This window comes from Corvus hawaiiensis, chromosome 18, assembly GCF_020740725.1.
Source record: "Corvus hawaiiensis isolate bCorHaw1 chromosome 18, bCorHaw1.pri.cur, whole genome shotgun sequence".
Taxonomy (NCBI): domain Eukaryota; kingdom Metazoa; phylum Chordata; class Aves; order Passeriformes; family Corvidae; genus Corvus; species Corvus hawaiiensis.
The window spans coordinates 15348803-15408167 of NC_063230.1; the positions used below are offsets into that span (position 1 = coordinate 15348803).

The window sequence follows — 59365 nt, forward strand, 5'->3', positions numbered from 1 at the left end:
GGGGCTCCTTTCTGCCGAGCAGGACCTCCCGCACACGCCGCTCCCCGCCCCACTCAGGGCGGCCTCAGAGCGGCCTCTCAGAGGTGTTCCGCACTTTCGTGACGGCCGGCTCTGTGGCTCCACCGCCTCTGTCGGGCCTCGACCGTTGTCACCGAACGCGTAGTGTCCTCTCCAGTACCGTGGAGTCACGTTATCCTCGGATTTAACACTCGGTCTGCCGGAACTTGACGCGAATCTGCTACCCCCAAAAGCCAGCCCGTCTCTGCCCCTGCGCCGCCAGCGGAAGCGGAAGCGTCGCCATTTTGTTTCGGGTGATGGCGGCTGTGGTGCTCCGGGGTCGGGGGCTTTAGCGCGGGCCCGGCCGTGCGGGTACTCGCTGCTTGGACAGTCGGTGCTCCTGCGAGCTGCCTCCGCCTCGCTGCACCCCCCCGGTGATGTACGGAGGGCTCGGAGGGTCTCGACGGACTGCAGAAGAAGCAGGCCCGCCACCCCTAATGTTGTTGTCAGGAGGGGGAGCGGTGCCCGGGTCCCCCGGAGGAGGTGGAGGTGGAGGCGGGAGTAGCCGTGTGGAGCTGCTGGTGTTCGGCTATGCCTGCAAGCTGTTTCGGGATGATGAGAAGGCTCAGTACCAGGAGCAGGGGCGACACCTTATTCCTTGGATGGGAGACCCCAAGATCATGATCGATAGGTCGGTGTAACACAACCCCCAGACTGTGCTGCGAGATCTGCTGTGATAGCCTCTTTTTGTTTCCCCCCTTGTGCTGTGGGCAGTGAGGGCGGGGGTTGAGGAGAGGGCTCGCTCCGGCAGGCGCGTCGGGACCTTCCGTGGCGGGGCTGGAGGCAGCTCCCGGCACAGCACTCCGAGGGTGCTCTGGTAACGCTGCAGGCCGCCCCCCGCCCCCCTCCACCCCTGTCTGCGGGAACTTGGGGTTTCCCTCTCTGGCAGCGTTGGGAGATTCCTCTCCTCCTGGCAGTCAGTGTGTGATGTGTCTTTCTGCTCCACTTGGCAAGGCAAGGTCGGCAGGGTGGAGAGTGGGAATGATCTGTTCCTTTTCAGTGCAAACCACAAACATCCTATTTTCTGACCTGGAATCCAAGGGAGCCTGATTGCATGGGAGTACTTACTAGGCACATTGTATGTTCTGTAGGTGAGAACGGGGCAGTGGGGGGAGTGGAAAGGTGTTTATCCACCTTAAAGGAAATGGGGATTTCTTATTTCTCCTACATAATCTGGCTGCAGGCTGTTGATGGGACACACTAAAAGCAGTTCTTGGCCTGTTTACTTTTCCCGGTGCTGTGATTTACTGTATTAGACAGAATGGATTTGATTTTGGGTGCTCTTGAAATTTTGCTCTTGAAATTTTATGCTAGGGCTGGCTTCTTTTGGTTGTTGTGCCAGGTCCAGGTTCGTGGCCAGAGAGAGTAATAGAATCTGCTTTGATGTTCCTCCTGATCTCTTTGATTTGTTTCAGCAGTACAGGGTGGGATTGGGAAATAAATTCATTCAGAGTTATCTGAATATATTGCTGGAGAGAGGGAACATGGGAGGTCAGGTTGGTTATGTTTGAGTGGAGCACTGAAAGAATAATTTAAGAGTTATGGGTGACCCTGAAAACCTCAGTGGGAAAGATGGAAGGATTTTGGTTTGAGAAGGGTCACATGGCATACTATAGATATGTATTCCCTCAGTTTCATCACTGCTTTGGTGCTAGACAGGATTTTATTTTGACTTAAGAGCTGTATTTGTCTTGGAAAAATGTCAGTAAGGAAAGGTCTTTTGATTTCCTTCCATAAGACTGGAGAGAAAAAAGAAATGCCCTTGCACTATTTCGGTGCTTACGCCATTAATGATGGTTATTATTGAAATAAATTTTTTAAATTGGAATAGACACAAAAGCAGGACAAAACAGCCATAAATGTTTGTAGCTATGTTTCATTTCTCACTTACACAACGATGGAAGTGTTGTGTTGCACACTTCTAGTCCAAATCATTTCTGTGACTGATCTCATTTGTAAGTAGAGGCCATTTTTGGGGTGATGTGCAGCAGAGCCCTGTTCACAGGTGTTACAGAAATTGTAGGGAGCAAACACTAAGTATGTGCATGTCTGTACACACATACTGAAATACCAAATAACGTACATTTGTGAGTTAAGGCAGCTTGCAATTGCTAATCTTACAAACTCCTTTGGAAGCTTAGATTCCTTTTATCTCCAGCAGCAGGAAGTCTTCATTTTCACCATTTTGAGAAAAGCACATTGCTATGAGAAGACTTGGGTTCAAGTTTGCCTGTGGACAGAGCTTGATTAACCAGACCTATGTTTCATTTGCTTTTTGCTATAAGAATATTTACTTTCTTTGTTTTTGGTCTAGCAAGTTGGCACAAGTCAAGAATTGTGTGTGGGAAGACACCTCAGCGGAGTCAAGTTTACTGTCACTTTACTTTCCAATCAGTTTCTCTTACTGATGCATAAACATTATCCCAATGCAGTGCTTTTCCTGCAAATAAAGTGATTTCTTAGTAGAAAGGAACTGTACATCATTGATCTTTGCTGATTTTGCGGTGAACCTCCTTAAATTGCATGTTTATGTTACTGTTCCTATGTATGTGTGTCTCTCTATCACATAACCCAGAACTTATTTCCTCAGCCAAATGGCTAGGGGCCGAGCCTAGCCATGATTTTACCTCCAATGGACGCAAGTTTCTATGGTGAAGATTTCTCCTGAGAGTTCGGGACTAGCAGAAAGAAGCGAGGAAATTTCGACCGTTTGGTTCTTACGGATAGGTATTTATGTACTCGGGTTTGTGTGAATGTAAGCTATTTGACTTTCCAGAAAAACGTATTTTGCAAGTGACATTGATTGGTTGGTTGAAGCACGTACGGTAAGAGCTGTTAAGGAAATGGATCCCATTTAAACTATTAAAGGATACCTTTGCCTTTAATTGTAATAATTTATTAGTTTCTTTGAGAGGAATTTAGACTATTAAACAAATTTTCGATAGTTGGTGACAAATGATTAGCAAAATTAATTGTAACTTCTAAAAGGGAGTATGCATTAACGTATAAGTATTTTTTTTTTTCATTTTTATTGGGTAAGTATTTAAGTAATCGCATAAACCCAAGCCCTAAGTTCTTTGCATTGACCAGCTGTTTCATCCTGCAGGTATGATGGGCGTGGTCACCTGCATGACCTTTCTGAATATGATGCTGAATATTCCACCTGGAACAGAGATTATCAATTGTCCGAAGAGGAGGCTAGAATAGAAGCCCTCTGTGATGAAGAGAGGTATTTAGCCTTGCATACGGACTTGCTTGAGGAGGAGGCAAGGCAAGGTATTGCTCAAGGAATAACATGGTTATTAGAAAAGCACGTTTAAGTAAATTATTATGAAATTAAATTTACTCCTAATTTTATACTCTCTTTTTCTGATGTTATCTTGACAGTATCCAGTGGATTCGAAAAGCGGGAGTCTTTGCGTATGTGAGAGGACCTCAGGATAGTTTAACTGTAGATCCACACAGAAATTGCCCAGATTCTGAGGGCAGACTGGGATTTCAGACCCCCCAAAATAAACACATTCTGCTTCATTTTTAGTGTTTTTTAAAGGAAATTCTGTGCTTTTATATGCATAATTGCATTAGAATGTCTTAATCCACAGCCTATATCTCTTCAAGAAGAAATAAATAGTCAGCATGTGTACATGCTGTGTTTTTCTGTTCAGTTTTTAATGAAAGCTAAAATGATCAGGAGAAAACTTCTTATTTAAAAACTAAAGTAAGAAATATTACTTCTTTTTTTTTAATAAGTTAGCTTCTGAATATGTTCTGATGTTGGTAATTGCATTTTTGTTCAAGAGGAGGAATATAAAAGACTCAGTGAAGCTTTGGCAGAAGATGGTACCTATAATGCAGTGGGATTCCGTTATGGCAGTGATTATTATGACCCTTCAGAACCCACTGAAGAGGAGGAGCATCAGCCTTCAAAACAAAGAGGTAAGGGGTAAAAGTAAAAAGGGTTAATTGAGAGGGACGACATAGCATTTCTATCTTGCAGTTGAGAGTTTAAAATATATGTGTCATTAAAATGTAATTAAAATTTATGAAAGCATTTCATCAAAGTCTTTATGGGACTCTGTTACTGAGTTTTTGCGGACTTTGTTCTTGAAGAGCTTAAAAATGTTTTCCTGCTATGGCACAGTCAATACTGCAGTAGTCAGGGAATTTAATTCTGCTGTCTTGCAGATTCTTATTCAGGAAAAACCTAGGAATTCCTTACATTGGCTGTCTGCTAACACTGTGTTTCTTAGTCAAGACAGAAAATATCATTGTAAGCATAAAACAGTAATTGATAAGAATGTATATTTTTAAGTTTAGATTTTGTCTTCTTAGTTATTATAAATGAGTCTGTCTTCAACATAGTGTGCCCTGCTTCATGACCTTAAAAAATATGGAATTCAGTTGTCATGTTCCCATCTATAATTACAGTAACTTTGTATTTTTATCGCACATTCTTAAGGAAGGTTTTAAATGTTGTTGAACTATGTCTTAGTAAAGTGAGGATCATTCAATTAACAGTTGGGTTGCCTTACTACATCTTGGTGGGTTACTGTGGTATGAAATGTGCTTTTTTCCCCCCAAGGTATTGTGTTGCAATGCAGGATCACTTTAGGTGCTTAAGCTTATTTAGTGTTTTTTTGCCGTGTCTGAGAGATTGTGTAAGGGCAATCAGTGTCTGTGCTAGTCCCACTGTACGAAGGGTTTCTCCTCTGCTCTTTGGTACTGAAGCAGAATTGCATTGTCTTTTCTGGGGTTTAATTGATTTGTTTAAGACTCTATAACCAAATATTGTTAGCTGGAGATGCTGCCAAAAGAAGCAGTCTATTCTACTTTGTCTGCTGCTCTTTCCTTCTTTCTTTGCTGCTAAATTTTTCTCTGCCTTTGTGGAGTTAAACTATTTGAGTTCATTAGAAAAAAAACCTAAAAACCAACCCACCAGAAAGTAACCAAACAAGCGAACTCCCTTTGTTGCATGGTTTGTCTGCAGTAATCACTGCAACATCTCATGCGTGATGAGGTTGTTCTGCTGTTTCCACAGCTCCTGTGATCAGGTGTTCCTGCACTTGGTGCCATCTAATCTGTCAAGGAAAAAAGGGAATACGATTTCTCTTAGGGCTAGTAAAATAGATAGTACTAGAAGTTACTTTAAAAAGTAAATTTTTTACTTCAATTATTATAAAAAATCTGTAAAGCAAAATATTTTCAGAGGAACATTTCTGCTGTAGCAAATAATGGACTGTAATACAAATTATTATTTTTAACCATATTTAAATGTCTGCAGTGCAAATGCTGTTTATATAGCTGCATTTGATAAATTCCTTGATTGCACATTGTTTTAGATATACTTTAATTTTTTTTTAACATTTGGGTACTTTGACATGTTTTTTCCTATGGTGCTTCATTCTGTCATTCCTTGTAGAAACAGCTCAGACAGAAAATACAGAGGAAAATGAAGAACCTTTTGTTGCGCCTCCGGGACTGAATGTACCTTCTGATGTGGAACTGGTATGTGTACATTTAATGCAGCCTACACTTCTGCCAGCTTTTGTGCAGTTGATGGTGCTCTGTTTGGTGATTGGGTTGGGGTTTTTTTCCATTAACTTTAGTGTGGTACATTTTAAATTATTCTAAAATACTAACTTAATTTCAAATGTTCTGCCTTGAATTCTTGAGTTCTATGAACACCTTTGAATCTTCTTTTTCACACTGAAATTATCACTGTGGTTATGCTAAGTGCATTTAGTATCACTTGTGATATTATTTTAGCTAATGTGGAAAAAAGGCAGCTGTTCTTGGAATGGCTACTTGCGGAGATGTAAGGTTCAGCATTCCAAACATAAAGGGCCATTAAACCAAAAGTTTGCTTATGTTCAAGAATTCTTTTCTGAAATCTTTTTAATTGAGTCCCAATCTGAAGGGGATAGGATTTGATCAAGTGTAAATGCTCTATATAAAACTAGCATATTCAAGGAGAAAAACAGTAATTTATTTCTAATAAAGTCTGAAATAACTTGAAAGTATTAGCATATAGAAGCTCATTTCTTCATGTGATGTTGCTAGATTTTGCTACATGTTCTGTAGACTTAATTGCGGCTTCTGTATTTTTCCTGAAAGGAGCTGAACAGACACCTGCTTGATTACAGGTCTAACTGTAAGGGTTTTCAATGTATTTCAAGTTTATTAAAAGATGCTGGAAAATCAGATAATATTCTTCCTTCTGTAAGTGTGGTCATGAAAGTGTTAATTTATATGTGAGCTCAACTTGATATTCTCAGCTTGATAACCTTGGCCAGTAAAGATTTAGAACACGGTTAGAACAACTAATAATGAGCACAGAGTATTTGTGTAACTCTTTTTCTACTTCATTGGCTTTTCTTTAAGGCACCTTGAGTTCTCGGAGAAGAGCTTCTTCTTTTGCATTTTGATACTGTTTCCAAAACGTAACTGCTGGTGAAAAACTGTTGGTTTAGATAGCTGCTTGGCTTGAGTTTTGTTTAGAAATTTAGGATGTATTTCCAATATATGTCGCAAAGTGCAGTGTGGGGCTTACTGAAGTAATTTTTCTCAGTCAGCTGTTGAACTCCAGTGTAGTCACATGAGCAGATAGCAAGTGGAGGTATTTTGATCGGTTTTGATTGAAAAAAAAAAATAAACCCCACAAACACCAAACCTTGGATTGGGAATTGTGAGAATTTTTTTTTGTGAGCCTCGATTTGTTGTTGTTCTATTCAAGTCATTTGGCTTTACCATGAAAGATATTTATTCTGTTTAAGAAATATGAGAATCAGCTTGCTAACATGGAGACTTTGCTCCCAGTCTGCAAAGTGCAGTTCAATAAAGACAGATATTTTATATCTCCTGTAATACAGATCAATGCAAAGTGCAAATATTCAATGAAGACAAGTCAGGCAGCAAAAAAAAAGTCCAGAACTATGGAATGTTCAGTGTATGGCAGCTCCAATTGCGGCAGTAATGTCATTCTGGAACTTAGAACTGAAGAGTTATGACAAGCAGGCTGAAGGTCTTCCACTGCTTAAAACTGTGATTATGGGCAAAGATGATTGTTCTTCACCAGGGCATTTTTAAGAAGTCTGTGGATGCTATTGAAGTGGCTGTTAGAGGAAATTTTCAGTTAGTAACTTGTGAGGACAGATAGAAAAACTTGATAAATGATGTGAAACTGCTAATGCACAAAATGTTATCAGTTTGTTAAGAACCTCATTGCCTCTCATTAAAATAATCTTTGCTGGGGTTTTAGAGGGACAAATAAAACTTGAAACATCTAGTTATTTTCCATATCAAACATGTCCTGGTAAAGGATCCAATTGGCAGAAAACAGCTTTTAAAATTGGACTGTTTGATAATATTGAGAATTTTTTCCCCTATGTGGAGCACCACTGTCTCGAGTGCTTCCAGTCTTCTGAGAAACATATTTTTTTAGGTTTGCAGCATAGCTGTGTATCTATGCAGTAAAAATACAAAGCTAAACCGAATCATTAATGTGACACCTCAGTCTTTATAGGCACACAGAGTATGTGTTTTTACAGTGTACTGAGCACAGGACAAAATAGCTGAGTGTGAAATTAAAAGCAGTGAATAATGAAGTTCATTCATTCTTTAACTGTACTCTTGTTCTCTTCACATCTTGGGCTTGATATCTGGATTTCTGGAAAATGCATGGATGCTGCTTAACTTTATTAATTTTATCTTTTGCTTTATTGGTGAAGTGTTCAGTGACTCTTCAAGGGAATGCACATGGGAATTATAGTTTGTATGTTGGTCTTAAGAGGCACACATGTTTTTCCCAACCAAATACAAAGTAACAAATTTCTAGTTAGGGAACAATATTTGCGCATTCAGAGATAACAGAATTAAGGACAGCTTTTGTGAAGGAAACCATACATGTTGAGTCTTCAGAGCACCTTGAGATATTGTAATACCAAGGTCATCCAGGATCTGTTGCCCTCTTCAGTTTGGTGTTCAATGCAGAAACAGCTGTCCTGGTAGAAGAAAAAGATCTTGCAAAAGGAACTGAATGAGCAGCTGAGGAGCGTTGGGACTGTTTTGGTTATTTTTTAGGGCTGATGTGCTTTCATTAGTTTCAGGTGATTATGGAACTTAAGTTGCTAAAGAAAGCTGAGAAGGACAGGGAACTACTGTTCTTTCTAATTCTTGGAGTTCTAACACAGTGTACAAGCTGCTTATGAAAATGCAAATGTGTTATTTTACTCCCACAGCCACCAACAGCAAAAATGCATGCGATCATTGAGCGAACTGCAAACTTTGTGTGCAAGCAAGGAGCCCAGTTTGAGATCATGCTGAAAGCCAAGCAAGCACGCAACTCCCAGTTTGACTTTCTGCGGTTTGATCACTACCTCAACCCCTACTACAAGTTCATCCAGAAGGCCATGAAAGAGGGACGCTACGCGGCTCCTTCGGAAAGTAAAGCTGACGAGAAAAAACGTGAGTTGTTGCTTGGCAAATGGTAGCTTCAGGTTGGGAATCACTGGAACAGACACTGGTCTTTTTGTTAAAATAGCCACATTTTTCTGGGGTTCCACTGCAGCTGAGATTGATGTGATGATTCAAAATTTTGCTTAAATTGGAGATTTTTTTGAAAAAATATTGTTTGTGGAAATGTTCAGCTACAGGAGCTGCTATGATGTGAAGGTTTTAGGAGCAGTCATATAGCTCAAGTCCAACAGAAGGTTGGTCTGTGCATTTAGGGTTTAGTTTTGTTGATGTCTGGCAAGATCTTGGATCTATGCTTTTGTGACTAAGCTGACTTATATGAATGATGCTTTCCTAAGAATTTATGCTTGTCCTGTATCATCATTCTCTCCCAAAGCAAATTCATAGCAAACCCAAATAAAATTCAAACATTGCTTTTATTTAGACTCGAGAGTGAAATCTGAGGAAGATGATGATGATGATGATGACGATGACGGAAATTATCTTCATCCAAGTCTTTTTGCATCTAAAAAATGCAGTAGGCTTGAAGAGCTCATGAAGGTACTTGACACGATTAAAATTACCTTTTTATCTTGTAAAACACCTGATTCATGGACAGAAAAATTCTGTTTTGCAGGTACTCGGGTCTTTTATTGACAAAGGTCTGGGCTTCTTTTCAGGCTGTAATTTAAGTCTGTTTTTGTAAACTTTTGAGTTACCTTTTCTCTAGTACATAAATTGTTATTTTTCCATTTCTAAGGAATTATATTTCTATTTCTGATGCCCTCTGGTATTGAGGGCATCACTCAAGGATTTATCCCACAGAACCTGTGTTGAAGCAGAAGAGATTAAGGTATTTAATGCCTTATGCATATAAGCTGAGAGAGAGTGTTTTTTCTTTTTAGATTTTAGTAGATAAAATGTTGACACAAAATAACAGTTTCAGCAAATAATATTTCACCAAAATTTACTACTCATTAAATGTAAATTTTACTAGATCCGTTAGTTGTTTTTATTTTCTGAGACTAGGCAGTGATGGAATAATGGGAGTGACAGATGGTTGTACGTATTTGAGGCTTTCAGGGGAATAGCTGGGGTGCTGTCTGATATTTAGACAAGACAGGTTCTGTGCCTTATCCCAGCCATGGCAGTCACTGGCTAACAGTAATAACCGCTTTTTTCTTTTTATGTCATTCATTTCTGTTTACGTGAAAGTGGTTTTTGTCTTGTTTTTCACTAATTTTCAAATACGTTGACTCTGAGAGCTACAAAAACGGTAACTTCAGTGTTTGCACAGAATTATCGATGTCTATTAACGTAGATAAATCTGCTTTCTTGAAGATGTTGATGCTGTTGTTCTTTAAATATGTACTTCCAATTTTAATCTTTTTTTCTATTCTCAAAATGTTTTCAGCCTTTGAAGGTAGTAGACCCTGATCACCCCCTTGCAGCACTGGTGCGCAAAGCACAATCAGATAATAATTCGTCTACGCCACAGTCAACAGATGGGGCAGCTGTGCAGACATCACAGGCAGAATATTCCTCTGACTGTAAGTGCTTTGTGAGGAGGCAGCTGGTGGTGTGTTTTGATGAATTGTGTGTGGATGCTGGTGGGAAGAGAATACGTTGGCTTCATGCTTCATCCTGTGTATTTATTCTTTTTCAATCTCCTGAGTCTTTGAAGGTCCATGCTGAGTATCTGTTGAATTGCTGCTTAGGAAAACCAGGAATGGGTTGGGGGGGGTGGGCAGGCAGGAAGCCACGTCTTCAGTCTGTGAGTAAGTTTAGCACCATACCCTTATTATATTGTTTTGTTCCTGCAAATTTTGTAAATTCTGATACTCAAAAAGGTAAAGTCAAGCTTAAATGAGTTTATGTGCCTCTTAATTCTTTTCAACTTCCAGGATTCTGATTCCTTAAATAAAGAAATGCAACTTACCCTTTCATTTATGGGACTGAACATGTAACACTACTCGGATAAAAGAAAATTTGTAGTGATGATGCCTTTTCCTGATCTTAAAATCAAGAGTCAAACACGGTTAGAATGGGAAAAAGGGATTTTACCTTGGTATTTATTTTAAGGATCTTTAGGTGCACCACGTCTAGGTTGAACGCACCGAAATGCACACCACAATGTGCACCCCCTAAAAGATCTGGTATAACTTTGTAGGTCTTATTAATTAGCATATCTAATCAAAAATTCCCCAGTGAGAGGCTCGAATGAGCCCCCGCTCTCCCCAAGGAACCTCCCCCTGGATGGTTCTATCTTAGTTTACAAAATGTGTTCTGGAGAGGATCTTGAGGTCTGGGGCATATTGATCCCTAACTACGAAACCTCTAAAATGTTTAGTCTCCTAGCTTAACAAACAAGTCCAAGAATGTAGGCAAAAAGCACTAAAGAATACGGAAATTGTAGAAAGGTATAAAAGGGGTTTAAAAGAAAAGGCAAAAAATCATCATAGCATCAGTGAAGCCTTCACTACAGTAGGGTTATTATACATTTGTAAGTAATGAGTAGTGTCACTTCAAGGTGGTGCTTATTGAGTTCTTGGTTTTTCAGTAATGTTGCTGCAGATCAGTTGTCACCATAATAATCTGAGTTGATTTTTATGCATTATAGGTTCAGAAGCCCCAAGGGATTACAGGTGTTGTCAGAGTGTAATATGTGGAGGGAAATACGCATGGAAGTAATTTGTATTTAAAACTGTATGATAAGGAAATCTTAGTAAAGGTGAAATAAGATTTCTGTAAAGAAATTGAAAATTACTGGTTATTTCAAGAAAGACTAAAATCAGAATATGTATCTCCATAGAATAGACCTAGTCAGTTTTTTGATTACTTCAATGTCAGGCTTGAACCTGAATGTATGTGATAGAAACTGGGAGATTATAATTTAGTAACAAAACAAGTTCAGTTTGCAACTCCTCTCCCTGCTTTTAAAACAGAGCTTTATTCTGTTCTTGTTACAGACAACTTATTCTTTGAAAAAAGTAAATAATGCCACATGGGAATGTTTATGAAACTTCTAAGAGGATAATTCATTGTAATTTAATGCATTGATTAAACCTTGCTTCCGGAAAAGCAAACTCTTCCTGTAATTAATTTAAAATATTTTATGTTAATATTTTCTGTTTATACATAGTCTTTCTGCAGAAAACACTTAGATTTACAAGAAGTATCTACCGTATAAATGTATTAAGCTAATTAGAACGTTATAAAATACTGTCCTTAAAGAAAGATAGAAAGACGTAATAAGCCTTTGCACGCTCAGGAAGTACTTAGAATCAGAGAAGCCTTTAGTGTGGAAAACCTGTTCAGATGCATTGTTCGTTATGTTGCTGTTGAATTCCAAACCTGTCTACTTTTTGAGGTTTAAGTAAGTAGGCGTGTGTCTATATATAGTAATACAGTGGTTTAATATGTATATAGTGATTCTAGTGGTTAATTGTTAATGCTAATTTTGAATATATGCACATTTCTTTCTTCATGAGGACATAGTTTTAACTGAGTTAAATTGCCAGAGCTGAATTAGATTAGGAAGTGTGATTTCATACTAGCTCATTTTTAAATATGCCTGCACTAGTTCACTTCTTTATTCACATCTATGACCTTCAGTACTTTTGCATTGTGTCCCTTGATCCACATATTTCTTATTCATCCTAAATATGTCAATATGAACCTTCCTTTTTTGCTTTAGATTTTTTTTGGGTTTTCTTACACAAGAAATGAGATGCCATTTCTTAGTGTGTTGTGTGAATCTGGATTCTCGATGCATTTGTACCGATGCAATAATGTATTTCATTGGGTGGTTTTCATCTAATTAGAATATTGTTCTTAAATGTGTCTTTTTGTAGCAACTGTGGCAGCCATGTATTACAGCTACTACATGCTCCCTGATGGAACCTATTGCCTGGCACCTCCACCTCCGGGAATCGATGTTGCTGCCTACTACAACGCCCTGCCTGCAGGGGTGACTGTGTCCAGCACTACAGGTGTAGCAACGGTTCCTCCCCCTCCTGGTACAACACCCCCACCTCCCCCAGACACAGCTGACAGCACCAGTGGGTTGACTTCTACCACAACATCTACAAGGTACCTTGGACAGATTTGCATGTTGATTGGGGGAGTCTCGTTCCTGCGCTTCAACAGGGAGTGTTTAGGATGCGTTCTGTTATTGAATCAAGCTATTTTAACTGCATGGTGAACTCAGAGAACAAACCCCTCTACTTTTTTTTTTTTTGTTAAAGCAAGAGTCTGAAAGTATTTTATGTTCTATTTATAAAAACTATTTACTCTTGATGTTTTCAGCACAATTACTCCAGTGGTTGCCATTATACCTCCACCTCCAGATATCCAACCTGTCATTGACAAGCTAGCTGAGTATGTTGCTAGGAATGGGGTAAAATTTGAAACGAGTGTTCGTGCCAAGAATGATCTCAGGTAAGAGAAAATGTTATTTAAACTGCTATTTCAAAAGTTAAGGTTTTAATTTTATATAATATTAAATTACAGGACATGCAGGTTTTGGGAAGTACTATCCTGTTTGTTTAATTGAAACTTAGGGACCTACTTAAAGGCAATGGGAAAGCATAATTGCCCAAATTATCAAACAACCTGTCAAAAATGTCTCTAGCAAGCATACTCTGAATGTGTATCCTCTGAAGTTTAGGCATAAGTAAGCGTGCTTTCAAGCATCAAATAACATTCCATTTGCTAGAGGAGATTAGGTGATGAGGAATTGTTAGTATTAACTATGTTCATGTGCATTTTCACATATTCAGTTTTCTTTTAAAAGGTTTGAATTCCTGCAACCATGGCACCAGTATAATGCTTATTATGAATTTAAAAAACAGTTCTTCCTTCAAAAAGAGAGCGGTGACAACTGCCAGGTACATGTGTGTTTGTATATGCTTCTATTAAAAATGCAGTAAATGTGAGAAAAGGACTTATCAGTTGTGTTACCATGAGACATTTTAAAAATGGAATGCTGAATTAGAGACAAATTGATCAGCAAAGGATGTGAATGCTTTTTTGTTGTTGTTTTTTAGTTTTGTATGGCATTTAAGTAAGCATCTGTGAGGTGGTGTGATACTTAATTCTTGCTTTTTACTATAAGCCGCTCCACTGTGGTTGTAATACAAAATGACAACCTGAAAATCTTCTGGCTTTCTATATGAGGGAATATATGCTTTGCGGAGGTTTAGAGCTTTGTAGGATTGTGATTAGTATTCTGCTGTCAGAAAGGTTAGCTATGGCTTTTAACACCCATACCTTCCCATATGCCTCGTCGTTCTTTGTACAACAGTAGCACAGAGGCTGGAGTAGCTTTCTGACGTGCGTTTTTCTGAGGGAGATTTTGTTAGAGTCCAGTCATGACTGCAACAATACTAGAGCTTCAGAATCTCACAGCAGTTTCCTACTTGCTTTGCTTCTTCTAGTCCATGTTATTAGAAGGTGGTAGCCAGACTTGGCATCCATGTTTTTAACTATTCTCATGTTAGCTAATTTAGCTAATTAGATTGTTCTCTTACTGAAAAGAAAATTGCAAATAATATCAGAACTACATTATCTGATGTTAACTTTTCATGGGAAAGAGCTATTTTTTTTTTAGGCCCTATGTCATTTGTCATCTCAAGGCTTAGATTGGGGAGCCTTAAACTGAAGAAGGTAGGCCTGTGGGTAAACTCCTCGGAATTGCTTTGTGGAAAATGAAGAAATTCAATAATGGTTGCTGTTTGGAACACTTGTGTCTGATGTTTTGTTTTAATAGTGAAAAAATGTTTTGAAAACACTATTTCTAAATATAAGCTGTGGTAAACGTGATCTTACTCAGCTGTTAAATTACAAGCAGAATTGTCCTGTGCCACAATGCTGACTGTTGTTCTAGAATGTCTTATTTGCAAACCAGTGGATTGAATTCATAATACTTACATAATTAATATGGACTTGTTAACATATATTTGGGGGGAAATTGTACACTAACTGAAGCATAATAATAAAAGATTCATTTTAAGTGTTCAAATGAGTACAGCTAAAAAGGAACTGAAACCAGTTGAAGTCCCTTGAGGTCAAGCGTAGCAATGCATATTTTTGTACTGCATGGCTTTGTAGATAATGCCATTCTCTTCAATTTTTTAGAATACTGATTTCGATTTTATCTTTATGCTCTAGTAATATATGTATAGGCAACTAATGGAACTGATGCTTTTTTTCTGGCCATTAAAATTAATAAGAAACTGTACTACTGACTTCAATAAATACAGGATGAAGTGCTTACTTCATTGTGCTTTTCCCCTTCGAGGACTTTCAGAAATCAGTTCTGTTGGTCAGGGAGTGGCTGCAGGGAAGATCTGATCAATGCCTCAGTTTGAACGTCACATATGCTTAACAACAACCAGAGCAACCAAACTCTCAATTGAAAAATGCACATTTCAATGTTAAATTACTTAATGTTATCGCAGGACTCACCATGTAAATACTTTGAATGTTCTATAATATCATTCTTGAAATCTCTATACTGTTCAGAGGTATAGGAGTTCAGAGATCATCCTGAATGATTCAGTTATGTAATGGTAGAACCAGTAATTCCGTACTTCCTTGAAGATCTCAGCACATCTGTATTGTATCAAAAAACATTACTAGGCCCAATGTCCTTCAGCAGAATGTTGCAACAAATCAAACATTAACTTATGTTGATTCCTGTAAAATCTGATTCTGCAAAGAAGTTACATGCAATTGTACATGAGGAAAAACATGTCATAAGTTTTCACCCTATCCCTGGGAAATGACTTTAGTGGATTTGCTTCGGAACCCTGGGGATCAAGACCTAAATAAATATAGAAAAGAAGTACATGCTTCTAGGGTCTAATTTTAAAACTATAATTTTAGAGCAGTTTTTGGCAAAAGCATATCAGCTGAAGAACATTTTATTTGCTGTAAAATAACAATGTGGTCTTACTGTAGGTCTGTAGGTTTTATGGCCTGTGGGTTTACATGAGGCAGAATTATGGTCATGAGTGCTGAGTGATATAAAACTAGCTGTTGTGTGATTAGCTGATAAAGTGATTTTTCAAATGGCTGACAAAATTGCAGCTCCACAGACATTGTATTAATGATTTCATAACTATCTTGTTTGTAATTCTGCTCCTTTCTTTTGAAAAGGGAGTGTCTTCCTCTGAAGATGTTCCAGCAGACACTGCCAGTGATACACCGAGTGAGACTCAATTTGTAGATGAACATGCACCTGAAGATGCATCTGAGCCGAGTGCTAGGGGAGTTCCAGGAACTAAAAAGGATGTTGTTCCTCCTAAAGCTGTCGGTGATGGTAAACTGGTGAAAGGTATGGTAACATAATTTATTGGGCATGAAAATATTTGGTAACATATGCATAAATTAAAAAAAGGAAGGCAGGGGAAATTAGGGAAAAGAATTTCATAATGCGAAAAATATGTTTTCACTGAAAGCATCAAAAAAGGTCTGAAATAAGTTATTTGATTGATTTCATATTTCTTTCTTATCAGACTATCAGGTATTTGTGGTCTGACACAATAAATTGTTTTACTTCAGTTTTGTGCAAAGTTGAAGGCTTTCATCAGTGACGCCAGTAAAATCTTATTTTTGTCATTTTCAACTTGACAGTTACAAGCTTTGTGCAAAAGAGAAGTCATTTGTTCTGAATAAAAGCAGTGGCCTTACTTGAAAGGATACATGTGGAGGAAGTACTCGAGGCTTGTTGCCCATTCTTCCCATGTTGGACATTAGTCATGCTGGAAGAAAATGTCTTTCATGTCTAAATGGAATGTTTTTACTCTTGCAGTCATAGCAGCAGAGGGGCAGAATGGGAAGATCTCTCTGGAAGCCACTCAGAGAAAGCCAGCTAGCACACTATTTGTGTTCTGATTTGGAGAAGTGATTGTTTATATCTGGGAACTGATTTATTGGCCTATCAGGAAAAGATACATTAAAAGTTCTTATTTTCAGTAAAAAGTAAAAATGTGTATCTTTTAACTAGAACTGAAAGCCACTGAAAAAAAAAATAAAACAGAAAAAGCACTCTATAACTGGACTTCCATGGATGGAAACTTCCTTCTTGCCACCTTAGTGGCTTACTTAATTGCTGATAAGTTTATCTACACCCTGTGGTCCCTTGGAATTCTCTCTTCCTTCTTCTCACTGCGATCCCATTTCCTCTACAACCAGCAAACACCGGGCTCTTTGCTGTGGTTGTCATACTGTCCAGACTCTGCAGTTTCTTCTCTGGGCAGCCCAAGTAGCTTCCCTGAGGAAGGAATAATCTTCTCTGCCTTCAAAGATGCCCTGTTAAGCAATGCAAGATACACAATGAAATGAGGTTATTTCTGTTGTTCTGCTATTAATAAGTGGCAAACTGGAGCCCGTACTTTAATAGTAGTAATTTGCTCAAATTTACATGATGTAATATAACCAGTGAGTCATTTTGTGACAATCTGATTCCTATAAACTTATTTTCATTTCCTCTAATATGGTACAAATCCCACTTCATTGTAACCCAAATACAGTACTTGCCTCCAAGACAGACATAACATCCATACTAGATTTTTCTTCTGCCTCTGAGGAAGTAAAATCCCATTTTAGGATTTGTTCTATTCCATGAAGAAGTTGGAAAATCACCGTTACCTCTTCTCTTGGAATTCTGGAGTTCTTTGTTTCTGAGCGTATTTCCTTACCCCAGGATTACCAGAATCAAAGCTTGTATTTTATAAACCTTGGTATGTAATTTAATTACTCTATTTAAATTTCCCTAATTGCAATCTCATAAGATATATATGCAGAAGGTATCCTGAGGAAGATGAGTATTGGAGCAGACCATGTGGTACTAGGTAGTGAGAAATTCCATTCTTTATTCTTAGAAGTGTCATTTTGGATAAATGGGTTCGAGATTAATGCTGTATTTTTTTTTTTTTTTGGAGATCTTTACAGAAAATGAAGTTTCCAACCTTTGTTAAAAAACACAGAGAGAAAAAAGGATTATGTTGTCCTTTTCACCAAAATAATTAGCGTTACTGGATGATGCAAGTTCCTTTTTTTTGTGGTGTATTCTGCAGGAGTAATGGGGAAAGTCAGGAAATTGAACCTGCCTTCTACTGTAGTCTGGTGATGTGTGACATCTTACCCATTCATTCACAGCATCCTTTGCTCCAATAAGCTTTGCGATCAAGGCCAAAGAAAACGACCTTCTTCCTTTGGAGAAAAACCGTGTTAAATTAGATGATGACAGTGATGAGGAGGAAGAGGAGGGAAAGGAAGGCCAAGAGAATGCTAACAGTGCATCAAACCATACTCCAGCAGTTACCACTCCTTGTACTGCTCCTGAAGAGAAAAAGCCTCAACTTACACAGGAGGAGTTGGAAGCTAAACAAGGTATTCCATGTGGCGCTGAAAACAAAATGAGTCTCTCACGCGGACTGCAAAACTGCCATGTGTGACATTTTAGGTGTTTTGAATCTGTGTCATGTTAACAGGAATCAGAATTCTCTTCCCACAGTTTCCTCCTTATTTTTAAGAATGAAATCTTCATTGGTTGCTGAGACTAAATCAAATTTACAACACACTGGAGTGGTTGAGTGCTTTGTCCTAGTGCCTGATCTTTCTGAATTTTATATTGGTTTTCCATTACAACCTTCTAGTAAAGCACTGACTTTGTAGTTTCCAGATTGCATTAACAAAGCCCAGCAAAGACATACCTGTTTCTCGTTTTCTTCAGAGAACAGTGAATTGCTTCAAGCTATTTTTCATTTATATAGCACTCCCATATAGACTAATATTGCCTTCTTCATGTTTTGTTGCTCTTATAATGCAATGCCATTAAATCTTTGTATGGGTTTTTCCTGTTCTGTGTTAATGTGCGTAAGGGCAGAAGGGCATGCTGTGTGAATTTGAATGGAATGATGGTTTGAAAGAATCCAGTTCACCCATTCCTCCCCAAGGCTGTTTGACAGCAGAGTGTGCTTATTAAAGTGGATATTCTGTCAGTATTTACTAAGCTTAAAAACTTAGTACTTCTCGCAATTTTGAGTATGCTACAGGAATTAATTTTTCATTTTCAAATGGTGGTTTTTTGCTTCTAAGTAGTAGTTCCTTTGTAAACTGCAGCAGCACAAAGTATGCTGCAGTGTTACATATCTAAAGCAAATATGAAATATTTTGTATGATAATAAAAATGAAGTGTAAAACACACTTAGAAGAAGCTGTGTGTTGAAAAACCTCTGCAACTGAACAAAAAAATCCAGCTGTTTTGTGCATATACAGAACACAAAAATGGAAGTGTTAGAAGAAAAACATTACACAAAGGAGCTGTTAGGTGCATAGTTAAATCAATTGGCTTATTCTTTCCGTGTAATCACATACACACAACAAAATCTGTTGGTTGTAGCAATGATGAAACAGTTTCTGAAAATTTCTGCAGCAGGTCTTTCTATAAACGTATTAACATATATTTAAGTAGGGCTGGAAACTGTGAAGATCAGATCGGTGGAAAGAGCAAACTGGAGAGTTTGCATCACTTTAAGACTTACAAGAAAAAGCTTCTGAGTTTACGAAGCTACTTTCTTTAGGTAGCTTTTATAAATAGAAAAGGACAAGTATCCTGAATAATCAGGATTGGATTTTCTTGTCATTTTAAGTTAGAAGTTTTTACTTCACCTCTACTACTTTACATCAAGCAAATGATATTTCTATGAATTAAGATGCTTGGAATGTCTTAATTTCAAGCAGATATGTCCTTATAGTGTCATCGAATGGCTGTATTGGAAAGGCTTGAGAATGGCTGGAGGGGCTGTTTGCTGGTTTGTGGTGACGGGATGTGTGTTTGTTTTAAGGAAGCCTGAGTTCCCCAAGCATGGCTCACTGTAAACGCTTAATTGTCTTTCTTAGCAAAGCAGAAACTGGAGGATAGATTAGCAGCTGCAGCAAGGGAGAAGCTTGCACAGGCCTCCAAGGAATCAAAGGAGAAGCAGCTACAAGCAGAGCGCAAGAGGAAAGCTGCCTTGTTCTTGCAGACCTTGAAAAACCCTCTAGTGGAGGCAGAAACTGAGAAAATTGAAGAGAATTCCTTCAGTAGTGAGGTAAGGAAGAAATAAATTTCTCTTTCCCATAAAACTGGCAGGAAACTTGCCTCTAGAATGTGAATCTGACAGTGTGTTATGAACTTGACCGAAGAGATAGAAGCTTTTCTAAATGGGGAGAAATTTGAATTTTAAACACTGTTAATCTTTTTCCATCATCTTACATATGTCTCTCATCTGTCATTAAAGAACTGTCATTAAAGAACATTAAAGTATGCTGCACAATTCCTAGGTCAGTTAGCCAGGTAGAGAAAGGAAAAAGAGCTTCCATGTTTTAACTCTGTACTAGTGATCCAAGTGTTGGAATGCTCACCTTGCAAGAGTATTGGGATGACTTACTTAAGTTGTGATACTTACTTATTTGATGTGTATATTGATGGTTTTGCTGTACATTACAAGTACAGATTTTTGTTGGGAAGTAGACCCTCCGTTTCCTGGGTTTGGAATTATTTTGCTTCCAGAAAAGCCAGTAAAATCACTCTTGGTCGCACTACTCAAGCAAAACATCATCTCTGGATACTGATGGAAAATTTTAGATGTTGATTGTGACACAGACTGGTTACAAGAAAGAGTGACATGGCTTTCCATTGTTTTCTTTCCCTCAGAAAGAATTCCAGTACCTAGCAAGTATTTCATTGCCCAGTTCTCAATTTTTCTGAATAAATCGTGGTTTAACCCTCAAAACACTTTCAAGAGAACAGTTGAAAGAGACATACCTGCAGTTTAGGTGATCCATATCATCAGAGAGAAGCAGATATGTGAATTAAGTGTGGTCACATCCCAAAAGAGATCCTGTTTGGGTTTCTCATTGCTACTGCCAACAAATTTTCCCTGACGCGAGTGTTCAGTACTTCTTTTCAGTTATATGTTGAAAAGTGAATGCAAAGAGACAATGACAATGCAAAACTCCCCACATTTGCAGTTCTGCTCTTTTTCTCAAGGGAATTTGTCAAGGACACAGGTATTCCTAAGCTAAGGTTCTTTTGATATTTTTCTTTAAGAGAATGCCTGAAATAACCAGTGACAGCTGACTCTTGCAGAAGAGCAGATGAATGTTCTCACTCAGATCTGAACTTACTGAAGTTCTAAGCTGAACTTGCTAATGAAGTTCTCAACAAAAAACCACGCCCTATCCCACTTCTCAGTAAACTGATTTTCTAGAAACTTCTTTTTCTTCCACAGAAGTACAGTTTCAGAGAAGGAATCTATTTTTTCTTACACAAAGAATTCCAGTGTATTTGAGAAAGTAGCCAGTTTCACTGTTTCTTAACAATAGAAGTGGTTTGGAGGTGCTTTCATTATTAAAGGGTTTATTTAGAATTTCAGGTGTATATTTAAATGTTTTCTGATGTGGCCTTCCTTATTAAAAATAAAATTGGCTATTGTATTGGAAGTGCTTATACTGTTTCGATGAGTCAAAAATGCCATAATGTCTTTGGAAGTAGTATTCCTGCTAAGTGTGGTTTGCTTAGTGACACACTTACGTAGATATATGCATATAGACTTTTGCAGATAAAAGCTTATTTTGAGACATGAATGTTTCTCAAGCTGCTGTTCCATTTGCCATATTCGAAAAAGTGTCCATTTCCATTCATTCCAAATAATCTGTCTGCCTTTTTCTCTTCTTGCCTTCTTTGGCTATTTGTAACAGCCCATTTGAGTCAAGAAATTGTATTGGAGAAAGATGAGTGAAATCATATTGCAGATTTGTTAACCTCTGTTTTATATACCCTGAGAACCCAGTATGGTGCATTATGATGTCTAAATCAGCTTGTAAATAAATATGTAGCACTGGTTTGTTTTTTTAAGCTTTTTCAGTCATGCTTCAGGAACAAAAAGATGCATTTAAAAACACTGATTGCAGAAGTAACAGGAGATAACTACAATGGCTGTAATAAAAAGAAAGTATGTTAAAAATTTGAGAGAGAAAGATACGTAATTTTGGTTTTGTAGTTTGGTCAATGGAACTAATTGGGGTAATTAAATCAGAAAACTAATCAGAAAACAAAGAAAAAAATTAAATATTTGTGTCCACCAAAAATGTCACTAAATGTATTTCATCTCTTGTTTTGGGGGTAGGAGCATCCAATGAGAAGCCCAGGAAACAAAGACTGATATGCACTGGTCAGAGTTAATGTAGTGGCATGCTTTTTGTAGCTTAAAATGTGTCTCAAAAATGGAGTAATGACTGAGTTGTATAGTAAAGCATGAAGAGGAGTTGAGAATATCTATGGGAGATGCATAATTTCCATTACATTGCCCCAGCCTAATAAGTGTATAAAAACTAGTAATGCTATTTATGTGTACATATAGTGTACGTTTGTGCTGAAAACCTGTTTATCACAATGTGCAGAAATATATTAAATGCACAAAGCTTTTGTGACCTCTGTCAGATTTTCCTGATACCTTGTATTTCTTGAAAAGATCACTGGTACTGATTGTACATTACATCTTTGAATGAAATCGATTCTGCTAACTGCAGGTAAAGGACAGTCAATACCACAGAACAGAACACTTCTAAGCTGTTTTGGCTTCAGCTGAATCTTAAAAATAGTCAGTTCTGAGTTTTCCATAGCCGAATTACTTCTTTTATATGGCTTCCTATTTTTCTTTAAAGTGAAATCAAGCAAGAGAAACAAAAGGCTGAAAAATCTTGAGCAGTGAAGCAGGACAGCTTTTCACAAATGGCTCCTTAGCATTCTTGCATGCATTAGAACAGACCAGTTACGCATAATATTTCAAACCAGTAATAATTCTCAAACCAGTACTGGAAAGCATGGAGCTTATCTCAGTTTCCAAAACTGATTAGCTTCCAGCGATGCTGTGGCCAGTGAAGTCTGTGCCCTTGTTCAGGACGTGAATAAACAGTAACTGGATGATGTTTCCCTTCTTGTGTTTACATTTATAATTCGTATAGACTTTTGGTACACGTAGAGTTTATATAGACTCTTTGGCACATCTGTCAGTGTCACTGAGGGGAAGTCGCCTTCATTCTGCAATGAATGTAGGTTCCTTGTCCTGTAACAGCAGACAGCTTGTAGTTTAACAACTGCAGTTCTTCTATGCTGAGCTGGAATATGCCAGGCTATATGGAGTGCTTCATTGAACTGCCTTTTTTACTTGAAAACTATTAAATAAAATAAGGTGTTTCATGATCTGAAATGCAAATCTCATTCCAAAATAATTTAAATTAATTCAAAATTTTAAAAATAAGATTATATATCCTTGGTAGTGAGGCTTGGCATGGATTATTCTGCAAATGTCATATTTTACTCTGTGTCAGAAATGTTTTAGTGGTGACAGTGCTTTGATAGGCATGTGAAAGCCAGGTGGTTATACCCAAACTGTTACCTGTGTACACCTTAGTATCTGATTTAAATGAGAAGAGAAATCCACAGTCATTGTGTTGCAAAACCAGACAAGCACATGGTTTGAAAGTGATGCTGTTTTAATGGCTTGTCCCAAATGTCATGTGTTTCGTCTCTGAATATAAAGATTCTGTGGCACAAAGCAAAACTTTCCTTCTTTTGGCTCTTTCATCTTCCCAGGTTTTGAAGCCCTATTTTATCATTTGTTTCTGTAGATGGCTTGTCCTTATGTTTGTCCTATATGTAACAGTTATTTTTTCCTTGTGGAAAGTAGTCTGTTTACGAGTGAAATAGAAGTGTGCCATGTTTTAAAAATGAGATGCTCCTCTAGTTTTGTCAAGCATAACAGGGTTATCAACAGCTGTGGATAGTGTATGTCTTTCACATTGCTATATTTTATCCTACTTTTTTAGCAATGGACTGTAGATATTCCTGCATGCCTCTTTGGAATAACAATGTACAACATCATTTTATGTTTGCACATTTTCTTTGTTAATTTTTGAGCAAAATATAATTGTCTAATCAAAACCATCCAGTAAGTATTTGAAGAAAAAAATTCTTTAGAATATTTCAGAGCCATTCACTTCTTTCTTTACTTTTTTTTCAGACTATAGGTATCTACATCTTCTGGTTAGCATGGGAGAGGGGGTTGGGTTTGCTTGTAAATCTATCTGTCCTTTTGAAAAAGCAAGATAAAGGAAAAACATAAATGTCACATACTAATGTGGCATTTGGGGAGTGGATAACTTGCTGGCATTTGGAACTTTTTTTTTATTGCAATAACCCTACTAACAAAAACTACATGAGAGTTGTAGTTCCTTATAGCATAAATACTTTAGTCTTTTTTTAACGGGGGGGGAAAAGCTAAATATTTATAAATAAAACTGCCATTTTAATTAAGATAGGTGAGGAGGTAAGAGTGTTTATGCATTGATTTTTAGTCTTCAAAGCGTTCAAAACAAAAAGGCATATTGATCCACACAGCAAACAGATTCACAGCCACTAATTTCTTTGCAGTTGGCCTGTCAAAATTTTGTCTGTTTTTGAAGACCATACTGTGGTCAGTGCACTGTTAATAGCTGTTAGTGCAGCAGAGTAACCCAGATGAAACTGTTGAGTCTTTGTGTTCCTATAGAACAAATTCTGTAGGAACTTAACTCCATAGGAAACACTTTTATCTCTTCAAATTAATATTTTGGGCCAGTTTATTAATACTAGGACTGTCAAACTGCTAAATAGAAGTAACTGCTTGCTTTGTTCCACAGAGCAATGAATACAAAAATAATACACTTCCATTGCTGGTAGACAGTTGCTTATTAATTCTCAGCCAGGCAATACTTCACCATAAACTTTGGTGAACTTCTAGTAAAAAAGATACAGTGGTAGAAAAGAATCTGAAGTATTTTTGGATTTTAGTGAAGTAATAGAATTGTTGATTAACTCTTTACAGTTCTGACATTGTTCACTCTTTGCAGTTTTGATCTAACATAGGATTCCAATTGCTGTAAAAGAAATATTAGCTGTTTGTAATATTATTGATAGTGTCTTTTGCCAGTTGATTTTGTTTGAGCCAGACACAGTGCTTGTGTTTTGCTCTGTTGCAGTAAGCACATTTTGGTTCATTTCTAATTTTGGCTTTGTGTATTGATTAAGTAGGGTAACCCCAGAAATAAATAATGTGTGTTCTGGGCTTATGAATATTGGAAATATGCAAATGACTTATATGAACCAAAGTACTCATTTCTGTTCTCATATAGCTATAAATTCTCCCTATTTGCAGAGCTCTTTCCTAATCCTTTCCTGCTAAACAAGAGTTGTTGAACCATGTTTTGGCATTACTTTGGTCAGATTTGCTTCAGTCATGCAAATAAAATGCTGAAGAACAGCTCTGCCAGTGAATTTGTCTGACACTAGCATTTAGTAAAGGCCAAAAAATTGTGCTGTTACCCAAAACGGACAAAGAAGTGAGATTCAGTGAATGCTATCTGAATGTTTGCAGTTTAACTTCTTAGAAGAGCTCTCCGACAATGTAAATCTCTCATCCCTTGAGATGCATAATAAAATTCATCAGGTAACAGATTTGTTTCCATGCTTTCCAAAACTGTTCTACTGGTCTGCATATTGGCAGAGCCTGATCTGTTGAAGCAGAGTGCTTTGTAATCTCCCAGTTCTGTGCTTACTGTTATTTTTTTTTTAATTATTCTTTTCTGCATTCATGCCTCCAATTTCAGTTCCCATTACCTTATTTTCCAAGACAGTTTATTTCTTTCCAAATAGTTATACACCTAGAAATTTTATTTGTGGCCTAGCAATTTGCTGGCTGCTGTCACTGAGCTCTGTATTCTGCTCTGGTGGTGAGTCAAGTCATTTTGCTGGTGCTGTTTTTCTTGAAGGCAACTAGAGTTGCCACTGAGGGAAGCAGTCCATTTGTTCAGGCTATTGTCATAAGGACATGACATCTGTCACCAGAGCACCTGGGCACAGTGGTGGATGGGTGGGTGGCTTCTCCCTGTGTGTTACCTGTTGTATTTCACTGAGGAACCTGCTTATTTCACCCGGGGGTAGATAAAGTTACTTCAGTATGGCTCTGCAGATGTAATTCATCAGTAGCTTGAAGCAGTGGTGTTTGAATCCACCAGCCAGCCAGCCTGCATCTGTGTTTCCCAGCAATCTGGACAGCGCTGTCACTCCTTAGTGTCAGCTTGCTGAAAGTCAAGGAGAGCCCAGTGTCAGCAGTGGATGGTTTTGGTGGAAACATAATTGGGCTTAGCGTTGTGTGGTTCTTCATTCAGGTGGCTGAGATAAATGTGTCATTCATTTATTAACTTCCTTCTTGGCAGTCATAGGGGAGCTTGTGTTTTATGTGGCCAAATGAACCCGAGCACTGAAAACCATTGGGTTTTTCTCCCCTCTCTTGTTTTCCTCTTAACACTACTTTTTGCCTACAGCTTTTTCGTTTCAAGCTATGAGAGGTGACTACTTCAAGGCAGACTGGGATATTTCATATTCAGTAGAGTTCAAAGCAAAGGCTCAGGTACTGTATAAAGAGATGAATAATGTTGTCAAAGGAATGAAAGTCAACTCTGGTGGCCTCTTAGGAAACCGGAGATGAGGAGTCTGTGAGGCGTCTGCAGTTACTCACGTGGAGTTTGTGAAATTGGAAATAGGCCTCTGGTAAACCAGTCACTCAAATGATCATGCCATACAATGTTTATAATCTTTGAAGCAAGCTACTTTAGTACTGCTTTGTTGCTGGTTTTCTGAATATTGTGATAGCAGTTATCAGTTAAAGCATGAAAAAGTGTCACGTCTCTAACTTGAAGCAGAGCTACCTTTTTGATTATTCAAATGTGGTCAGTTACTGTCTTTATGTATTCATGGTAGGAGAAGGGTAAAAAGAAAGGAAAAGATCACCTGTTTCTAATTTGGTTATTTCAGGTTTTAATGTATTACTTTTTATTCCAGTCATGGTAAGTATCCTTGCAGCAAACAGTGAAAGCGTCAGACCAGGTGGAGCAGAAATTATGACAGGGAAACTGATTTCTCCAGTTGCCTTGAAATGGCAGCTGGGGGAATGACAGGCTTTGAAATGAGGAGCATATCTGTAGTGCCTGGCTTGAATTGTTCTAAACAAGGCTTTGAGCAGAATTCTCTGGGGTTCAAGCTGATAATTTGAAAATGTTGTGGTATGATTTTGCTTCACCTCCTGCAGCTGGAATTACTCACTGAACATTAAATGTGCATGGACCTGTTCTGTCTTTGAGATTAATAATGTTTGTGATCATCCCAATCCTTTACATTTAAGACATTTATTTTGCAAAGTTCGGGCATGATTTCTATCAGCACTGGTTCATTTTGCTGTTTTTCTTGAAGTTGTCATCCAAACAGCACAGTTCATGGAGGAAAGTGACACTAAAACTTAGCTTTGAATGCCGGTAGTTCCTGATTGTATTTCCAGGTTTGTCCTGTTCTAAGTAAAACATGGGACTAGACTAAAAGATACCTGATAGTACCCATTTTTTTAGAGCACGTTTCTTCTAAAAACTAAAGATGAAAACTTCAGAACTGTATCCTGGTTAAGCTGACAGTCTTAGTGTGCATATACCAACTTGAATATGTATCTTTGGGGAACTGTACAGGCCTCCATTAAATTCAGCTGGATGCATGTGTTTGAAGATGTCAGCCTTACTTCGGCACACTTTGCATAATCCCAATGCAACACGACTAACTTAGGAAACTGAACACTGTTCTTTTTTTATCTTTGCTTTCAGAGTGTCAGTAGTATACCATGTCCTGTGACTGCAGTCAGAACTTTACCCACCTTAGAAGTTAAGCAAGCAGAAAGGCCTTCAAGCAGAAGCAGAGATCCTCCTAGGGATGAAGAAAAGGAAAAGAAAAGAAAAAAGCACAAGAAAAGATCTCGGTCAAGATCTCGATCACCATTCAAGTATCATTCATCATCTAAATCCAGGTCTAGATCACATTCAAAAGCAAAACACTCACTTCCCACTGCCTATAGGACTGTCAGGCATTCAAGGTGGGTTTGGAAACCAAATATTCTTTAGAGTTCTGTATGGGTTAACACTTAAAACATCTTTGCACTTCTTCCATTACATAGGTGTTTTTATACACATTGCTAAGGTTACAGTCACCTTGAAGGCGGTATGTGGCACATACACATCAAATGTGGCAGATATTTTGAAAATCATTTTAGTGAAATAATCATTAATTTCTAATTACATAGTGCAAAACTTTTACCAGTAAATTTTTCATGATGCTCTGTGAAATATCTGGTGGTAATATGTAGGAATGTGATGATAAGAGAGCTTGCTGATAAATCTGTGGCTGTTACTGGAGCAAAGTAACTTAGACAATATTCAGATAAGAAATAGAGATAGAGAACTGGGTGGTTGAGCAGCAAAGCTCAGAAGAAAACAAAGCAGTTGGGTGGCAAGTGAAAAAATATGATGGATGAATTTCAGGAGAGATATGACAGGAATCCAAGAAGGGTGAAAACAGAGTTGAAAGAGAGAGAGACCACAGAAGAATGTAGCCCAGTGCTGTTAACTCTGTACTTAATCATTAATAAGATTAAATACGCTATGCTAATTATCCAGGTATAAGGTGCTGTATATTGTGGTTTATTGATACTGTTAATTCTTTCAAAGATATTTGGGTCTCAGCACCTTCAAAGTTTACTGTCTGTAAAATTTGTCATATCTGAATGCCCTGCCACAGTGCACTTACTGTGGTCAGTAGGAAGGGCTTTGAGGGTACGTTCTGTGGATCAGGCTACAGGTACTTAAGTTGCTTGTAGTTCAAGCAAATTTTGCATATAAATACTGCCACAGCTGTATAAGTATGCAATGCATGTGAAACCATACGCTACTTCCTCTTTGTGTCTCTGCTTATGGCTCAAGAGTGAAAAAAGCTTCTAGCCCCTGGCGACACTGTGCCAAAACTTCTTTTCATTTTCTTGTGCTTTTTTTATTTAATGAAGTGTGTTAACTACTACACTAATAGGAGTGTTAATATGTTACAACTTACTACTTTATACTTGATTTTTGAGTTTAAGAACAATACTTCGCTGCAGAAATCTCTGCTATTCAGAGATGCCAGGAATTAAGTGAGCATAACTTGGACTGAAACGATCAGTCTGACATGCTGCTTATTTGACGACCTTTGACAATAAGTTGTCATGACATGCTGTGTTGTAAGGCACATTCCAAAATACTGTGTGCCATTCCTTTTCTGTGCTTACCAGCATTTAAAGGGAATTATGTTGAATGAAGCTTTCCTTGCTTAAGAATTGAATGCAGGTCTTCTCAGAGTTAATCATATCTTGGGGAAAAGCCTCCTCAGGTGAATCACTGAACATTTCAACTCCCTGTCAAGATGTATCTTCACTTGAACCAGCCATATCACTTCATCCAAGCTATGCTGCATGTATTTATCCACACTTGTACTGATACATGGCAGAACCAAGGAGAAACATCAGAGTAATGCTAAGAAAAAAATTAAGCGTCCTCTGTGGTACTTAAGGACAAAGAATCATTCGAGAAGGCCCTTAGCAATACTTGGGTATGCTGCTCAATAGCATAAAGATAATCCTGCATCCTGAGTTTGCAGCAGGCAGTAACAAGATTAATGGGAGCTTGCAAGTTCAATTTGGTGTATACTGAGATATGTCTTTAATGACTTCAGGGAGAGCAGTTAATCTGGTCCTTTATAGCGGCTTGAATACTTGTACCAATCAACAGGTCTGCATTTGGTTCTGCCAATGAAAAAACAACAGTCTGCTGAGGTTTACCAGGTACAAGGTGGAGAGTGTCATTGTGTTTTTGATAGGGTTTTGATTGTTTTGTTTTGTGGGGGTTTTTTTGTTGGTTTTTTTTTTTTGGTGGCCACAGTTCAGCTGATGAAAAAATCACACAAAAGTCATCAAGAATAGGTAATCTACAGGAGCTAATCTGTGTTTGCTGTCTTGAATTTGCCTCCTGGCACAAATCAAAGGACAGGCACGTAATAGCATGAAAATCATGAATCACCACAACACCTGATTAAATCTGGTTAGGTATTTTCTTGATGAGCTGTTGAATTCTAAAACCTCAGAAGTCCAATAAGCTTGATGCTGGCTGACTGAGTTTTAAAATCATGCAGAAAAACAGCACCAGATTTTGCACTGAAAACCTTTTGCATGTTTTAACTTCACAAAATCCAGAGCTGAACAGGAAAGGCCTTGTACAAGAAATGGTGATGATTGAAGGCGTGCTTTATTGAAGGTGTTTGCTATGCCTTAACATACTGTATTTCCAAAATTAGAGCTCTTGCTACTGAAACAGAAAAATTGTAGAATAATCAAAAGCAGGAGGCTGATTCATAACCCTGTCAGATACTGATTTCTTTTGAATCTCAAATGTTTAGGCAAAAATAGTGCCTTGTCTTAGTAATTGCCAAAAAAAAGCAGGTGTTGTTGCCTAGGTAGAAGATATTACTGGGGTTTGTCTTTCTTTTTTTTAAATTTGTTTTTATTTTTAGTGTTCTTTCAGATAACATTATTTCAGTGCATTGTGTTGCTTCATTCAAAGCTTGGCATGTTTCACATCTCTTTGCTCATCAGTTTTCCCTAGAACAGGATTCTTCAGCTTCACCTAGAACGGTGTTTTATTCATAGCTTCCCAAAGCACTGGATATTACAGCTTCCAGCTGAAAGAACAGTTATGTAAAGAGCCATACCCTCCTGGAATGAAGTGTAAACTGTTTCTGGATGTTAATGTGTTCATCTTGTATTAAGTGGATGGCACTTAGAGACAGTCATTACTGTGTGGACAGGGATGCTAAATTCCTTTGGAACAAGCCTATTTTGAGTATCTGTGCACTATTTGAATTTCCTGGTCTAATGGTGTATTGTTGCCTTATCTTAATCTGTTCAAAATCACCTTTATCATATAACTTATTGTGATAAGTTAATGGGAGATAAAACGTGGGAAGTGTAGGTAAACACCGAAATTTGCAGTTACATTCTTTGCTCTTTATTCAAGGGATGTTCAGGATACTTTGCAAGCTCTTCCTTTTTGGTTTGTCATCTTATTCTTTTTTTCCAAAATGAATATTATGCTTAGAATTCCTGTGGGTGAACTTCGCAGTATATTTCTTTGTGTACCACTTTACATCACTTGCTTATCATTTATTTTTGCAGGTTTAGAGACTCTGCTGTGTTTAAGAATAGTCTTTAGTGATAAGATACAATTTTGATACTGTTGCATTTTTTATACTTTCTTATGCATCTTCAGCAGTAATAAAGTTGAAAAATTCTGTTCCAGTAACATGAAGTTGATTCAAAGCATGTTTTGCATATCCATTTCTCTGGTTAACAACCGAACCTATTTTACAGAAACAAATTTTAAAAATCATAGCTATATAGAGAGCCCAGATAATATTGGTTTAATTGTGGCATGTGGTGGGCTAACAGCAATTCTCTGTATAAATGCATGTTATTTTCTGGAACAAAATTAGTCCTATAAAGCTCCTGGTATCATACAATTTTAATTCTAGACCAACATGACAGATTAAACAAGTCATGTACACAGTAAACTGTGTCCCAAAGTTCTGTAAGGTACTGCAGAACAGACCTGTCAGTTCCAAAGAGTTAATTAGTTATTACAGATTAGTACTTGATATCAAAGATGAGGCACATTTATTAAATCTGGCTTGGAAAACAAAGTTTTTAGTATCTTAGAGTCACATGTAGTAAATGCTGAATTACTGATTTTATTTCCCATTGGCTTCAAAGCACCATTAAAGAATTAGGTCTGAGCTGTTTCTGGCAGTGGTGCTGGGTGTCGTACCTGGGGTGGGCAGTGGGCTCTTCCAGGTCACATGTGTGACTGTAAACAACAGTGATGTTCACCTCAATCTCTGTTTCCTACCCACAGACATATCTACTGGTTTGTGAGCGTGAGAGGAGAGGAAGGGAAGCAGAGGCACTTGTTACATACCAAATGATTTTGTGATTTGATTGGGTGAACTTTGGATGTTCATTTTGAACTAGAGATGGAAAGTGTGACCTTCTTTTCAGTACTGCTGTTTTACTGTACTGTTCAGTAGTAGAGTAGTACTAAGGCACATAATATATCCAGTTAATTAATTATTAGCAGTAATTAATGGTATATTTTATTAACAGGTTACTTTGCAATAAGTTTGGATAGGGAGCACCTGTGTGGGAGTTTGTGTGAGATTTTTTCCCCCGTATTAGGAATTTAGTAGACTTGGAAGTAGCTGTTCTTTGTTAAAAAAGATTGTTAGGGGGTGGGGGTTTTTTCTCCTCCAAAAGTGATTTTCTTATTGCTGAGGCAGTGTCTAGTCACGTAATTTTAATTCCACTTGTGTAGTGAGACATGCCAAGCTTCATAACCCTTTGAACTTTTGGGACCCTTCTAAGCATAAGTCATAAAGGAATAAAGTGCCTTCTGGAATTACAGTCTAATGAAACTAATAATTTATATATTGCAGTAAAACTGATTAGCTGTTTTTTAATTGTTTGAAGCAAATGGCCAAAGTTCTTAATATTTGGTGATTGGAAGAATGCTTTAGAACCACAAATGTCAGTTCATAAAAATGAAGCTAATGTCTTTTTCTTTCTGATTGTTTGGACTTTTTTTTAGGCTGGTTCATACAGGTGTGTTTCACTAAGGTTTAGCTTTTGGTTAAGGGACTAAGCCTTTTCAGGATTCTAGTTAATACCAAAACTAGGACATTTTAGTCTGAATGTGAAGTGTGTGCCTCCATATCACAGACTCACAGCGTCCACAGCAACACTGAGCATAGAGCCGAGTCTGAGCAGCTCATCAGTGGCAGCAGAAACAGAGCGGGAAAATTATCAGGCAGCTTGGGCAATGAAAAGATTTGACTGCTGGAGCTCTTTTGAGGGAAATCCTGGTAAAATATCAAGGTGTCTGACCGAACCCAAGTTTTATAATCTTCTGGTTTTTTTCCTTTCTTTTAGTCCTTCTGAATGGCCTGGTAAAGATCAGATTTTTAAGTGTCAAAGCGGTTAATTTGCAACAGTTACCTGCCATTGTGACCATTTCTTTTCAGTTGTGCTTTTATGTTGTAGGTGTAACAGAAATGGCTCAGGATTTTGTGTGTGTGTATGTATTACCTATATTGTGTGAATCTGAAGATCTCTGATCTTAACTGGGCATGCTTTCTATTTACCCTTCTTGATCTCCTTCTCACTTTTCTAGGAGAAATATTTCAAGTCAAAATGCTAGTGCCAAACACCACTGATAATGGGTTGTTGGTCATTTACACTGGTGAAAATATTGGCTGTGCTAGGATTATTCTGCAGCATCCAGGATATTTCCCAGACTTGTCAGTGTTAGATAGGCACTGCAAACAAGAACATGTATTTATCTCTCTGAGGCAGCAGTTCTAAAAACACACCACTAATTTTGGAATACAAGGTCGGGCCTGCCAATCCTAGGCTTCAAGCCAAACTGGATTTCTGCATACCAATGTTAGTAAACTATGTTGCCACAAAAGGTAGCTGGACTAAAAGAAAACTTTTCCATCAGCTAATACAGAAGTTGTACAGTAACAGACAAGACCAAAAAATAATTCTTTTTTTAGCCTCCTGTTGGGAGTGACAAGCAATGGATAACTTCATCTCAAATGTCTTGGATAAGGAAGAAATTTTTACATAGCTGACAAGTCTTGGAGCCTAAATGCACCATGTTGGTATAAAACAGGTGTTTGAAAGATGGTGTATTTGCATTTGGTGAAGCACAATTCCACTGAAGTAAAAGTTTTGAAATAAGTAGCAGAAAGCAAACTTTTGAATGTTTTTTCTCTGCTCAGGTCACGATCAAGGTCACCCCGGAGAAGGGCTCACACACCAGAACGACGGAGAGATGAAAGAAGCGTTCCCACGGCGTATCGCATCAGCAATAGTCCTGGGAACAGCAGGAAGCGGCCCCGCTCCAAGTAAGGGCTCCTGGTCCTGGATGACAGGGTCCTGGCATCTTAACAGACTGATGTCTTGTAGACTCCTTAGCTAGAACTTAACTTTTGTATGTTCTGGAGATTTATTTTGATAGAAAAATACTTTTGCAGAGAAAAAAAAAAAAATAATGGAAGCACTTGTTCTTCCCTGTTCTTGCATATGCTTGAACACCGGTTGTCCAGTCAAATTGGTGAATGTTAATACACTGCTGTCTGCTGGCCATGAGAGTTCAGATTTCACTTGGAGTTTTGTATTTCCCTCTTGTTGGGTCATTTCCTCATGCTGCGCTTGTGCAAGCTGTGTGACCTCTGCACAGGTCATAGCACAACTGTGATGTCAAATTTCTTGACATCACATCATACCTGTATAAATAAGGGCAACTCTGATTTAGCAAACAGTTATTTTGCAGTTATTTTACTGGCGGACTAGAATGTGAAGTAGGAATCGAGGTGTCATTTTGAGAGTACCCTGCATATAGTCCCTCTTAAACTATTATAATCAAAATGGCATTGAGTCTTCAGCTTCTTTCTCTGTATGTCTTGTGGAATAGGAAACAAAGAGTTCACTTTGAGCTTCATTAAAAAAATTCTACTGTTTCTTATGACAACTTTCCATCTCTTGATAGCCTGTAATTAATTGATGTGTGGTAGGTGTAATTGAGAACTTCTTAAGTATACTTCAGCTGATTTAGTTTTTAACATTCACCAAATGAAGATAATAGAGGCTCCTGTGGAATTCATGCAAATTTGGTTTAGCAGAAAAGATGTGGAAGCTTAAAATGTTTGTTTTCCTATAAACACACAAAAGAATCTATTTTCACAGCCCTGTGCTGTTTTTAATGCTGTGTTGGTGCGTCTGCTGCTTGACCATTCAGCATTTTAAACTATAAATTATTTTTAGAATTGTGCCACTCCAAGTTGTAAATTATAAGGGCAATTGTGAAACAAACTACATTCCTCTGTGAATAATATTACTTGTACAAGTCAAAATTTTAAACTTCTGTTAGGCCTCAAACAGGAAACCAGAACATGACACAATAACATATGGCAGTAAGTACAGAAGATGTAGACTGAAGAAAGAGTATTGTAGGTAAACACAGAAAAGGATATTTTGCAGCACTGATTGCAGAATTAAATCAAAAACTGTTGCAGCCCTGATATGTTAAATTTTCAAGTAAAAATGTGATGGTCCAGTTTCCATGCTCAATTATGGAAAAGATTCTTCATCATTCAGCTGTTCTGTTTGTTCATCGTAATCTGAGATGAAAAACACTGAAAAAGTTTACTGTAGAATACTTTTCTTGCATGACAAATGTTTGCCAAGATTTTCAAGATTTAAATATGAAATCTGTTCGCAGCTTGGTTACATGATGATGTTTTAAGAAACCAAGCAATTAAATTACATAGCTAGCCAAGGAACAACTGACTTTGTCACTGATGGTTTTGTGTAGTCATGAAAATATTGGAGGCTGTGGGGTTTTTTGTCTGCCACTTAATCATTATTTGTGCAAGTAAAGTGTAAGGAGGTTTTTGCAATTTTAAGGTTTGAATGTTAAATTCTATATCTAAAACTGTGGGGTAAATTCTAAGCATCACAGCTGTACGCTATTTATATGGGAATTCAATGTGTTCTAGCATAGCACCTTTTAAAGTAGGAAATTCCCATGAAAAATCAAAGGAATGAATAATGTGATATTTGAAAGGTGGCTTAAAGTTCTAGTGTTTTAAGATGTTCTAGAAGCTTCAACAGCATTCTTCTGAATAGACTTCTAGCAGTGCATACTAGAGAGAGATGCCTACAGTGAGGTATTGCCTAACTAATTGAGGCATCACTCTAGTTATTCTAATTATAGTAATATCAATACTAGTATGTAAATCATACAGACATACATTCACAACCAGGTAAAAAGTTTTGATAGTTCCATCTTTAATATATTACTAACTGAATTCTCCTTGAGCTTAATATTGCCTATGAGGCATCTATTATCAGGAGCCAGTGGTTGCCTAATGTAATATATTAAAAAGAGCTTTTGAGAAAGTGTTTTGTACAACCATAAAAGTGCAGTATTGGGTAAGACTAATGCTTGCTGAATGCAAGAGAAACATCCTGTGGAAGAGGGTACATAAGCTTTCAGAAGTGTGAAAAGTAACTTCAGCTTAGCTAGTGTAATATTGTTTTAAATATTCTTCAATAAAATACTTTCTTCTCACAGAAGTCCCCATGAAAAGAAGAAGAAGAGGCGGTCTAGATCACGTACTAAATCCAGAGCTAGGTCTCCCTCACCATCCATGTCACCAGGCAAACCATCCACACACAAAAATTCTGTACATTCAACTAGCGTCTCTCCTGTGGAGAGCAGGGAATCCAGCCAGGAACGCTCCAGGTACCGCGCTCTGTTACTGTCATACTGCAGTGCTGCTGTCTGTTGACTCTGAGGGTATCTGTGACCAGATTTGTGGGGTGAGGAGCTCTGTGTTGTGTGCAATGTGTGCTTATCAAAAGTACAAGTCACTGGGAATACAGCACTACCTGCATCAGTCTGATGAAGGTGTTGGGTCTCTGTTGCTTTCTGGAGTAAACATCTCAACCTACTCTTACAGGAAAACTGGTGCAGAAAATTCTGCAACCTATTTCTAAGCTGGAGTTTGGAAGCTTTCATGAAATGGGATAACTCTTTGAAATAGGACTTTATTAGAGTGGTTTGAATTGTAATGTGTGTCAAGATTCATTATTAAATTAATTCTACAGAATATAGAACAATTCTGTTAAAAATTCTCAGGGTGCTGTTCAGATTTGTCTGAGCAGTTGTACAAGTGATTTTTCTGACCCTGTCTTACCTCCTCTAGTTGACTGAGAGAACTGTTAACTAACATATGAGAGACGTGTACAATAAAACCCAAATCAAGATGGTGAGTGAAATGCATTTTCAAAACTTTCACTGTAAATTTCTAATTTTATTTTTTAGGGGAGTTTCTCAGGAAAAAGATGGCCAAATCTCTTCAGCAATTGTGTCGTCAGTGCAGAGTAAAATCACTCAGGTACAAATAGGCAAATTAAGAGTATGTTGCCTTATTAACTATGTCCAGCATACTGTTTTCTTCTCTTACCACCTTGGGCAATTCTGAACTTCGCATGTGATGTAGAGACATGTTTTTTGTCTTTTTTAGTTTGTTTACTTATGGGAAAAACAATTTTGCTTCTCTAGGTGCTGTCCTTTCAATTTTAATCAAGCCTCTAAAGACCAAGCTAAATTCGTTAGGCAGCACTGTATCCACTGTAAAGATGTTAAAGTCCACATTATGCTGCAATACGCCCCTACCAACATCCCATCGTACCATGTTGAGCTCTTAACAAGTTTCATGGAAAAAAAGAAATATTTAACTTTTTTCAATTGAATATGCCATCTTTAAAGGAAAAACTGTCTTAATTGTGCTTTGAAAAGCTTACAGTAGAAAATCAGAGTTGCTTTTTATATTCTGATGTTTTTTCAGTGGATGGGTTATTCTTTCAAGAAATAAATATTATTCAAAGATTTAGTTTAGATTTAGATTTGAATCTGCTATGGAAGTAGTGGTAGTTGAGAATTAATACTAGTGGTCTAGTACCTTATGTACAGTATTTCATCCATTTCTTATGAGAAACCCTAAACAAGATTATTCAGGAAAAATAGCAAGTATAGGCAGCAGAGAAAGAAAAAGGAGTGTTAATGCCACAGCACTTCTTAGGCTGCCAAACAAATGCATGGGAATTCCTGGTATGAGAAATGAGATACAAACTACAGTGTAGTCTTCAAAGGAGAGTGAACATCCCAGTCTTTAAAAACATAAACCCTTCACAGGTTATTGGTTTGTGCATTTTTGGGTTAAATGTTGCTTATGGCATAGCATTTCCTGGTTTAATATTAGACTGCTTGCTTGAAGTGCTGCTGTAAGAGAAGGAATGATTACTGTGTCAAAATACCTTTCTTGGTTGCTATTTGCAAATGGTAAAAAATAGGAATGAAACTTACCTGCATCTGCAAGGTATTTCCCAACACAGATTAGTTTAGCATCTCTTTTTCTTTTAAGGGCTCCAAAAAATGGAATTTACCTAATTATTAGATTGTTGTGCTGCCATTGTACTGGCTGACCCTAACCAAGTCAGTATCTTTTCTCATTCAGATCCTTCAATCTGTAAAGCAGAAGGAATAATGATGCTAAATTCCTCTCTAACGTGTTTTGAGAACTTCAGATGCAAAATGCTTTAAAAGAACTAAGGAATTTATTTGTATTGCATTTGTGAACAGATGTTTAAGTAACTCTGATTCATTACTGATATGCACTTTTTATTTTGTCATCATTTTTTGCAACCCAGTTATTCAATGCTGTTTACATGAAATTTCATTTCTTTTTGTAATACTGTTCCAACTGCATGCTCAGACAAGACCGAGGGTCTGTTTGGTTTCACAGTCACTCTGTCATAGGAGAAAATGCCTCTGCTGTGTAAATTTTTGGTTCAGATTTACAAAGCAAGCAAAAAACCCTTTCTGTTTTAAAGCAATTGTTACATTCTTTTCTTTTTCCCGTTTCTTTTTCCCGTTTCTTTTTCCCGTTTCTTTTTCCCGTTTCTTTTTCCCGTTTCTTTTTCCCTTTTCAACCTCCGGTGGTTAGTAATTGTATGTTCATTACAGGGTTTCTTTGAAGATATAGTCATAGTTTTTTTCCATTTCAATTGATGTGATTTCTGTGCTTTGTTGTATAGAAACTGCTTGAAATATTTATGCAGAGCACTTTGTTGCATTGTGGTAAAACCAGACTTCAGTTGCTGCCATAGGAACTTTCTCCAAATTATTTGGCTCATTTAGCCTAGGAACTAAACATTTGATGGTCATGAATCGAAGAATCCAGTGTGAATGGAGCACACGCTAACCCTTTCATGCAGGTTTTTGCAGTCATGTGTTTTAGCTCTATTCAACGCTCAGACATGTCTGATAATTTTCCTTTTATTTTCTACAGGATCTTATGGCCAAAGTGAGAGCAATGCTTGCAGCTTCCAAAAACATCCAAACCAGTGCCTCCTGAGACCTCTTGGAACTGGCCATCAAGAAATGGTGTGAAAAGAACAATTGGAAAAAAACTGCCTCATCTCAAATGTACAGCTGAGCTTGGCTCTCTTGGTTCACAACTCGCCTAATTTACCAGAACTCAAGAAGCTAAAACCTATCTTTCTGTACAGAAGCATCTCCTTGAAATTTCATTAAATTTTTTCAGCCAGAATATCTTTGGAAAGATTTTGGGTTTTGTAAATTGATTTTTTTGACTAATTCTTCAGTAACATTTTATGATCAGCAAGTCTGTATGTGTATATTTGTAAATACTATGTTTCTGTGAAAAGTATTACACAATAATAAAGAAGGAAACATCTTTCATTAGCTAGAGGTTTTGTGGAGTCCTTCATTGTTTGCAGTTGGGTTTTGTTACAAATTAATTTTTTTTGTTTGTTATTTTTTGCATTTTAATTTGACAATTGTCTTGCCTACTGACTGCCTTAAGCTGAGACATTTTATTTCTCTTCCGTCATGCACAGGATGATCTCAGAAGATTGCTTGTTTACTTGGATGTCAGTAGTAGACAGTTTTTGAACAAGGGGTGTAATTTTCTATCCATGAGTTAGAAAGATCTCGGACCCTCCATGCGAGGAGTTGACCCTTGGAAGTCAATAACCAATGGTCAGTAGCCCCATTGTCTTAATGTACCTTGTTCTCTCTACTTAGGTACAGAAAAGAGGATATTTTTGGACACTGATCAGGCATCCTGTACAGAAATCCAGCATTTTTCTGATTTAACATCTTTCATACAGTGGAAAAAGATATTTACTAATTTATGTTTCACTGACATAGACCTATCAAATTTTTTCAGAAAGTTTGTGGCCTCAGTAAAATTGCATATTTGTTTATTGTGCGATCTTTGTTCTACACTGAGACAATTTAATGTTTTAATTTAAATGCTCTTAAAATGAGTATAAAAAATGTGTGGATTTTTACCAAAGCCGGCTTTAACAATGAGGGGGATTTGTAATAGTTGGTTATATTCAAAAGGTGCCCTTATTGGCAATTATCTAATTCAGTAAAGAATGGGATCATAGCTTTTCCTGATCCTTGAAAAATCTGTGATCTATAGTTAGAAAGATTGTGGGTTTAGTGACTCATGGTCCTGATTTTCTCTGGTTTTATGAAGAGGAGGTGCATGTTGGAAACGGATTAGAGAAATTAAAGTTCTCACTTCCTCATAGACCAGTTGGTAAATTATCTCCATAGAATGACACACATTAACAACCCTGATGGGAAGTCTTCTTGTTCAAAGCAAGGGGAGGAGAAACAGTATTGATACAATATAAAATTTAAGTAACATGATGGTCAGGATGGTCCCTGGCATGCCCCTTGCCCCCTTGGAATGCAAGCACAGTATTTAAGCCATTGGAAACAGTAATTTTTGGTTAATAACTATCAGAAGTTACACTCATGCAAACAATATAAAATGCTGGGTCTGATGTGGAGAAATTTCATTGTGCACATAAGCTGTGATGAAACAGAGCCATCTAAATGGTCATGTAGAATGATGTTATCCACCATTTACCTAATTATTTCAAAGTTATTTGCAGTGTTTTGAGTAGGACAAAAATAACTTGCAACCAGTACCAGAGAGGCACCATTTCCTCTGCACCAGTTGGTGAAACAGTACTGGTAGAGACAGATAAAAAAGGACATAAAGTAGATTTAAAGACATTTGTTTTAGATTGTTGTGCAGCCTTGGAATTTACAGCAGCTGTATTTTTCCCCCATAAATGGAGTTAAAAGTCTCACCATGGTTAAATAATTGGCAGCTTGGATGCCAGTTGTTTGTCAAACAGTAGGAAAAAAATCCATCTCTTTGATAAAATAGGCTGGGCAGCTTGTTTGGCTGCTGCTTTGCAGATTTACTCTCTTTGGGAAGGTTATTGCTTTAATGACTTCTTAAAATATTTTCTCTCCCTGTAAGCAAGTCTTGCAGTCTTCTCTTTTTTTCTTTTCCATATTCTCTTTTGTGGTATGTAGTGAGATGGAGGAAAATTTAGATTAAACTGCATTTTTATAGAGTCTTTATTGTTTACCAAGGCTTGTTTGCATTTAGCACTCTCTCATGGGGAGTTGCATTCTCTAAAAAGTAGTAGTGTTTTTATTATGCTATTTCTTTCTCTTTCCAACCAGAATGGACATTTTTAGCATATTAAAAGGGCTTGAACTGCTTTACCAGAATAATTTCACATTTGGAAATCAATGCCTCTTTTTTTGGTCTCTCATCACAGGCACAGGCTGTGTTGTAACTACTTGTAAATACAGCATGAAGCTTACGATACAGGGAGTGCAATTTCAGGTGTCTGGTATATCAGGAGAATGTGGGACCAGTATTAGGAAAGTGTCTTAAAAACTTCAAATTGGGTAATTTTCAAATCTCTGTTTTCCAGGTGTGGATTTGTATCACAAGTCCTAAGCGTCTGGGACCACAGGTCTGGTTTTGGATCAGATGGCTCCTCACAGCCCACCTCCTCCCATCCACAAAACTGTATGTACTCAATTCCTTGCCATGATTCCATGCACCAGTGGGCCTAAAAGGGCCCTGGATCACCTGGCTGTATTGCCAGAATCTTTTTTTTCTAGTGAGAAATACGCAAGGTTGCTGCAACAGGGAGTTAAAAAATCAGGAGCACTTCAGCTGGAGGAAAGCAGGCTCGGAGTAGCCATGAGGAAGGCACGGCGGCAGCTCTTGAGTTGTCAGCAACTATTTTAGCTTTTCCAAATTTCTCAGTTTTGTGAAAACTGCATATCGTGAGATTGCTTTGCTTTAAATTCAGCAAAATACAGTAATTCGGGCAAGTCTTTAGCTGTAGGTACTTTGAATTATTTCCTCTGCATCAGTGTAACAAACTAGGACTTGGAAGGTTGACACCGGATTTCCAAAGCACTTTGGAAGGGCCTTTTTGTCTGTAATGTGCTAGCCTGTCCTTTCTCCTTCTCTTAGAAGGATCATAGTTTTGAAGTTTAAAACAAAACAAAAAAAAAAACCTAAAAAAAAAAATTGTCAGTTTATGTAACAGCGCTTTATTTTTTGTATTGATGCAGAGTGGCCTCTCAAAACAAAAAAAATGCCACTGACAGACAGTAGGAGCTGCCCAAGAGGTATCAGGTTTTTTCTCTGGAGATTTGCATTCAACTGAGATACCAAAAATACTGGAAACTTACTTGAATCACTAAGTCATTTGCAGATGTGAGTATTTGTAGATGTTACAGACATTCTCAGGGATGGACAATAGCTTTATGCAAAACTAATGGCACAAAGGCGTTGCTACAGCAAAGGTTAGGTGTAGCTTTAGGTTCTTCACCTTTCCCTGTTAAATGGCAGTAAAATAGGAGAGGGTTAGGTGCTTGTATACATCTGTCTTCCAATCCCTGTTAGCAGTTTCCTTCAGAACAGGTTTCTCAGTACAGGCTTCCACTTCCTCAGCTTTGCTTAATCTCCTCACCCAGGTACAATCTTAATAGTTCAAGAAGTGAACTCAGAACAATTTTTATTAAAAATGCTCTAATTTGAATTAATTAGACGTGTTCAACAGCCTCCTACCTGGCTCTTCAGTCTGGTGGGTAGCCTGTTAGTAGTAGAACAGTTAATATCATTTGGTCATCTTAGGATATACCTTTTGTTTTTCCGTAGGTGAAGAGACTTGGCTTCCACTTGTTAATGGTTTGGTTTTCAGCAGTTTAGCTCTGTCAAGCAGCTGACAGCCATCAAGTTGTACCTATGGTCTCTTGGTATTGATCATAATTTCTATCGTCACTTTTAATTCTTTGTATCACAACGTTTTGTTTGACACCGAATATTTTGGAACATAACACATTCTCACTTGTAAACTTCATGCATTAGAAACATCAAAAGGATATTCTTCATTTTTCAGTGGGCCATCAAATGATGACATTTAGAATTAATGTTTTCTTGGATTTAAGGCAATGACTATTATCTTTTGAGAAGACATTTTATTAGGAAATTGTGTTTAATTAAATTTCTACTTAATTAAATTGCATTTTTCATCTATTCCTCTTCTCCCACCCCTAGCCAGCAACTAACTATATTAAGCAAAGAAGTAAAAGACCTGTGGATTGAGGTTAGTAAACTGCTAAAGCATCTTCTTTGCTAGTTTTCCTTCTGCCATTACGATCTGAAAGCATGAAATACAGCATTGCACTAATTTAACATTGTTAATTTACAAGATGAAAATAACTTGGCTATAACATGAAAATTTATTTGAAATTTTGATAAATGCAGATCTTGAAAGTTCAGTGTTTGTTTATTTTTCCATTTGTGATTTAAATACAAATATGTTCTGAATATCTTGTTTTGCTTTTAGACAGATCCTTTCAGCACAGAAGTGTAGTTCAGTGAAGTATTGCATGTAAAAGGAAAGGCTTTATTGGAGCGTTTGGTTGGAAACTAAAATCTGCCTGCATGCTGATGAGTTTTTGGTCTTTCTGGTGGCAGCTGGAGTGGTATTGCTATTGTTACTCTGTTTGAACCATATAAGGATTCCTGGTAAATCTTGATGCTAAGCATGTCTTTGCTTTTTGCCTTAATTTTCCCTGCTCTGGATTACACAGGAGGTATATTTACCCTACTGCATTTTGTGAAATCTTAAAGCAAGTTGTGAGCATTTATAACAAATCCACTTTTACCTTTCAGGGTACTTGAAACTTCCATGGTATTAATTCAATATCTTTTATTTGGATGAAGATGATAATCTCTTGGCAACAATTAATCCTGAACATGCAGCATGACAAACATTATAAAAAGCTCTGCCAGACCATTTAAAAAGTGATGGTCATAATCTGCTGTCTCTGGCTTGCTGCCACGCTTTCCTCGGGAGACTTGCTAGGACTTTTCTCTGATAAGGACAAAATGGCTCCACATGCAATGGTTGCCTGCTGACAAACTCATTTTTCTCTTTACACTGAGTGTTAAACTGGTGATCTCTGCATAGGAAGTAAGATGACTTCTTGTTGATACTTGACAGTGTTACAGATACAGCTGTCTGCTTGGGTAAGAGCAATCCCAGTATGCATGGCTGGAGGAGGGCAGCTGCTGATCTCCCCAGACAGCAGAGAGTGGTAGATATGATGCCTCACTGCAGGGAAACTAGTGTTATCTGGGGATCTCAGATTTTTCTTTTCCTGTTTCCTGTACAATAAATTCTAAGGAGATATTTTTCCAGGGAGAAGTTCCAGATATGCTTATATTTCCTGTATTAAGAAGTAGGAGGATTTGGGGTTTCTCATTAAAATGCAATCAAAGATATGTATCTGCAACATTATTTATTAGGATATGGCACCTGGGGTGATTGTGGCACTTTCAGTTAAATTACTGCTCTGGCTTTTTATAACAGCTTTACTCCTCCAAAAATGCTAAAGCTTGAAAAAAACCTACCCTTAACTGATCAAGAAATAGGTCAGAGGGTTTGGTATAACAAGGAAGGAAACAAAGTCTGTAACCTTAGCTCCTCCTTCCTGAAACTCTAATTCATTTTCTAAGATAAAATGGATAGGAAAAATTCATTTTGTAAAGACTGATGAAAAGATGAGCATTTTTCCACCTTGAGTCAAGTAAGCAAGAGGTGATATTTCAGCCTTAAGCTGTTGAGGCAATCAAAAGTACACTGTCTGCAGGTCTTTGAGTTTTCTAGCTTATGCACAATGAAGATTATAAATCACCAAGTGCAATGATTAAAAGATTTTTATCAAAATCATAAGGTGTTGCTTTAAAAAAATGGTGGGCTGGGTGAAGTCTGTGTTACAATGGCATCATTGCAGTCCTTTTTCAGTAAGATGTCTTTACTTCAAGAGAAGTTAGAGGGTTTTATCACCTTGACCTCGCCTGGAAACCTTCTCACGGTGGATACTCAACACAGAGTGAAAAGACAGCTACTCCAGAGATGTAGTTCTAGCTGTAAATCGCTTATTTCCTTGGATTCTTTGGGTAAAATGTGCACGGTTTAAGTGTAATGGTGTAATAATGACAGACAGAGGAATAAACGTTCCTTAAATGCCCCAATGTATTGTTTTATATTCCCAGAACAGAACACTTAATGTATTTGCATAATAAGAAGCCAGCAGTTTACTCAGTTTAATCATGAGTTGTGAAAGCCTGTGAGTTTGTTAGTTAATAGTTTTCTTGGAATTGCCATTGGAAGCAATAGATGATCTTGTGTGGCTCCCTTCTTTGTTTGGATTCACACTGGCCCTGAGAGTTGTGCTGCTGTTTATCAGTGGGGAGGTATTTCCAGCTCATCTGTGTTCTCTCTGCCAGGGCCCTAGATGCGGGAATAGACTTTAATAGTCTTGACCAGACTCTGTGAGACCTTCACCCACTGATCCCAGGTGCAGTTCCCGGGTTCACAGGGCTGTGCTCAGGCTGGAGAGGTCCCTGCCCTGCCACCTGAGTTGCTGTGCTGAGCTCCCAGCTCCCTCCTCCAGAGATCTCACGCTCTGTGACCCTTGTTGCTCGAGTCTAATTCACTGGCTGTTGTCATTGTCCACAGAGGGTCTGTTTGCCTCCACTTGCATATCCTAGGTGAAGCTGTCCCCATGTCTTTGGACTAGCTTTGCCAGGGGTATGTTAAGTCCGAAGCTGAATGCCCTGTGTCTTACCACAGTAGAAATTGTCTGGACAAAACCATTAAAGTTAAGTAGCTTTTATTGAACTCATTCACCTTCATAAAAGTTATATTTAAAAATGATACCCAGTTTAATCTGGGAAATCTCTTAGCTGAACACTGGCATCTTCATGATCCAATTAAAACACTCCCTGAATCCACACTTCTTATTGCCAAAAACTTCTTATGCTTTAAACCTTTGTACATCACATAACAATTTGTCTTCAGTTGCATCTTCTATTTGTACTTTTGAAATGGGTGTAAGCTTGCCTGATGTTTTTTAATCAGGAAATGGTATAAATTGACAGCCTCAAGCTGTCACTGCCCACAGAAACACTGAGACATGTATCTATTAATTCTGCAGAAGGAGCACATTAAATTCCCACTGTTCATAATCTGTTGGAACCAATATTGGCTAATGACCTTAATGGTACCACACTTGGAAAAAATTAAACACATCTTTCATCCTTTCCTAAAGCTATTTCTGTTTTAAAGCATTGTAGATAAGGAGACAAAGTGGACAAGGAGTGATACTATGTGTTGAATTTAAGAGAATACTGTAAAAATGAGTGAGCTATGCTGGCAAATCTGATGGAGGTTGTCCAGTGTTTCTTCACTGGCAAAAAGTCATTCACTGATGTCTGACAACCTAATGGTTTTGATGACACCATGATAGTTTTTTGAGCTTGGGCACAATAAGGAGTGCTGAAAAGCTGACTGTCACAGTGAAAATTTGCTGGATTTTAAGCCCAGTGCAACTTTTCCAACAAATGAAGTCTTGTATCTTCAGAGGCAGAAGCAATTCTGTGTTTTCCTCCCAGGATAATGACTACTTTACATGGAGCTGTGGATAACAGGCAGTATGCAATCAGACTTGCTCTACAGAAATGAGGGAACTACTGGCCTTCAGAGTGATTACACTTGCTTCCTCTTTCTGACAATCCTCCCAGGCCAAGGCAGAGGTTCTCATTTAGGAAAGCTAGGAATATGCTTTCTGTAACATCTGAGTTAGGTAGGTCCTTTTTTGTCAAGGGCAAATCAGTTGAATGCCATTTAGTAAGCAGGGAGTTGGTTTAATTGTCTGTGTCTATTTGAAGCAAGAAGCAGTTTACTCTTGCTGTGGGTAAGTGGTGACATCTCACAGAGAGACAGGAATAGAAACAGCTACTAAGGGTGTGCGTGGGTGAGAGAGCTCTGCTTTCTGGACTGGCTGCTCACCAGGAGGTAGGGCAATACTTAGATTCCCCAGCTGCACAGTTTCAACTCGCTCTCTTATCTGCCATTCAGTGTGCTGAAATGTCCCTGAAATTCAGGCTTTGTATCTTGCTAACCTCAATATTGCCTTGTGACAGTGCAGAAGAGCACTAATGTGGTGGTCTTATTCAAGCCACAAGCAAACACAATATGAACTATTTTATAAAGAAAGAATGTTCTTTGCCTTTATTCTTTAAGAATATGCATGAAGTAAATATTATTATTTATCCATAAATAAGATTTATGTTGTGGAAAATTTCCTTCAGTAAGTGACCTGTCCGCGCAGGTCCTGTTTGCCAGTGCTCTGTAGCTGTGCCTCAAGCTAATGCATTTGGCTGCTGTTTTTCATGCTTTGAAGTTGTCCCTTCCCATTTCACCTTGCTGGAGAGTCTCAAGAACATCTTGCCAAGTCTGGAAAAAGCAACAGGTTTGGGCAGCCACCAGTTGATTTGATGCTCAGGGAAATACATTCTTGGTCCTTTAACACACTGGTGGCCAAGTTATCTCCATACATCTCTAATTTGTTGTTCTGTTTGAGTGGATCTCTGCTGGATGAAAGCAGCAAGTCCCCAGAAGCCTCTAAGTACTTTTTTTCCTTGTGATATGTGCATTCTGCTTGGCTGCTGACTCATTTATGACTGGTCCAGCTTGTTCCATTTAAAGTAGTACCCTATCCTGAATTTCTTTGTTTCTAAGGATGAGTACCTCAAAGCTCAGCTCTAACTCTGAACCTGACAGCTCATTCCGAATGCAGTTCTTCAAGGTCCTTCATCATCTGAACACTAGAACTTTAAAGACCAAAGTTTTACAGCTTTTAGCCCTTTGCTAGTAACGAGTTTTACACCTTAATAAAAGCTTCAGCAAAGTAGGCTCTATCTGCAATTTCCGTAAAGTCACTGAAGAGTCTCTGATTTCATTCGGGCATTATCAGCAGCACAAAAGCAGCTTCTCAACAGTCTTCTATAAATGACCTGTTACCTTAAGAAACAGCTTCCCATTACTTGTTCTGACATAGTTACTTTTCTACCTATATCACATAGTTTGAGTTCAGCCAAAATCTTGTTCACTCTGTTATACAAATCTTTCCATACACTGTCTATTGCCTCAAAAGAAATTAGCCATGGGGAGGTTGTGCAGAACCTCCTTGAAAATGCCTGAGCTTTGCAGAATGGACTCTTTCAAAAAAGCTTTCCAAATCCTTCTGTCCATACCACAGAGACCAGAACTGTGAATGATCTGCCAATAAGTAATAATGACACGTGAATCACACTTCCTTTTCTCCACCTTCTTAGAGGGGTATTTCAGTGTTCAGCATGTAGCTGAACTCTGTGGAAAGCATTCTGGATGATCACTCGATGTGTCAGATGATGTTGTGTAGAGGTGGCTGTTTGCTGGAAGGCAGCTGTGATTTGACTTCCATATGTGGGTTTGTTAGGCATGGCTTCAGACAGTAGCAGGAAAAGAGGGAAGTGTTCCTTATTTACCAGTCAAAGCAGTATGAAAATAAAGGTTAAGAAATGCCCGTTGGGGATGAGGCCATTCACTGCCCTGCCCAGGGCTGGGGAGGAGATGTGGTGCTGTCCTACTGTAGAGATAAATTGTACAAGATCTTGCCTCTGTTTGCTGCACTGCTCTGGCACATCTGCTCTTCACACTGGCACTGAGCTCTTACTGACTCATGGGACAAATAACTTCAGGACTGCTTTCAGAAAGCAGTGCTGACAACTGAAAGATTCAGGAGACTAATTATTTTAAGAGAGGAGGGACAGCTATGGGTTAAATCTTAAAGTGCATAGGCCTGGTTCAAGTGTGACTGTAACCACAGCTACCTGGAACCCTGGTTTTATGAAGAAAATGAAACACTCTGATACAAAAACTTTCCTCTCCAGCCTGCAAAGGGAGAGAAAGTGAGCCCCATGATCAGCAAATCAAATTGATTGGGTTTTATTCTACCAACCATTGATGTCCTGAAATAACAAGGAAAAATGCTGTAAACAGTGCTGTATTGAAACACTGAATCACTGAATCTTTCTTTTTAATTGAACTGTCTGAAGGATGAGCCTCTGCAGTGTCTAGAAGTGCCTGTGAGAACTCAAAAGGAAGAAAATGAATATATTAAAGCAGCTAATTTGTAGCATGGTGCTAGTCTGTCCTTTCTATTCTCGCTATCAACAGAAACCGTAACAGGCTAATTTCTTGCTGTAAAATGTTCTTTTTAATTTTTACATGTGAAGCTCATGACATGCTGCATGGAGTGGGAAACAGGGAGAGGGGCTGATGCTATCAGAGAAAATAATCATCTCATTGCCTTGGAGCAGCACTGAAAGATGTTCTGCAGAAATGCTTACCCTCACCAAAGGGAAGGCAAAAGTTCTCTGCTGCTGCAGAAAAAGTGGAGGGATTTGCCTTTTCTATTTAATATTTTAAATTATATTTCTTGGAGTTTTAGTAACAAAACTTGGTGAGAAAGAGGAGCTCCAAATTTCAGAATCTGTTGTTATCTTTATTGACCTATCTTCATAACAGAAGCTTTATTGGAGGGTGATACAGGTTCCCACCTGCAGGCTCAAGGGAGTTGCTGCTGTGGAGGACTGGAGAGTCCTGTGAGTGCTTTTCCCCCATCCTGCAGGCAGTCACTGCCTTGGCTTGGAGGGAGAGGAGTTCAGCTGTCTGTGTCCTTCAGCCTACATGGATGAAGGAGGACAATTACCTGGGCATGAAGTCAGTGTGTCCTTGTGGGTGTGCTGCTCCTGGCTGGAAGGATTCTTATGAGGCCACAGGCAACAACAGGAGTGCAGAAATTACAAGTAAAGGCACAAAGAAGGGTTGTTTATTGGTGTGCTGTTTCTCCTGTGTTGGCTGCTACAAAATTTAGAAGTATTTCAGCTTTTGAGTTAAAGCAAAAAGAAATACAACAAAGCAATCTTCCCACAACCAAAATGTAACCTGAACCCTGTCAGCACACAGCTCTGCTGTCCCCAAATGCTGCTGGTCAGAGAGATTTGTAAGTGCCTTTAGAAATCTGTGTTATAGCTTAAGTTTTAATTTATATTCATTGTAATTTTTATCTGGGCACAGTTTAGCCTAGCATTGTAAATGTTATTAGCTGCTGGCTTTAATTGTCAGGATTTGTACAGAAATGTTGCTGTTTCACTAATTAAACTCTGTCCAAGTGCACAGTATCAGGCCTTGGGCGCTTCTGCTAACTGCACTGAGCTTTCTACCTGTTAGTTTATTTGGATGAAGATTATCAAAAAGCTTTGATAATTAGCAGCTCTTCATGAAATGTGCTTGTCATCTGTCACTATCCTCTCAGATTGTATGTTTCCTGACCAGGAGGCTGAAGCGTTAATGGCTACAATGGAATATTAACATGCCAAGCAGGGCAACTGAAAGAGGGAAAAATGAAGGTGAAGATTCTGGTACTCTGGAAGTAATGCAGAACTATGGCATAGCCAGAGCACTGGGCTGGCTCTGGGTGGGAACATGTTCAGATCTCAGCTCTCCAACTGTGTCTCCATCTGTATGTATGGATGTATGGATCACTTTGGTTCTGTGTGAGAAAAATCAAGGTAATTTCACTTCTTTGCTTTGTTCAGTGGTGCAGAACCAAGGGCTTAAGGGCAGTGTGTTGTTTCTGAGACCTTTGAGCATAGCTCAGAGGTGACAAGAAAGAAAAGCTTGAACTGAGACCAAGAGAGATAGTAGAGTGTTATGCTGGGGTGTAATGTATGGTTGCAGATTGCTACTCTCAACTCTGAGGCCATATATTTGTTTTACTGTGCAATGAGGTTAAAATCTGTAGACTGCACTGGAATGCCGATAGTCCTACACTGAGGTGTCTGCACCCCTGTTGTGTGATCACAACATTCTGTATATACAGTGTTTGATAAGAAAAGCACTTCCTGTAGTGCAGATGTGGACTGAGGTTTCCCAGTGCCAGACATTCTGTGTAAGACTTCTCTAACGTTTAAACTGTATTTTTCCCCTTTTCTAGAGTTTAGCTTACCCAATTTTCAGCTGTATCCTACCACTGAAATTGCCTTTGGAGTTAATTTTAAATAGATTTAATTCTTGGCTGTTGAAATCTGAACAGTAAATGCACATAATCTGGCATAGCAGTTTTCTTTGGCTCTGCATCTTAAATACCTTCACATAGATAAGGAAATAAGTTTATACTTTTTTTAACAAAACAAGCTCAGTGATGATGGATGAGGAAACTTTTCCTGCCCGGTTCCTTCTGATCTGTGTGTGCCTTTTCTTCCCAGCACCATGAGTGTTGAAGGCTTCCTTGACTGATGGGTTCATTCAGGACATCTCGGAGATAGGTAGGGAAGGTAACTATTGTCTTAACAGATGATGGTGGTTGATGAGAACCAAAAAGATGAATGCATAGCTAAAAATGACATCTCAGATCTTGAAACATGGAGTTTTCTGGCTGTAAATAGTGTCTATTTAATAAAAAAAAAAAAAAAAGTGAAAGCTGAACCTTAATAGTCATTCTTTCTTCAGCAGCAATTGGTCTGTGCTGGGATATTTCTGTAATCCTACCTATTGATCTTCTGAAGAGCTGTTGTGTTTGAAATAATTATTTCAAAGAAAGATGGAAGAAAAAGCAAGCTCATCTTTGCACAAGAGCTTTTTTTGTCACCTAAATATATTCATTGTAGAAACATCTCCCTCAAAAGAGGTGAAGATCATTCCCAGCATCCTGGACTGCTGTTTTTTTACTGCCATAAGTTTTGCAGCTGGCACAATTCATTAATTCTGTTCTACTTGTGTTCTCTCAAACCAGCAATGAATTTGATAATCAGCATGCTGGGCTTTAAACATACGGTTTTCTTTTTATTCTGAGCTACTCACTGAGGAACACAACAGCTTTTTCCAGGGCTTTCTCTGGAGAGGCACAGCCACATATAGATGGTGTGATGGAATCTCAATCTCCTTGGTAGGAAACTGGTTAGTGCTGGTGGTGAAGCTTGTTGGAATATGGCTCAGTGTTTAGCCATTATTATGAACATTGGCACAATATCTCTGCTTGTCCCCCAAGCTGCAGGGCCACCGGGAAAGTCAGCATGAGCAACAGTGCTCTGTTTTTGTAGACTCTTGAGTCATGAGAAGCCAGTTAACATCTGGAAAGCTGATACAGAGAGGTACTGACCCTAAGTGGTGGTAGAAGGAGGTGATGCTGTGCTTGAGACACCTTTTGAGAAATGAATTTGAGAGTCCCAGCTCTGTTCTTGGCTACTCAGTTTGAATTTTGTTGGTTAAGTAGCACTAAGAAGGGACCAGTTCTACAACCTTCTTGAAGGGAAAACCTTACACTTGCCGAGACAGCCCAGAGCAGACTGGGAAAGAGATCAAAAGGAGGGAAGAATTTGTAACAGGGAACACAGACAGGGGTGCAGGGTTGAGGAAAAGTTACAGGGACAGTGGGATCAGGAATAGGGAAACTTGAGAAGCCCAAGGAGGAAAAAGCATTGCTAGGGAAAAGCCTGTATAAATTTTCATGGATGCAAGTGTGGATATGTATAAACAGGAAGATATGGGCAGTTATGACTATCCCCATGGCACTTTATACCATTGGTACAACCTTCAAAAGCTTACTGCCTGCCTGTTCTTACTCTTCTGAAAGTTAACTGTTTTCTGACAAAGCTCTTTAATGCATAATTCATGTACGTCCAGGATTCTGGGCTTATTTTATTCTTGCAGATCTTACTGGAACACTCCAGGGACATCCATTTATCAGGTCCAAAACAAAGCTTTGTTTTTCCCTCTCCTCCTTGACAAAAAGCTATCAGTATGTGCCAGCGTTCAGAATCTGATGTGCTCAGGACCCCGTTGTTCTGTCACATTCCTGACAGCTTTCAGTGAGTGACAAACAGCTGCCACCTTCATCTCCACACGTGTGTGATATTAACAGCAGATCTGGTGACCCTCACATCTTCTTTCAATGTGTCTCTCTAGAATTGAAGCAATACACACAATTTTTCCGGGAGAGATAACAGATGGGTGACTCAGTGGAGAAATCCACCCACTCCCTTGACTACCCTGTACAAATATTTCTATAGCTGCTGCTAAATTCACTGATGAACTGAGAGCAGTGTGCCAGGACAGGAGCCTGATCCAGTGGTTTAAGCATTCTCCAAATGCTTCTGTCTGAGCAAAGCCAAAGACAAAACCAGTGCCTCTCTTGGGTGCTTGCCATGACCTGGCACACCTGGCACATTTCTGGCTGCTGGAGGCAACCTGAGCAGTTCAAGTGCCTTTTTATGACGCTTCCTTTTTCTTGTGAAGGAAATGACATCTGACCCTTTCTCAGTAATAAAATCCCCTCCAGAACTCCAGGGGTTCACTGAAATTGCTGGCAGGTTTTCATGAGGCCGAAATTCTTGGAGAGTGGAAGCTGGTGGTGGTGTGGCTGCAGTCCCTGCTGGGCTCCCCACAAACATCCATCACAGCACTTGTGTTGAGGCCCAGAGAGAGACACTGATGGAGGGCAGGGAGGGAGCAAAGTTCCCAGCTCTTTTTCTGCAGGTATTTTGCAGCAGGAACAGTTGGGTTTCTTTTTGTATTACGAGATTTTGGGTGTGTTGGAGAGACTTCAAAGGGATGGTGATGCTCATAGGCAACTCTGCTGCTTGTGCCAGCTCAGCTAAGGGACTTGGTGTGGCAAGGGGACAAGGACACTGAGTGGATGTGCAGTCTAGCCCAGTGTGTGAAGGCAGGGAGGGGAACTGTGGTGGTGCCTAATGGATTGTCCTTCAGAAATGCAGCATTTGCCTTTGGGAATTACGCACTTGCACGGCTGAGCCAGGAGTGCGTGAAGTGAATTAGGCTGTATAATTTCAGGTTGCCTTTGAGTCAAAAAAAGTTTTTGGAAATTCATTCTTTATTGGTGTGTTTTCTTTTGCTTCAGAGAAAGAAAAGGAAATTTCCTGCAAGATGGAAAAAAAAAATAAACCACTTTCCATCTTGCTTGTAAAAAGTGCCTCAAGATTTTTATGAATTCTTTTTTAGAGCTTGCCAACAAAGTTAATTAGAAGACTGGACAAAAACCCAGATTTTTTTTTTTTTTTTTTTTTGCTTTATGTGAATTCTTGCCTGTGCTTTGCCTAAGAGCACTCGGTGCCTGCGCTATTGAATGTGTCCATGTGCAAAGTGAAAATGGATTGCTGCTGGAAAGTTAAAAAAGCAACAAAAACTAACCTTGAATTGCTCAAAATAATTCTTGCATTATATCTTGTTGGCTTAAGGCTGACAGTACCTCAGATGTACAAAAGCAACAATGCTGCCCTTCTTTCTCTGATAAATCAGAGAAGTAAGTGAAGAGAAGCTTTTGTTGTGCCCTCAGCCCGGCTGGCACTGAACCCAATGTTCTGTGCTTCCCTATTGCTAATTGGGGTGGCCTTTTCCTGCTGGGGATCTGTTCCGCACCAGCAACAGGAAGCCCTGGAACCTTTGAGAGCCTCCCATGCCTGTTTGTGCCTTCATCTCCTCACAGCAGAGTGGTAAATTTATGAAACACCTCTGCTGGGAAACCACTGGCTTTTCTTTTGGTCTGGCTCTCGCAGCACTGGAAGGAGCGATGATCCATGTTGAGAACAAACAGGAGGGAGCAGGTTCCAACATGCTTTACTGCATGGGAATGTCAGTGGCACGGCAGCTACTATCATTCACTGAGGGCACAGAGGCTGGCTTCATGGAGAGACACCACTGAGGTGAAATCTGCTCCGTTATTTTCAATAAGAGATGTGCAGAGCATAAACAGGTCAGTATCTTTGACATGATTAGCAAAACAGTGCTGGATTAACTCCTGTATATGCCCTGCTTTATTTACAGCAGCTCTGGATGTGTGCTTGTGTAACAGATGTCCCCACGTTTAACAAGTGTCCCCACCTGCAGCGTGGCCAGTGGCCCCGACCTGTTCACACTGCAGCTGGAGAGTCGCAGGTACGGCAGTAAATTGGTGTCATTCCTCAGGCTCCTCTCTTGGCTCAGCCCAAAGTTTATGCGACTGATGTCATCTTTTGTCAAACAGCTTCCACACCGATAAACCAGAGGAAAAATCACTCCTGTCTCCTGCCTGCTGCCTGAAAAACCTTAAGGTTTTAGGGTCAGAATTCTCTCTTAGTGGCTGTCCTGTAACTGCTACAGTATAGTCTGGTCTCAGTCAAGCCCTTTCAGGGCTGTTTTTGTACCAGTGAGTACAGTCCAGGTTGGTTTAGGGCCGGATGCTACCAGTATATCCCAGTCACATTCCTGAATGGCAGCCAAGGTTCCCTGCCTGGTAAAGAAAATATATAGCAGCAAGTTTTATGACTTACTGAGACTACAGATAGAATGCAAGGTGGCAAGTCTTTCTTAAGCTAGATTCATTGTCATCAGAGTGCACTGCATTTTGAAGTAAAATGGTTGTCAATTTCCTTATATGCTGGAAAGCACAGAGAATCAGAGAACATCTGAGTTAGAAGGGACCCATCAGGATCATTAAGTTCTACTCCTGGCCTTACACAGGATGGCCCAAAAATCCCACCATGTGCCTGAGAGTGTTGTCCGAGTGCTTCTTGAACTCAGGCTTGGTGCCTTGACCACTTACCTGGGGAGCCTGTTCCAGAGGCTTCACCTCCCAGAGAGGGTGTGTTTTGTAGCATGAGGGGACACTCTCATCTGCTGCTGTGAGTGTCACTGCCAGGGCTGACTGCTCACTGACTCAGACCTGCAGTTCAGCAGCCAGACCCTGTTAATGAGCCGAGCACACCCTGAGGTTCTCCTGCTCCCCACAAGCAGCAATGCTGCTGTCAGGGCCGGGATGGGAGCCTGGGACCCTCACGGGAAAACACATTTGGGGAGAGGGGGAAAAGAGGAGGAGGACACATGGAGGATGGAGGGCTTGGTATCGCAGTCCAGCAGCCACAAGATTAATGCTCAGCTGCTTTTTGTCTCGCATGAAATACCCAAGAGATGGGAGTTAAGGGAACCGAGCGGTGACTGTGAGTGAGTGGTACTGGCACAGTGAAATCAGTCGTATCAGTGGTTTTTGAGCACACCTGGAGCCATCAGCTGGGTGCTGGGGAAGGGGAAGAAACATGGGTCTGATCAAGCCCCTGGGGATGCTGCCCTGAGCCCTGTGCTGCTGTGCAGGGGGCAGGGAGGCAGTGGGATGGGCACAGCCTGCCAGCACAGTGGCTTCAGAGCATAGGGACACCAGTGCCCAAGGGCTGAAAGCCGCGTGGTGGGGCGAGAACCAACCTGGATCCTGCACATTCTGGGGAGAGCAGATACCACTGTCCTCTATTACGGATCTGCTCCTTTACCTCTGGGTTCATGGTTTTGAGACAGCTTGGCCTGGACTGGACACACCACATGAGCTGAAGTGCCTCGTTTGATATTAACACAGTTACGTCTTGGAATAACTTCTGCCAGACATTTATCATCTGCCTGCTGATTGCTGATATTCACCTCCCTTAGACCCAAGCAGGGTGTAAGAACCCTGTAATCCTTTTCTCTCAGCACATTAGTGTAAAGCCTCATGAATCTCTATTAAATTTGAGGGAGAACACGAAGCTAGTTTGCAGCTGCCTTGTTGATTTTATATTTCCTCTCATTTCAGTGCCTTGCCATGAGGCTGAGAATTAAATGGCTAATAAGGCATCTGCTCCAAGCAGGAGTCTCAAGATCGTGACAAAAACAGCTTACTTCAAGGTTTGGGTTATTGGTTTTTCTTGCCGTCATGTAATCATGTTATTAAAATCATTAGGGATACCTGGTTAGGGGTAGTGACTGTCAAAGGCAGCTTAGCTAGCAGAGCAGGTAAGTAGGTGTCTCCCAGACTTAGCTGGGTGCTGGAGCTGTGTCTGGGAGTTGGCTGGAGCTGTGGGGCTGGGCAGCATCCACAGGCGGAGGACTGTGGAGGCACGGGGGCCTGGCTGGCTGCAGCTCTCTGCATAACCTGTGATGGATAAGCTGAAATCCTTGAAGAAATGGGCTGTGAAAGAAACACGAGTGTGCTCTGTTTTGGGGTGGAAGATGGAAAATGCACTAAAACACCTCCCAGTCTCCATCTGGAAGAGCGATGCCCAAAGGGAAAGGGACCCTCTCTGGGAGCAGGAGGCAGGGTCAGGGTCAGACTTACTGTCAAACAGGGAGTTGGCTGTGGGCCTGGGAAGTGGCAGCAGTCCTGTGGCATTCCACACTCATCCCATAAGGACTCCCAAGCTCTGCACAGGCCTGAGCCCATCTGCTCATGGGCAGGGGTTAGGGCTGAGCCAGCTGAACTGGGGACAGAGAGTCCTGTTAGCAAAACAGAGCTGATGGGGCTGCTCTGAGCCCTGAGTGCCTGTCCGTGGGGGCAGGAGTGGGATGGGTCTATCTCAGGAGGAAAGCTCAAGGGGCATCTTGGAGAGCAGAAAATGCACTGTGTTATTTGACTTGGGTGCAGATAGATACAATTTTTTTTGTTTTAAAAAAATACTTTAAAAATATATTGTCAGACCTGTTATTTTCATGTTAATTTGAACTCCAAGTTCATACTAATTCAATTAATTAAAGCTATATCTTAATGGAATGGGTCTTATCCATTGTGACTCAGGCCTTTGTTGATGTGATTAGCAATGCCTTGAAGACAAATTACATTTTCAGATGTGCTGGGCATTGCTTCTGTTGTTTCCGGTTAGGAAGTGTTGCTTATTGCAGGAATCACAAAGCCACAGGGACTGCTACAGTGATGGGCCTAGGAAAAATAAAACCTTTTTCTTATTAATGAAATACTGAATATTTTCATTAAAATATTAAATTTTTTTACTTAATGGAAATTTGTTGTAGGCCAATAACACACGTTTTTAAAGATGTCGTGCAGGCACTGATGCACCAAACTGCCATTACAGGCCAAATGGACCTCAGCTCATGGCTGTCAGAAATGCTTTGGCTTTCTGTGTTAAAAATACCATTAGCAACAGAGCAATGATCATGTGTGAAACACAGCTGGTTCCATTCTGCTTTGTGGGTAGTTTTGTACAAAGACCTGTCTGCTGAGGACTTCCAAAACTCGATGTTCCTGTCATGTTCGACTCTCTTCCCAATGTCTTGGCTGTGGTACCCAGAGATGCAGAGATGTCCCTGCTGCTGCAGAGGCCATGCGGACAAAGAACTTCGCTGTCATTCTAGTGATTAAACCTTCATTAAAGTTCACCTTTACCATCTTCAGCCCCTACATTTTTCAGTATCATTTTAATTAACTTTTAAATGAAGACTTATCTCTAATAAGCAACTGTGTTTGCTGGGCCTGGCTGAATTGGAATAAAATTGAAGCATATGGATATTTTTGTTCTTTGCTTTCCCACCTCCTCAGGCTTAACATGCAGGCTCATCTCAAGTGTAGTATCACCAGTGTCAAGGATTAATTAGACCCACATTTTGTGGTATAGTTGAAACACTAGAAAAAAAAACCTCTGCAAGAGATTTTCTGCTCTGCTCTAAACCTCTAGTGTTGTGTGAATGAGAGAGACAGATTTGTACCAGCAAAGGCAATTTTGACTGATGGACTGGTGTGATTTGACACTTACTTGTTTCTGGTTTTTTCTTCCCTGTAGATGAAATTCACTGTTAAAATTGGGATTTGCTGTGTTAGAAATCATTCCACAACTTTAGCCCCTGCTTTTGAATTTTTCACATAAACACCAATAGGAGGAGATTGGTGGTGGTTGATTTTGGGGAGGACTTGCCTGCCTTCTGGGTCCTGCAGACAGCTTCAATCCCTTCTGTTCTGTAGGTTCCTACTCCTCCTTCTCCCCTCTGTCAGCTACCACAGACTGATATAAGTGCTGTCCAGCCATGGGTGCATTATACAGATACATTTCATTCCTATAAAATGCTCAGGATGGAAAGAACAGTGTGCTTGTTCTTTCTTGTCTCAGCTACTCAAAACACTCCTGCCTCTATTTGCTGCATGCTCCAACTCTTCCAACTCCCCTGAAAGAGGGGCTTTTCTTCCCCCTCTCCTTGGAAAGGGAGAGCTACTAAAGTTTATAGAACTTTTTCCAGGATGTAGGACATTGTAGGATAATTTCCAGCACACTTCAGAGCAGGGGCTTCAGGTGCATTTGTTTGGCTCAAGCACCTTGGCATCAGCACCAGGCTGAGAATTTCTGCATGCAGGGCTGTCCTCCCTTCATCTTCACTTGAGACAGTTCTGCCTGACCCTCAAATGCTGCTTATGCAAATCCTCCTTTGCATAGCTAATGGCTGTTTATTGATGCTAACCTGACCGAAATACGTCATTGCTTATTAAAACTGCATTGCCTTCTCCTGGCCTTGAATTTATCCTTGAAGTCTAAATTAAAAAGATGCTAAGAGTCCCTGAGTGACTGTTGTCTTGGCTCATGGTTTTCAAAGTGGCTACAAAGAGTTTTCCCAGTGACCTGACAGTACTGTGCAAGCTACTTTTGCTGGTTTTTTTCTCTGGATCTCCCAGTTTTACCCATGTGAACATGTTGCTGTGTTTCTCAGGCTGCTGTTAACTCCACCAGGCCAGTGGCTGCCTGGGTGTTCTCAGTCAAGAGTCTTTGTGCCGCAGTTGTATTCTGGGAGATTGAGGCAGGTACTACACGTCCAAGACAGGTACTCACTTCACTTCCATTTTAAACATCTAATTCTACCTTCAGCAAAGTTGGTCTTCACACCTTCCCCTTTGCTCCCATCAAGTTAAGTGTTAAACACCTTCCACATCTTGTCCCTTTTGGTTTTAACATGCTCAGATTAACAATGACCATGTTCAGTGGGTAGGAAAGAATATATATATATTCCACTTGACTTTGCTAGTGCTGTTCAGGTCAATAGGAAGAAATTTTTCTGGTGATAAAGGGAAAGGCCATTTAAAAATAAAGCTGTGACAGCCTGTACTTCTAGCACATGAACTG

General features: G+C 39.1%; 1 protein-coding gene across 4 annotated transcripts; it reads left to right on the forward strand.

Moving 5' to 3' along the window:
* The first annotated feature begins 296 nt into the window (after positions 1 to 296).
* Positions 297 to 38896, forward strand: LOC125335117 (splicing factor SWAP). 4 transcript variants are annotated; one of them, XM_048322435.1, is made up of 19 exons: positions 297 to 688; positions 3164 to 3333; positions 3856 to 3993; positions 5477 to 5562; positions 8295 to 8520; positions 8954 to 9069; positions 9923 to 10058; positions 12363 to 12600; positions 12817 to 12948; positions 13304 to 13397; positions 15670 to 15847; positions 17674 to 17907; positions 19420 to 19610; positions 27250 to 27515; positions 32274 to 32429; positions 33338 to 33463; positions 35695 to 35865; positions 36448 to 36520; positions 38477 to 38896. In XM_048322435.1, the coding sequence occupies exons 1-19, from the start codon at positions 435 to 437 to the stop codon at positions 38540 to 38542; spliced, it is 3051 nt and encodes a 1016-aa protein (XP_048178392.1). In that variant the 5' UTR covers positions 297 to 434; the 3' UTR covers positions 38543 to 38896. The 4 variants fall into 4 exon arrangements, with proteins under 4 accessions (XP_048178392.1, XP_048178389.1, XP_048178391.1 ...); XM_048322432.1 differs by lacking the exon at positions 32274 to 32429 and having other exon boundaries at positions 298 to 688; XM_048322434.1 differs by lacking the exon at positions 32274 to 32429 and having other exon boundaries at positions 599 to 2784; positions 3164 to 3286.
* Positions 38897 to 59365: the final 20469 nt, after the last annotated feature.

Bases quoted from the DNA above. Each gene is read 5' to 3' on its own strand.
- LOC125335117 (XM_048322435.1), top strand. From the start codon at position 435: ATGTACGGAGGGCTCGGAGGGTCTCGACGGACTGCAGAAGAAGCAGGC. The intron at 5,563-8,294 runs GTATGTGTACAT...TTACTCCCACAG, and splicing joins TACCTTCTGATGTGGAACTG to CCACCAACAGCAAAAATGCA. The intron at 12,601-12,816 runs GTACCTTGGACA...TGATGTTTTCAG, and splicing joins TCTACCACAACATCTACAAG to CACAATTACTCCAGTGGTTG.